The sequence below is a fragment of the Prosopis cineraria genome, unplaced genomic scaffold (assembly GCF_029017545.1).
Source record: "Prosopis cineraria cultivar Desert tree isolate PC_DT_omini unplaced genomic scaffold, ASM2901754v1 PC7, whole genome shotgun sequence".
In the NCBI taxonomy this organism is placed as follows: domain Eukaryota; kingdom Viridiplantae; phylum Streptophyta; class Magnoliopsida; order Fabales; family Fabaceae; genus Prosopis; species Prosopis cineraria.
Genome location: NW_026555338.1, coordinates 28,579,841 through 28,651,929, shown reverse-complemented (window position 1 = coordinate 28,651,929; position 72,089 = coordinate 28,579,841). Strand labels below are relative to the sequence as shown.

At 32.0% G+C, this 72,089-nt stretch overlaps 5 protein-coding genes and 1 pseudogene across 6 annotated transcripts; 3 read left to right on the top strand and 3 right to left on the bottom strand.

Moving 5' to 3' along the window:
- Positions 1-13,546: 13,546 nt before the first annotated feature.
- Positions 13,547-14,500, top strand: LOC129316695 (protein BPS1, chloroplastic-like). The gene has a single exon (XM_054961092.1). The coding sequence runs from the start codon at positions 13,547-13,549 to the stop codon at positions 14,498-14,500; it is 954 nt and encodes a 317-aa protein (XP_054817067.1).
- A 2,430-nt stretch (positions 14,501-16,930) lies between these two features.
- On the bottom strand, positions 16,931-20,843 carry LOC129314862 (agamous-like MADS-box protein AGL15). Its single transcript, XM_054958346.1, has 8 exons — positions 20,382-20,843; positions 19,502-19,577; positions 18,909-18,973; positions 18,722-18,821; positions 18,583-18,624; positions 18,046-18,087; positions 17,772-17,944; positions 16,931-17,330 (listed from the first exon to the last, which is right to left on the bottom strand). The coding sequence occupies exons 1-8, from the start codon at positions 20,561-20,563 to the stop codon at positions 17,243-17,245; spliced, it is 768 nt and encodes a 255-aa protein (XP_054814321.1). The 5' UTR covers positions 20,564-20,843; the 3' UTR covers positions 16,931-17,242.
- Positions 20,844-24,486: 3,643 nt separating this feature from the next.
- On the bottom strand, positions 24,487-29,245 carry LOC129316248 (uncharacterized). 2 transcript variants are annotated; one of them, XM_054960570.1, is made up of 8 exons: positions 28,790-29,234; positions 26,519-26,632; positions 26,351-26,419; positions 26,195-26,214; positions 26,054-26,106; positions 25,918-25,948; positions 25,738-25,819; positions 24,487-24,947 (listed from the first exon to the last, which is right to left on the bottom strand). In XM_054960570.1, exons 1-8 carry the CDS (start codon positions 28,971-28,973, stop codon positions 24,742-24,744), a joined length of 759 nt encoding a protein of 252 aa, XP_054816545.1. In that variant the 5' UTR covers positions 28,974-29,234; the 3' UTR covers positions 24,487-24,741. The 2 variants fall into 2 exon arrangements, with proteins under 2 accessions (XP_054816545.1, XP_054816546.1); XM_054960571.1 differs by lacking the exon at positions 26,054-26,106 and having other exon boundaries at positions 25,922-25,948; positions 28,790-29,245.
- A 12,789-nt stretch (positions 29,246-42,034) lies between these two features.
- Positions 42,035-42,894, top strand: LOC129315085 (glyoxylase I 4-like). The gene has a single exon (XM_054958610.1). The coding sequence runs from the start codon at positions 42,066-42,068 to the stop codon at positions 42,681-42,683; it is 618 nt and encodes a 205-aa protein (XP_054814585.1). The 5' UTR covers positions 42,035-42,065; the 3' UTR covers positions 42,684-42,894.
- A 1,175-nt stretch (positions 42,895-44,069) lies between these two features.
- LOC129316884 (bidirectional sugar transporter N3-like) lies at positions 44,070-45,840 on the bottom strand. The gene is made up of 6 exons (XM_054961266.1): positions 45,719-45,840; positions 45,385-45,421; positions 45,059-45,269; positions 44,807-44,971; positions 44,581-44,700; positions 44,070-44,474 (listed from the first exon to the last, which is right to left on the bottom strand). Exons 1-6 carry the CDS (start codon positions 45,765-45,767, stop codon positions 44,214-44,216), a joined length of 843 nt encoding a protein of 280 aa, XP_054817241.1. The 5' UTR covers positions 45,768-45,840; the 3' UTR covers positions 44,070-44,213.
- Positions 45,841-56,107: 10,267 nt separating this feature from the next.
- On the top strand, positions 56,108-68,296 carry LOC129315491 (protein transport protein SEC31 homolog B-like; annotated as a pseudogene).
- Positions 68,297-72,089: the final 3,793 nt, after the last annotated feature.

The window sequence follows — 72,089 nt, the reverse complement described above, 5'->3', positions numbered from 1 at the left end:
ACTACCAATATTTAATTCCTATAAGAAAAGATAATTTATTGTTTCTAAGAAAATGGAGGTTTGTAAGCAGTCGCATCTTCTTGACTAACCCAACAAGGATGAAAATAGAGTATTCAAAATGCCCAGACTAGCAACTCTACAATTTAGGCCTTTGAGTGACTATCTAAAAACTTAGATACCCATCCTTTTTTTTCTTTTTTTTTTAATGCATGGCTATGAATAAACATGTAAGAAAATGAAATCAAAACATGTGTTGTCTCATAAGGATTCGACACCTTAGAAGTGGATTATCAAAAATCAAAATATCAAAGTTGTTGTTTGGGCAAGCCAATTTGTACATTTATTGGCTTCTTTGAACATATGATCGAAAGGAATCATTCAATCTCTCACAACGATGTCTCTAATTTTCTTCATAGTTTTGGTGAAGGGATGGTTGGGGGTGATGTCGCTCTGAATAAGAGTCAAAGCTTTAAGAGAATCAACATAGACCTTTTCATTAGTGAACTTGTTCCTCCTATAAAGTTTGAGACTTTGAGAATGCCCAAAAGTCCAGTGGCATTGTTGGGATCATAACCAAAGTATTTGAAAAAGTATTTTAACAAGTTACCTTGGTCATCATGAATTAGGCCTCCACAAGTGGCAATACCATTGGTGGAGACTGAGCCATATATGTCTAGTTTAGCCCAACAGGTTTGGATGGGATCCATCTTGTTAGAGTTCCATCATAGATTAAATCTACATTCTCGAGCCTTGATTGAAGATTAAGATAATTAATAATGTCTTGAGTGCAAGTGAAAATGATATCTCTGACAGAGATATGTTCTTTAGAATTAATTGATTTGCATTGTTTTTTTTCAAATATTCCTGCATAAGTGAGCCAAAAGTTTCTTCCACAAGATTCTTCTAGTATTTGAACCTCCAACATTAATTTTTTTTTTTGCTTTTCAAAGTATCCAATTCCACAAGGAAATGGAAAAGGAAGTTTTAAGTTTGGAATACTTAATCAATTTCATCCATACTTCCTTTGCCATTGCACAAAATGTGGATAGAGGAGTTAGGGTATCACAATTGAAGGGGCAAGTTCTTATGCAAGTGCTTAAATCACTAGCATTAACAAATTTGATGGGGAGGCAATCCCAAGCTGCTTTCTAAAAAAAATATTTAATTTTTTTTCATATGTAGGCCATTTTCATATTGTAGACCAAATTTTAGAATCAATATTTCCTCCATGATTTTCAATTGCTTTGTAGGTAAACTTAATAGAGAATTTACCATAAAAAAAAGGTCTCCAAATAAGAACATCATTATCTCCATAAGGTTTAAGAGGTTGAACAAATAAAATAGAACTAACTACATTAGAATGAAGATAACCCTTTATTTTTTTCAACACTCCATCACCTATAGCTAAGCAAAAATATGAGACTCTAACACGTAGAATTGCATCGACTTTAGGGGAGACATACAAGGGGCTTGTGGAGAGGAGACCACTTACCATATACTAGAAGGATATTTGATCTTCCTTACTTTCCAACTAAATTTGAGTTTTAAAAGTATCACAAACTTTATCGACAACGTGTTTTCCCTCTTAGTTGTAACTCTCCTGATTCTTCAATTAATATCTTACAGGATTGTAAGGAAGCTAAAGAGGTATGGTACAAATTAGTCAATCCTAGCAAACATAACACTTTCCTTTCTCTTTCTGTTCAGGATTGAATAATTTGAAATGCTAAAAATGAGGCTAGGGGACTATCTAAAAAGAATGCCTTAGCAGAAACGTTTTGCTCAGGTGTGCTGGAACATAGAAAAAGCTAGGTGTAAGAAAATCTACTCAGAAGATACAACATTGAATAATGACATCACCTTCTCTTACACTCAACAGATTATCAATGACTTAAAGCTTCAATCTAAAGTGGATCTTTTGAGTAAAATTGACAACAGAAATGAAGCTAGATAGAACCCATTAAAAATAGGATGGGTTAGACTTGACATAGATGGTTTTGTTAACTTTAATGGTATAGCTACTTGTGGAGGCTTTCTAAGAGATGATAAGAGTAATTGGATTAAAGATTTTTCCAAAAATATTGGCTATCAACCCAACACTACTGCTAAACTTTTAGGAATTATGAAAGGATTGAACCTTTGTTGGAATGCTAATCTTGCCAAAGTAAATATTTGCTCGAATTCTTTAAAGCTTTTATCTCTCATTTGATTGCAACACCATTGATAGCTACCGTCTCTCAACTATTATAAAAAACATAAAGAATCTCACTATATGAGACTGGGAGATCATGTTTGATCATATTTATAGAGAAGTAAATAAATTTTTTTAGCAACACAGTTCCAAGAAAAAAGATGCGGTCTTTTAGAAACATTAAAAGAGTCTTGACGGAAGTTATAAATTTTTTTTAATTCAAAAAGAACATCATCTAGGAGGAGTATAATTTGCATGGTATAACAAGGAAGCACTGTTTTGAAAACCGGACCGAATCAGCCGGTCGGATCGGTTGGACTGTCGACCGGTCTGGTTTTCAGTCTGGTTCAAAGAAAAAAATCGTTTTAAGAGTTGAGTCGGTTTGAGCCATTTCGAACTGGCGGTCGGACCGGGAACCGAAATGAAGCCAGGAATTGGCTTCGGTTTTTAAAAACCGGACTGTTCAAAAAAAACTTTTTTTATTTTTTATCAATTTTTTAAAAAAAATGACTAATTTTTTTAATCATTTGATATTATATTGTATCATACGGCTTGTTAAGTCATGATAAACTTAAAATATTTAATTTTTTTAAGTTAAATAGCAATTTCATATATATTTCTTATATTTAAATTATTATATACATATATAATTTTTTTAATTTAATTATTACATCATTGTGGTCCAATCAGTTGAACCATGCGAACCGTGAACTGCTGACTTTTTTTGTTCAATGTCCGGTCCAGTTCTAAAAATATTGCTAGGAAGTGTCAAAAAATAGACTTTATGAGGAGAGATTTCCTAGCAATGTTAAGACAATGACTTTTTTTTTTTTTGGGCAAATGCTCTTTCATTCAAGCCGGAATCATTCAAAAGTGTTTCCTTGAATTTTGCAAGGCTTCAAGGCAAAAAAAATAAAAAAATAAAATCAACAACGCTGAATCGAAGCTCATCGTCAAAGAAGATACCCGTCCTTTGATCACGTGGGTAGATGGAGTCTTTCTTCGAAACTCTGTAAAAACCATCAAAATCAACAACTTCAACAGATTTGTGTTTGCATGTGTAGGTTTGAGTAGTGGCTTGAACGAAACCCAAACTCAAACCAAGAGCATTAGCAAAAGGAAGAGCGACAGAAGAGCTTGCGACGGCACTACGAATGGCTCAATATGGTGGGCTTTCTTCTAATCACTTCAATTAATTCACCAATCAATATCTGTCATTCATGAGCTTTCCTTTATTATAGTTTCTTTAATTTTTTTAATAAACTAAATTGGTGTTTAAGAATAATCTAGACGGGACAAGATCTTGTTTACAAATATGTTATCTCTATGTTTCACTTTATAGTTATTATAATTATAATAACAAATTAAAACACATTTTTAAAAGTATTCTTTTAAAATCAGATACATTTTCCTGTATAATATATACAACTAAAAAATATTAAGAGTCAATAAGAAACTAAGGATTATTGAATCGTTTAAGTTACCTCTTTAACTCAAATTGAGATTGAGTGTGTAGTTCTATTAAGAATAAAAGAGTAAATTGATCTCTTAAACAATAAGTCTATGAATATTTGAGACCTTAAACTTATTTTTAGTATCCATTATTTATAATTTTTGGATCATTTACTATATTTTTTTAGTCATTTATTATAATTTTTTAGGTCCTTTTTTATTATTTTTTAATAACTATTAAAATTAACTTTTATTAATGGTGAAATCAGATTATACTATTTTTTAAAGTTGAAGGAAGAATGTTGAATAAAAAATAAGTTTAAAATTTTAAATACTTTAAATGTATAATTTAAAAGTCAATTTATCGTTTAATCTCTCTATTAAAAGCTGTATAATTTGAGAAAGGTAGAGAGATTTAGTTTGACTAGCTCAATATAGCCTCATGACAAGGACGAAATTAGGTAATTTCTTGTATGCTAGTTTGGTTTTTTATCACATACAATAAATTCCTCGCGAGCATGTTATTGGAATTGTTTAATAAAGAAAATCAGAATAAATAAAAACGTGCCATATAAGAGTTGCCGCGCTTACTTGGTTAAGTGTAAGAGCAGGCATTCCGTGTGGCCTCCACTGCGTTTTGAATAATGTCTTCTTATCTTTCTTACTCGGTTTTGTTGGGACGTCGTTTGTATAAGTGTGAGAGAGTGTGACTATTTTTTTTTTTTTTAGGCCACAATTGTTTAGGGTTAATCTATGAGAGTTATTTAGGCAGATCCGGAACCTTTCAAGTGCATTATTGAAGCGTTATCTATGAATTCAGTTAATTGCATGCCTTTTTGGTCGTTGTAAAATTTGATCTGTTCCAAATTATAAAATAATTTTTAAAATATTTCATTCTCTCAAAATATAAAACAATCTAACAAAAATAAAATTTTATTAACAATACTTTTTTAAAACTACCTATTAAATAGAGAGAAAATTGAAATGATTATAAAATAACAATTAGTAAATATGTAGATTTAAAATTAGAGTGATGAATCACTAAATGAAAGGTATGTTTAGAAGTTCATCTTTTTATATTGAAAAATTAATTTTGTAAAATGCTAGCATTAGATTTTATGGATATGCATAATTTTATTTTAAATTCTCTTATAATTTAAAACAGGAAAGTATTATCTAATACACATGATTCAGTTAAATGAAAGGGTACAACAAACCAAAAAAAAAGGATAATTATATATATATATATATATATATATTAACAAAGGCAAGCTAAAGCTTGGAATACAACTTAACAGAAAATAAACTAAGCACCAACTGCTATGTTATCCAAAACACACTGACTACATTCTATGGGAGCCCCTAGGAGAACAGTGATATTAAAACCAAAATTATGACTGGATTTAGCCATTATGTCAGCACAAGTAATGCTGTCTCTGCTAGCACATTGCACCTCCATGTCCCAATCGCTATAAATAAGATATCTAGTCATGTTGATGATGTCACGGGAAGGATGAGCTTGGCCACTATCTCTAAATAGGACATTTAAAGCCTCAGGTGAGCCTGAAAATAGTTGAATCTTCCTAAAATCATGTTGTTTACAGACTTCTAATGCGGTCATAATTGCAAGAATTTCAGCCAGAGACAGGAACAAGGTCAAGTCGTCTTTGGAATCCTAACACCAAATTACCTACATGGTCACGAAAAGCTCCACCACAAGCCACACTTCTGGATAGTTTCATAGAGGCATCAATATCCACTCTAATGTATCCTTATGGTGGTCTGGTCCAGCAAGTAAACTAGCCTCCAACATTTTTCAGAACTCGGTGCTTGTATTGACAGGCGGTCACATCTTCCATAAGGTGAAACAGTCCTGAATGGATGATGTGTTTGGCTGAACTGATCTGACCTTCAACAAGTCTGGAGCATCTTGATTTCCACAAAACCCAGCAAATGTTACCAAACACCTTAGTCCAAGGCCATCTTTTGAAAATGGTATTTCCTGGATTGATAGTCATATTCCTCCTCAGCCACACCTGCTAATTATCAGCAAAGAAAACATATGAATAATTAGGGGAAATAATAGTTTTCAGACCTCTCTTGCTATAACACAATCTCTCAATATATGTAGGATACTCTCCTCACAGGGACACTCGAAAGGGCACTGAGCACTGTTGATGAATCCTCTCTTGGCTCTTAGGAAGTTTGTTACAAGTCTCACATGAGTCATATGTCAGAAGAAGAATTTTATCTTTTCTGAGACCGACCGCCTCCATAATTTCTTCCAGAAGGAATTAGGTGATATGCTATTATCTCAGCACATGTTCATGTAGGTTGATTTCGCACTAAACCGTCCATCCATGATATATCTCCATCTAAACACGTCTTGACCCTCACTACTAGGAGGCCTCAGTACCATGATCTTCTTCACCACCCAAGTTGGCAAAAAATGTAGTAATAAATCTCCATCCCATTGACTGTGAGCTGTTACAAACTTTCTCACTACTTCTTGTGAATTAATCTCATTCATATTTTGAGACACATAGGAGATCAAGGGTTGATCAAGGGAAGTCCACGGTTCCCACCAGCATAATGTGTTATGCCCTCCTTTAATGTCTTTACCCACTCCCTTGATAAACTCCTTCCATACAGCACAAATAGCTTGCCAAATATTAGAAGCTTTGGTCTTTTCAACCACTTTTGGCATGTCATCAGTTTCACCACAATTGATGCTTAGCTTTCAAGCATCGTACCCAAAAATCATCCAGTTTAGTGATTAGCTCCCAACAAATTTTCAAAATGAAAGCTCGATTTTGCTTCAAGAGATCTTTGATTCCCTGACCTCCAGTGCCCTTCTCCCCAAAGATCTTGTCCCCATGCTATAAGATGCATCTTTTTTTTTTTTTCCTCCCTGGTTCTTAGCTCCAAAGAAAGCTCCTGATAATTTTTTTAATATCATGCAATGAGCCTTTTGGTAACAACGTGGTTTGCATTAGATATGAAGGCATTGCTGCATTGAAAAGGATAATTATATTTAAACTACATAGATGATCAAAGTCATGAGGTGACGGCTACAAATAAAATAGGAGAGGAACATAAAATAAGTAAATAACTCGACACAGGGGACAGACAGTACACAAATAATTCCTATTATGGATTTGGGTGCACCGCGAAAAAGAAATATTTTTTTTTTCATTACGTGGTTATTATAAATTATTTTCTAAAAGAAATAAATGCTTTCTATTATGAATTATTTAAGGGAGTATTAATTATTTTTTTAAATATTATTTTTATTTAAAGTCATTAACTATGAATAGAATATAATGTAAATTTTAAAATTTTTTATTTAATTATAGATTCATGAAATCAAAAAATTATTTCATTTTAATGTCTTAATCACTTTTTTTCATAGTTCCAATGACAGTGATTAAAGGTGCCTCATACTAATAAAATCCATAAGTACAGCACTCTTCTGATCATTTTTATAAAGTATTTTCAACATATTTTATGATAATTAAGGATGACCTTAAAATTCATTCGCTTTGTCTAAACATTTAATAATTTTTTAACTTTATCCTTATTAAATATATATATTTTAACAATGTATTTTCTCTCTTTAATATTCAGTAGAGATCAGACGGAGAAATTTACAATGAAAATTTAAGAGGTGAGTTATAAATATAACAAAAAAAATTATCTCTCTCTGCCTTATAGATAGGACCAAGGGAAGTATTTCTTAATTTCTTTCTCTTTCCTTTTAAAAAATATTTATAGTTGCAAATAATTACTCCTTCCATTCAAAAATGTAAGGTATTTTTTGAAGGGTTGAATGTGTAAAAATATAAGAAATTTTTAATCTTTTAATATATAATCATTGCTTTTTTAAAAAAGTATTCCTATTAAATAAATTATTTTATATTTATTTTAAAGTAAAACACCTTATTAAATAGGGTTAATATAAAAATATAGGATTAATTTTATAAAAAAGTAACTACTTTATTAAGATAAAATTTGATAAAAAAATATTTTATATTTTTAAATGAAAGGAATATTATTTTTTATTTTTGTTTTTAAAGAAGGTTGATTATTAGTTATTTGATTAACCAATGTGATGATACAGTTTACACCCACAATATGAGCCCATTGACTTCGACCCTGTTAAGCAAATAATGAAATTACTCTTTTACCCTTATTTTTATTTTGCTTCTTATGCCTAATATAAAAATATTTAGATAAATTAAGTGCACCACATTATTTATAATTTATCTAATTAAAGTATTTTAAATAATCTACATAAAATTTTGTGTGATATTTTTAATTAATTTTATTTTTATAACAAAATGCACATTTAATTTTTTATATTTTCTCTTTCTATTATCATTAATATTAAAATTAATTTATATTTATTATCATTTAAATGTTATATTTTTATTAAATAAATCATAAATAATATATTATACTTGATATATCAAAAGATTTCTCATGCCTAATAACTAATTGCCTCCCACTCATAAATGGACAAAGGGCAACTCGTGCTGCTCTCGCACCCATTGAGGCATTGAATCCCTTTCTATTTTTTTTCCTCTCGTTCCCCACTCGCTTTTTAAATTTAAATTAAGAAAAAATGTATAATTTTATGAGAAAATATCATTGAATGAAAATTCAATTTCAAATAAAAATTAAAAGAAAAAAAATAACTTTAGTCCTTATACTTTATTCATATTTTGTTGTTAATCCTTATACCTTTTTTTAGTGTTTTATATCCTTATATTTTTGTTTTTTAGTGTTTTAATTCTCTTTAATGATTCTAAAATATTATTGTAGGATCAAATGACTAATTTAAAAATAATTTTAAATGGAAAAAAAATATAACACTCGATGTTTTTCTTTTTCTTTTTTAAAACTTATCAATTAATAAATGATTTATTATTAAATGTAAATGAATACTTATTAATTAATATATCACTACTCGTTAAAACATGATCTACACATGTTTATTTTCACAACCAAGTTCTTTTATATTCTTGAACTTATCAATTAATGAATGACTTCTTATTAACTGTGAGGGAATACTTGTTAATTAATAAATAGTTATTTATTGAAACATAATATATATTTATCTCTTTTCACGACTAAGTTGTTTCAGACTCTTAAATTTTTCAATTAGTAAATGAATAATTATTAATTAAAAAATAATTACTTACTAAAACATGAATTATATATGTTTCTTCTTATAATCAAACTCTTTTATATTTTTAAACTTGTTAATTAATAAATTATTTATTTTAAAATATAAATAAATCTTTATTAATTAATAAATAACTATTTATTAATTAAAAAAGAAATGCAAGATTATTGTTGTTTTTTCCTATTTAACGAGAATATTTTAATCTTTGATTGATATCAAACATCCTTAGCGGTCTTTGAATGGTATTTTGCCTAATTTTATAACTCAATCATGCTTCAATATCACTCAAGCTATTTATAAAAGCGCGCGCGCTTTTATTACAAAAAAGTAATTTATATTGCATAATATGATATAAAAATTAAAAACTAATTAAAACATCTCATCTATATATGGTTATGGTTATAACTATACTTGAAATGAATTCTGTAAAAACTTGTAAAACAATGTGAAAGTGTTTTAAAATTTTAATTTAAACAAAAAAGCAATGTTCAACTAGTTTAATATTAAACTCGTTTGTTTATTGTTAGCTTTTTTTTTTTTAGCTATGACAGATTAATAATTAATTTGACAAAACATTTCAAGATTTGAAAGAAGGCTAAACATGATAATATGTGAGTTATTAAAGAAGGCATAAAATAATGCCAAGTCTTGTTAAATACTAAGAAAATTGAACTTCTTATAAATCATTAAATAGTAGCAAGTCTTGTTAAATAAGATTGTAAGCATAGTTGTCAAACTCTTAAGTTGACTCTCTGAATTTATTATTTTTATATTTTTAACTTATAAAATTGTGTTAATTCGATTATAAACTTGGAATAGATGAAACTTAATTAAACTTGCAAGTTAATTCTACAAGTTCACAATTTTTATATTTTTAGTTTATAAAATTGTGTCAGTTTACTTATAAACTTAGATTAGATGCAATCGATTAAATTTGCTAAACTTGTCAATTTTTAGTTGAGTTGAGAAAATTAGATATATGCTCTATAAAACTTGCTTCATAAAAATGATAGAACACAATTAAAAGAAAAATAAAAATCAAAAAATAAATATTAATATTAATAAAAAAATAACAAATTAAGTTGCCTTATTTTGAAATTTTTATGTTTATTGTGATAATCTATCAATATAGGTAAATTTAATTTCAATAATTTATATTTAAAATATACTTAAATCAAAGTATGATCATATTTTATAGTTTCATTATTTAATTATGTACTTTTAATGGTTATTTATTAATAAAAATAAACTCTTACAAGTCAAACATCCGAGTTTATAATTCGAGTTTGCATCTTTGTTACAAGTTTACTTAAATTCATGAGTTTGACAACTTTGATTATAAGTTATATCATTCACTACACAACTGATCATTAGAAATGGATTTATATCAAAAGTAGAAAGTGGCTATCATATGTTTTTTTTTTTAATGAAAACTTTTTTATGCAAATTAGATTACTAATTATGCTCATAATATTGGCATTATATAGTACTATTTTCTTCATCTACCACCTAAATGTGAGAGGAAATTGATGAATGATTCGTATGGAGTTACAATTTCTAAGATTATGCAAAAACTTTGAGGACTTGTCTCATGGATTCAAAAGGGAGGGAAAAAAAGAATTAGTAAGTTATAGCCAATTTCACTTGTCCAATTACTATATACAAAAGGATTAAAGGGAAAAAAATGTCCTAGAACTTTTTTTCCAATAGCACTTGATACTTTGAACTCTTTTTGAGAACATTTTTGCCTTGAATTTTTCAAAAAGAGAGCATTTGTCCCACCATTAGAAATTATGAACGTCGACCGTTAACTAAAGTTTAACCAAGGGTTAAATAGCTTATTTGCCCTGAAACTTTTTCTTCAGGAGCGCTTGGTACCCTAAACTTTTGTTTGGAGCTTGTTTACCTTGGATGTTTTAAAAAAAGAGTAATTTTGCGCTACCTTCATTATCATCATCATCATTATCATCCTCTTCTTCCTCTTGCTCCTTTTTCACTAACAAGCTCCTACATTATCATGGATTGGAGTCTAAATGTGAAGTTGGGAAAAATAAGTGTCTAAAATTTGTCAGCCTCACAAGAAGTCTCACAGCTGGCGCAATACTTTAACCCCTAGAAATGGTCACTCAAGTCCACAACTTTATCGCTTTGCCTTCAAAGCAAATTCATCATTCCTAACTTCCCTTAAATTGCCTTTGTTCTCCCTCAACAACTGCCACATGCTTCTCGCATAACATCCAAGTTGCTGCTTTCACTACCATTACCATGGTCAATTTTGATATTATGAAGCCCTCAAAAGAGTCCTAGTTAAGGTCAGAGTCCATAGAGTCATCATACTTAAGTGAGATAATGGAATTGTCAAATATAGAAGAAAAGAGTTTTCACATGACTAAATTCTTATGGATTGACTCAATGGATAGTTAATTATTTTCAGGTATAGATATAATTTTGGATGATTTGAAATTGTTTGTTGTTGATGGAGTTGTTCTTACAATTATTATTGATGTTAATAGAAGTATTCTTGTTATTTAGGTTTTTTTTAATACCGCATGGCTATATATGGCAATTAAAGTCAAAGTAACAACTAATATTAACGGCAGGGCAAAATTATTTCCTTTTTTAAACTTCCAAGGTAAATAAGCTCCGAACATAAGTTTAGGGTATCTAGAGCCCTTAAAGAAAAAAGTTTCAGGACAAATATATTATTTGACCCTTTATCAAACTTTAGTTAACGGTCAATATTTGTAATTTCTAACGGTAGGGTAAAAATACTCTCTTTTTGAAAAGTTCAGGGCAAAAATGCTCCAAAAAAAAATTTAGAGTGTTAAGTGCCCCTGAAAGAAAAAGTTCTAGGACAATTTTGCCCTTTAACCCATATACAAAATGTACATACATATACTAGTGGCATTGTATCTTAGTGACATATAAATTATATTCTATATAGAAGGTCATGTATTTGATCTTATTTGTAATCTCAAGTCATTAGTGCTTATTCTTAATTATAGAATTTAATTAATCACCCCTAATTACCAGCATTTTTAATAAAACTTGTATTAATTACACTTTAAAATATTTAAAATATCTCATATTGAACACAATGCTTTAAAAAAGTATCTTATATATAATACCAAATAATAAACGGAGGGACTAAAACTAGAAGAGAAATACTTAGATAAATTGATTGTATCACATCATTCGTGGTTTGTTCAAATAAAATGCTTCAAGTAATCTAAATAAAATCATGTGTAATATTTTTTAAATTAATTTTATTTTTATAATAGAATATATATTTGATTTCTTGCTTTTTCCTTCTCTACTATCATTGAAATCAAAATTAATTTATATTTAATGCTATCTACATATCATATTTTTATTAAACAAATCACAAATGACATGGTGTACTCGATTTACTTGAGTATTTCTCAAACTAGAAGGAGGGGTTTTATTATTTTGTTATTTATTACCATAAATCCATAATTATTTATTTTAAAATTTTTGTGCATCTCCAATTCTCCATGGAAGTTTAAACTATTTTTCTAACAATATTTGCATTATCTTCCATTGAATGTACATAATATATTTACCACGCGTTTTACCTTTTCATTTAAAATCTGACTCCCATGTTTTACCCAAAAAAACTAAAATATCACCAATCTTTCATTTTGCCCCAAAAAAAAATTATATTATGGAATTGAATCATCTAAAAATAAGTTCACCGGAAAACCATGTAACATCCACACCACAATCCGTCCAATGAAAATACAACTGAAATGTCAAACATGCAAAAGCAATTAGACAAAAGAAAGTTCAGCCACAGCCTGCAATCTTCATGTTATAAATATAAAAGTAAGGTAAAATTCAAAGTTTCATTTATAAAAAAATTATTATTTTCAATTTGAACTTAACAATAAAATAAATTTTATATAAAAAAATTATAATTTTTTTATTTAATTTTTGTGATTAATAGAATTAAAATTGTAATTGTTTAAATAAAAGTTGTGATTGAAATATATTATTTTTAAAATTTATTTACCAATGATAAAAAATTCATGTGAGAAATTATAATTTTTTATTTAATTTTTGAAATTCATAAAACAAAAATTAAGATTATTTAAATAAAAATTGTGATTAAAAAATTAAACCAAACCCATTATTTTTATTTTAAATAAAAAATAATTTAATTATTTAATTTAAAATTATTAATGTCAAAAAGTATTCAAAAATTTTAAAAAAATTATAATGTTTTAAAGAATTTAATTATTATTTATATATTTTTTGAAATTTTATTTTTTAAAAAAATCCAAATGATTAATGGTTAATGTTGCGACCGAACTTGAGAGATATTTTTATATCTTACCGTTGTATATGGAAAGATCTAGAGAGAGAAACACATCATCTTCTCTCTAGATCGTTCCATTTCACGTTCATTTTCTGGGAAACTCCCTCCAGGTCCCGCAAGTGGGCCCACCTGTGCGATCCCATCAAGAACAACGTGTCTCAACGGACCGTTTACGCAAAACCGAGTCCAGTGATTTGACTACCTCCCAACCCAAAACCACACCCCATGTTTCTGACTTTTCCTTCTCCTTCTCTCTCCCACTCTCTTATATAAAACCTTATCCTCCTCCTCCGTTTTGAACCTTACAAACCTAATCTTCAGGCTCTCTCGCTTTCTTTCAATTTCTAATCTTTGCTTTGTGTTTTTCTCATCTCTGATGGCACTGTTACTTCAGAAATTCGCCAAGTATCAGAAGCAAACCCCACCCCTTCGTCATGATTCCGAGGAGGAACATGCTCTCTCTGCTTCTCTGCAGGATTTTCGGTCCCAGATCTCAAAGTTGGTTGCTCAGTTAGGGTTTAGTTTGGAGCACGCCGGCTCTCAGAACCTGTCCTTGTCCTGGATCAACAAGTTCTTTGGGCTGTTACAGGTGACTCACAAGGCCTTCGCGAATCTGGTTGTGGATATCGATTATCCGATTAGCAAGTGGAGCTCCGATTCTATTGAAGGGTATCTCAACTATTGCTTGGCTTTGCTTCAGCTTTTTAATGCAATTTCTTCTTCTCTCTCTCTCATCGGCCAATCTCGGCTTTCGCTGTCTTTTGGGTTGATTAAGTTCAAGAAATCGGCTTCTTCTGCGAAAGATTACCTGAAAGGAATCGAAATTGGGCCTGGTAAGAATAAGACTAGCCCCAATTTGGAGGGTGGATTTTGCAGTGGAAGAGACAAATCAAAGGGCTTCTCTTGCAAAGAGAGGGTTCTTGGAGAATCTATTCAGGAATTAAGAACTGTCGGATTCTGGGTGTGTGGAATTGTTCTTTCAGGTGTAGCCGGCGATGCCGGCTCGTACATGGAGATCAGAAAAAAATTAGGGTCCAGCTCGGTGGTTGCCCCTCTTGATTCCAAAATCGGTGAGAAACTCCCGGCTTTGAAGGAGGTGAAAGAGATCAACGACGCTGTGGGTGATCTTCTCGCTGCTTCCGAATCCGACGATGCCGTGAAAGATGATGCGGCCATGGAGTTGCAGAAGAAGGTGGATTTGTTCCAGAAGGGACTGGACGATCTAAGCAAGGAGGTTGATGATATGTTCAACAAGGTCATGACACAGAGAAACGAGTTGATTGACTGCTTCAGATTCAGAGACCGATCACCTAGAAAATCCGTTGTTTGATTTTAAGTTCACCGTCAAGATTGATAGGTTTAAGGTTTTTTTTTCCCCAAAGAGTCATGTCTATGGAGGGTATTGGATGTTAGAAATATATGTAAATATTGGCAAAAATTAAAAAATAAAAAAGTGATTTTGATTTTGTAGTGTGCCTATATTTAAAATATATTAAATATAATGTAATATTTTTTTATGTCTTATTTATAAATTATTTTTATTAATTTTATTAATGTTAAAAACAAAATTTAATGAAATTACAAATTTTTTAAAGAGTAAATAAATTATATAAACATGTTTTTTATTTTTAAGATAGTTTGTACATTTTGTTTACAATAAAACATTAACATTAATTTAATTACTTATCAAGTGAATTATTTCAACTTTTTAAAAAGTGATCAACAAAGTCAATCGGATGAAGCATTGATCTTTCAAAAGAAAGTTGTTTTGGCCATTGGCATACGTATCTTTTAGAAAAGTATGAATATGAATATTAATTTCAACACGTTAAGGTGTTGACAAGGAACAGTATAGTTGAGCAATACCTACAACCAGAAGGCCGAAAGTCTGCCGGCTGCCGTATCAATATTATTTGAGTACTGTTATTAGTCTGGATACGACGTGTTCCACGTTCTAAGGAAAGTGACCCTACTTACACCATCAAAACGCGGCGTTTTAATTTTGTGAGTCTGAGAGAGCAATTAATATTTTTGCTGAGTTGCAGCTCGCAACATATCTCGGCCGTTCTTGCTGTTCCAGCCCAAATCTGAGCTGTTTTGCAACGGATCGTGACGTAACTCCATTGATGAAAGATAATTAATAATCATAATTCATGAGCAATTTTTAAAATTAATTTAAACATAAAATTTAATGATAATAAAAATTTTAATCTCCCTTATCGATTTTCTCAACACCAATTTGGTCCTTAAAATTTGTGTACTAATTTGATTATTATTTAAAAAAAAGGTAATACTATTAAAATCTGCTAATATAGATAATAAACTATTATCACCACCGCCAAGTGAATTAAGGAAATGAAGTTTACATAATTTAAGTAGAAACAAACATGCTTGATAATTTTTTAAAAAAATAGTCCTTACATTAAAAAATATAAAATATTTTTAATCAAATCTTACCCCAATGAAATAGTTACCTATTTTCTAACTAACTCTATCTTTTCATATTTATTCTTATTGAACATCCTATAATAAATATAAAATCACTATCAATAGAGACACTTTTGAAAAATAAAAAGACAATGATTACACCTTAAAAGATTAAAAATGCTTTATATTTTTTAACATTTAATTCCTCAAAAAATGTCTTAAATTTTTAAACGAAAGGAGTAACAGAATAACATGTAGCATAAGAAATTAGATTGAAAAAATTAAATTAATTTGGAAGCTAATTTATTAAAGGACTAATATGATAATTTAAAAAATATAAGAGATCAAATTAATAAAAATTAAAATTCAAGAATCAAATCAATAACTAATAATTAAGATAAGTTTGAGGGTAAGTTTTATTGTTCCTAAAATTCACGAGGGCACAAACGTGTTTGGGCTTTCTCTCTCCGCGTGACTTTGGGCATTTGAATGTGCCCTGAATCTTTGCAACTCGTACCCAAATGTGAGTTTCTCATCAATTATCTAATTTGAAAAGAAAATTAAGTAATTTTTTTTGAATAAATAATTTTTTCTAAATAAAACTATGTAATTACATGTTTACTATTAATCTAATCTACTAATTTCAGTTTAATAAAAAAATTATTTGTTAAGAAATTCAGCCTGAAACATTAGTTAATAGAAAGTTTTTCTTTTTATTATGATGAATATTAAGGTTGGGATTTACATCAAAATTTAGTTACTTATCAAAAAATTAAGACCGGTGGAGATAAATTTTCTTACAACTCAGCAATATCGTGCAGAATCTAATTCTTGATTTTTTGTTTTGGAGAATTACAACCAACTCGGGCAAATCCCCTCAATACAATTATTAAATATCATAAGATTCATTGAAAATTATTCGTTATTTTACTATGCTCAGTTGTTAATGGATTTTGTGATATTTAATTATATTATGAGAGACCTAAACAACTGTGTGTGTGTGTGTGTGTGTGTGTATATGTTTAAATTTTGGAATGGAAAACTAGGAACCCTTCTTCAAAAATGACCTATTTATCTATTTTCCTCTTTCAATGTGTATGTATTGTTGATTGTTTTTGGAATGAAATGACATTTTAAAAAAGAGTTTTTCTTTTCAATCTCCCAATGACATGAGAAGAGGGGCATTACAGAGCATACGTTGCATAGAAGTTCCAAGGATGATTGAAAACTCCATTTGTGAATTACTCTCTTATCTCCACATTGCCAAGTACAGGTTTTCTAGCTATAACTGATCAAGGAGAAAGGAAGAAGACATTTGAAAATGAACAATGGATTGATATAAATAAACCTGAAAAGCACCATCCTCTTCCGGAGATATTTCAAAACAAGGTTCATAATTTTCATTTTTCCCAGCTCATTTCACTGAAATTTGGTAAGAAAACTGGGGAAAAAATTTTCTGCATCCTGCAAATCTCCTACATGAGGAGAGCCAAAATCTACTTCTTATGAGTTGGGAGGGGTCACCTACACTAGGGATCCTACCTTTCACCTGTAGTCTAAACTCTTACTGTGCACAACTATAACTGCACTAAACTAGTCCCATGTTTTATTTTTAATTTTGATTTAAGTTGGTCAAATATTGGGATCAGAGTAGAGCCATTTGAGATTCAGAGTCATTGGAGAATGTTTCTTTCTCAGGTGCCTTCCTCTTGTGATGAACATCAGTGGGCAACCTACAGGACAGGAACCATATATGAGCCCATAATAATGAACCTAAGACAATACTAACGTTCTTAGGTTGACTGGTTTAAGCGCAAATGCAACATGGAAGCATGTCAGATATATTTTATTCATGTTGAGTTGATACAGAAATAGAAGGTAAAATTTCTCGAGTGTTTGTTCTGAAAATTCTCCAATAAAAATATCTAATGAAAACCTGTTAGCTAAACATCTAATGAAAATTCATCTGAGTTCTATCCTTGATACAAAGCAGAACTCCAGAAGTTATAATGTTGATCACAAAGCAGCTAAGACCACCATAAACTCAAATGATATATGAGTATTTCTAGCATAACAATCAACAAAAGATAGTGATGATTTCTCATGGAGATATTGCAATGCAGAAGGATTTAAAGCAACTGAATAATAAGTTTGGTAATAGAAAAGTAGAATACCCTAAATGCAAGGTAGTGTCTGAATCTCCATTCTCATTTTCACAGTTGCTGGCCAAGTTGGAACATATGATACCATTATTTACAGGGACGTCCCTTCTTTCCATATGATGGTATTGAAGAAAAGAAGGGACCACATGCTCAGTTATTGGAAACAAACAGCGAAGCTCCTCAACCTGTAATCCATTTCAGGAAAAATGAAGTCATCAGCCATGCATCATTCCTGTATGTACAGTTTTAGTATAATTATCTTTGCATTTGGGAGAAGAGTACTTGCCTGTCTGCGCAAAGTTTCATTCTCCAACATAGCCCTTTGTTCCTGAAAAGAATATATTAAACATATTACTACATGAAAGAGATAAATTCCAGCCCCTTTTAACTTTTGAGAAGATATAAATGCAGGTTGAAGCTACACATAATCCTCAAATTGATACCGATTTAAATTTATCCATAAACTTGTGTCAATTTGAGAGACCAGAGGAGATTGGGATTCAAGCCCAATCACTATTTACTATTGAACTTTATAGGTAATTCTCACATATAGGGAATACTTAAGAAAACCAACTACCATACTCCCTTTCAAGGGTAGAAAACTATCCATTAAAAGGAATTTGATTTCATTCAGGCTTGCTTGGTATGGGTCATGATTGAATACCTTCATGCTTTCAGGGTGATCTAAAACCTTGCAATAATCCATGTTAACACAAAAATCCTTGACTTTTACAAACAGAAGGCTCACTATGTCTCCTTAATTTGAAGGCTAATTTATCTAGTTCCGAAAAAGCTGGCATGGTAAGGTCAGATTCCAGTATACCTGTACTCTCGACTGCTCCAGTTGCTCCATAAGCAATTCCTCCTGTAAGAATAAACATTAGGTCTCACAGCTGGTGAAATAGAAAAGCCGCTGAAACTAAGGAACAAAAAAATAGAGAATAAAGTTAAATGAGAAAGACCTTCTTCTCCTTGACAGAAAATAATGCTTCATTCAGTTGCTGCTCTAGCTGGTGCAATTCCTTCAAATTCAACCCTGTCAGGTCCTTACCTAACAAGCGTCTGTAGAATCAGAAGCTAATATTCATAAGAAATACACAAATTAGCAAAATATAGTAAACAAGACATGAACACATTGAAAACACATACAACTGCTTTTTTTCTAGCTTTAAAATTTCATCTTTCAGAGTCTGCACTGTCTTAGGATCTTCCTTCTGAAAAAGAAAATTGTTAGATGATAATCCCATAAATGAATCATAGGGAAATGCCAATCAGGAAGTACCTAATGCAAGAAGCAATAGAAGAATGATTAAGAAGGCAAAAAAAATTCAATTGCTAGACGCTGCCATTTGAAGTCGAGCAATTTTAACTCAATAAAGTCCGTATGATAGTAGTAAGAAAATAACTCAAGAAAATAATTACTTATACCTAAGTAGTAAGGAGAGTCCACAGGTAAATAAAACATGCAAACTAGATTAACATTGCAGTTCCACGAACAAATAAGTTTTGTAGCTTGAAGAATGAAAAAACTGAGTTTTATGTAAATCAAGAAGGAGATATTGAGAAGTCCAATGTATTTCATTATCAGGTCAAAATAATGTACTTCTGCTGTAGTCAGACAACACAGTGAGGGGCTAAAGCACTCTATGTAGCTATATGAACATGAAACCATGTGCAACCTCAAACCAGGAAAAAATTTGAGGTTTAATAAGCTAATTGCTAATGGGTATATGACAGAGTACCTCTGTCTTACATTCCATCACAGCAGCTTCTGAAGGGTTAAAGCATTTGTTGTATCTTGAAAGTGTTCTCATCATACTGCAAGAATAAATTGCAAGTATAAATGACCACATGTTTGGTTAGTAGGAAATATGGTATATGATTTGCTCGGCCATATGTTGAGTTTACTCGAATGTAAAGAAGTATATATGAGATCAAGTTAGTTTTTTCTAGCCAAAAACAATCATGATGCTACTTTTACAGAGAAACTTAGCAACAACATGAAATTTACACCAAAGATATCAGGAGGGGACAGAATTAACATGGCACATAGAAATTTTGAAGACGTTTAGTTGCAGTGAAACAGTGCATGCCATCTTATTGCTGAACACAAGTTCAATCAGCAATTGAAGTTCATAATACGATAGACAAGTCATATGAACGAGGTCAAAACCCAGAAAAAGGAGGGGACAAAAAGTTCGAGATTTTATGTACTCTAAATTCACTTCAAGAAGCTTACAATAGTCAGGTAGAAGAGTTCAACATAAGATAATTTAAACAGTGCAAAGAAGTAATCTAAGAATGTATTTTTTTTTTTTTTTACCGAAAAGAAATGCGTTGAGTTACATCAGAAACAAAGGAATTTTACACAAAACACTGAGGACCAAAGAAGAAAAAGACGATTCGAATATATAAAAATTAATTTTTTAAGGAATGGGAGAAAATAGCGCATGCAAATAATGTAAACATATAAAAGAGGAACAACATCGACATCATTCATGTCAACAGAACTTACACAAACACGCTGAAATTTTCCAGCCTAGTTTACAGAAACAACAGAGGGTATGATAGAAAAAACAACATGCAATCAAATCTAAAGTTCAAGAAAATTTAAACGCATACCCAGAACTCGAAAACTCGAAAAGCTTCCCTGTATTTGAGAAAATGATCACAGCAACCTCGGCGTCACAGAGAATAGCAAGTTCATGAGCCTTCTTAAGCAATCCATTACGCCTCTTGGAGAATGTGACTTGCCGGCTGTTGGCATTCTCGATCCTTTTGATTTCAATCTTCCCTCGACCCATTTCTCTAACTACAGAAAGAAATTACAGAGACCCAACTGATCAACACCCAGAACCAGGAGCAGAATCAGAATCAATACGTTGTTCAATCCAGAGACCTCTGTTTCGAGAAACTGATTGAGCTCTCTTCCTTCCTCCCTAGCAACCCCTAAAGGAGCTTCCTTTCTGGAATTTCTAAAGCCCCATTTGGTGTTTTGAAGGGTTTTTGAGGGAAAGGGTCTAAATTTGAAGAAGCGATAGAGAGATTGAGGGAGAGAGAGAAAGAAGAGAGAGCGTTTTAACCCCAAATGGCGAGAGACTGGAAACGGCAACTTTCTTTGCATGGCTCTGTATCTATCTATTTAGAGTAGTGCATGACTCCTTTTTGCCACATTTAGAGCGTTTTCGTGCTATTGGTTCTCTCGTGGGTCCCACTTCCTTCCTTCTTTTATTTTTCCATTGCTTCTTTAGGCTGTTTCTAATTTTATATCTATATTTTTTTATGGCAAGTTATATTTTTTCCTTTGTGTTTGTGCACATTTTACTCAACGAATTCAAATTCATATATAAACCTTTAAATATTGACCTTAACATAGTATTATAAGTTTATTACAATAAACCTTTTTTTGTAATATTACAATAAAACTTTAAACTAAGACTAAATCGATAACTTTGCATTTTTAGGCACCGATAACCATAAAAATTTGTGAGTACAGTTTTATCTTTATATTAATTTAAATTTTATCATCAAAGTAAAAAATTGCGTGATTTTTCTTTAATTTGTAAGAAAATGTCTTGTTAAAGATTAAAATTCATTAATCTCATATATTGTATGGAGATTAAAAGATAAATGATGATAGCTAATAAAGATTGATCTGATTGGTAAAATTTTTTGTCCATAACCTATAAAGTCATGAATTCTAATTTATTGTTAATGTGAAGATTTTGTTGGCAGATAATTTGTAAGTAATTTTATTAACATTTTTTAAGTTTAAATATATATATTGATTCTGGTGAACTCTCAAAATCCAACTCATATAAACTTTTTTTAATTAAAAGATAAATAATCACATTTATAATTTTTCAATAAGAGTTGCTTGGTTGGATTGTTTAACTTTAAAAAATAATTAATTTTTATATTATTTAGATGTTTTTTTTAAGTTATTATTTATATCATTTCCTTTTTGTCTCATTTGCTTCCTTATTTGCCACTTATGGCAAATGCATTGAATAGCGTAGGCACCACCAGATTTAGTTTAAGAGTAGTGTTATTTTGGTACTTTTATCTTTTGGAAAGTACAAGGAAGCAAAAGATAACATCCCATGGATGCTTTCAACAGGAAAAATTTTCATTTCAATTACCTTTATTTATTTTTATTTTTTTTTTCTCCAGAGCAATGGCTTGACCCTTAACTTGACAAAGAGCAGGTAGAATTTTCCAAATTTTTTTTTTAAAAAAAGACAGATAAATAGAGAAAGAGAAAATAATATCTTGGATGCTTGACAAAAGCGTTGGATGCTCTAGATTATTTATTTTAATTTTCGTATTACTTTTATATTAAATAGAACAGAATACATAATAAAAATAGTTTTAACTGTAAACTTAAAAACAATATTTTATTTAAAATGTATCAAAAATTTAATTTTAAATCATCCAAAGCAAATTTAATGTATTTTGGTAGTGTTCCTTATGTGTATGAATCGAGGAGATCTACGTATACATATATTTTATTGTCTTTAAAATTGACATGGTGATTTCTATGAAAAAAATAAAAGGATCTTTACTTTAGTAAAATTGCTTAATTTCAAATAAACTACAATTTTTCCATGCCTTGGGATAAATAATGTTTAAACAAATTGATATTTATATGAGATAAAAAATTTAAAAAAACTTGAGAGAAAAACATGAATAGAAATAAAAGTGTACTAATTAATTTACTACAATATGAAAAGCAAGAGAGAGTATTTTTATATTTTTATATAAAAGATAAAGTCAGGATAGTCAAGGGAAACTAAATTGGCACTACTATTTATAAACTATATTTAGCTCCCTGCAAGCACATTGTGTACTTGTAAATGGATAACCAAAAAGAAGGTGCTTACCTAGTAAGAGATTAGGCTAAAGAGGAAGAAGGCATTGAATATGGAAAAGTTTACTAAAAAATAAAATTAAAATAATTTTTTTAAAAATATGGGAAGTGGCAAATTGGTAAATAGAGGGATGTTGAAAATTCAAAAGGATAGTTTCCAAAACAAGAGAAGTAAGGGAAAAGTGAAGAAAATGTGAAGAAGCACAGTTACTTTAAAGAGATTTGTCTTTTTGCCTTTTATCGTGTGTGAAGATGATCCACCTCTTGCTTGCTTCCATCCCTATCTCTGTCATTTGCCTCCACTCTCTCTCTTTATCTTTTTGGCTTTACAAGGGTAATTGGCATGAATTCATTGTGTGTTTTGTTTTGGTTAATTCCAAATCATATTTATTGCAATTTACCCCTTTTTGGTTGGAAGAGTTTAAAAAGGAAAGAAGTTGTACATAGCTTTGCATTCGTTTTTTCCTTAGTAAGGATGCAGCAACATAAAAGGGAAAAACAACTAAATATATATTTATGAAGCTTGTTATCAACGCGAGGATTTTATTATTTGACAAATTTATGAATATCTCTAGTCTAGGAGAGATATAAGACATAAATCACCAAGCTTGTTTCTTTTCATTTAAAAAAATGCTTGAACATAAGAAAAAATTAGAGTAGAATTGAAGTTTACATCTTGATTTTATTCCCAATTTTTATTCATCAAAACCAAACAAAAATAATCAAATATGATAATGATTGAATATCATTTTATTTTATTTTTTAAAATTTTGATGTAAGGGTAACACTATACCTTTTCATTTCATTATTAGCTTGTATTATCATCAATTAACTAACTTTCTTGCTAAATTAATAGTGAGAGATTTATTTATTGATAAGTCCGGTCTAGCGCAACTTAAATCTAAAACACTTTTCAGGTAAATAAAAAAAAAAATTAAAAGACTTCATGCCAGTACGCTTAGGTCCAAATTCAGCCCACCTTACTTTATGGCCCATTATCACAATCACTATTGGCCCAAGCCAATGGCGAACCCAAGGCCTTGCCTCACACACGTTTAACATAGGAGGTTAAGATCATGTCTACAATAAACAACAAACCAAGCATGATTGAACGAAATATCCACATTTAATATCTAAATATATCTCAAATAGAATTACATCTAATAAGAATATACATATAAGCAATTTATTCAAAAAAAAAAATCATGTCTTCAATCGTGACCTACAATGCTCAAACTTGACACAATCAAATAGCTGTATCAAAAGAGGCAAGATCACCTTAAAAAGAAACAAAAAACATAGGATATAACATTAAATGAAGATACATTTCTGAATAAATAAATGTTCCATGTACTCGTAAGTAATTTTCCTTCAGTAAAATCCCTATTTCCATAAAAAAAAAATTGACACATTAGTTAGCCAAATTATGCTTTCCCAAAGATCAAACATGTTTTCCCAATATCAAAATTCACAGGACAAGATACCTTATAGTCTAGTGGCATGTTAGGTTCCTTATATGTGAAAAGTCACTGGTTAAATCCGCTTGTAACTTCAGGCCGTTATTGCCCTTCTAATTTAAAAAAGAAAATTACAACACAAATGAAACTCAGAAAAAAACAAAAGAAAGAAAAGAAAACAAAAGAAAAGAGAGGGGGGGAAGCCCAAGTACAAAATTTGAAAAACAAACAAAGAAAGCTTACAACGTCTTTAGACAAGCTCTCTTTCATCCCCCTACCATTCACGTCATAGAAGCAAGTTTGGAGGAAAGTTAAAGCTGGAAGACTAGAATTATCCTTTTCATGACACAACAAAAATACACACAAACTGAAATAAAAGCAATACAACAAAAAATGGGTGTTAAGTGTAACAATCTGTAATATGTAATAACCCTTTGGTGATCATAATAATTTTAGTCATCTACAAGCTAACGCCATTGGTTTACTTCAACAGAACAAAATGTTCATACAAAACATCCCGTTAATGGTAATACCTAGTTTCTTCAGTCTCTGAGTAACATAGTAAAACACCATTTTTATGTCTGGGGTATACATCAAATCGAACAAATAAGACGAGCTACCTTCATCGTCCCTTGCTTCACTGCAACAACAGGCCCTATAAAACATCGCCTGTTATCCGGTAGGTCGGTTCATCGTCAATCTCGGCATTGTCCATCTTTCTACAAACATATATATAGTGAGAATCTGGATCTTCCAAAACCCAATCTTTTGGAATCAATCCCTTTTCATCTAGAGGAATCGGTTCCACATATGATTTCCTTGATGAACTACAACTTTCTGGCTTTTGAAATCCAGGTCTAGCTGCAGCAATTTTCAAGTATTTACTATAAGATTCTATTAATAACATGATAAACCGACATTTTATACAACTCAACACAACATGATTATTCTCTCCAGTAATTTCCTCATTAGCTATGTTCTTATAATTAAGTCTTGAAACTTTTAGTTTCAAAAATTTGGCTCAATTATTGATTTGATTCTTATTATTTAAAGAGAAGGTAACATTAAAATCTGCTGACATAGATAACAAAATATTAATGGCAACTAAGTACATTGATGAAAAGAAGCCTAATTATCTAGGTAGAAAAGAAAACTCAGAAATTTTTAAAAAACCAAAGAACAAAATGCAGGGCTACAGACTAGATTGACAAAAATACAACTAATCTGAGGCCTAATTTGTTCTCATTTAGCTACATATACTTGTCAATTCATTAACATATTTCACACATTAGATTAATTTGAGAATCTATTTGTGTTTTAAAATTTAAAGAACAAACAAGATAATTAAAAAAAAAAAAACTTGAGGAATTGAAAGTTTCATTATCTCTCAAGTGGAATAGTAAACGTCTGGCAAACTTAACCTAGGTTTCATCCTAAAATAAATACTTTTCTTATGTAACAAGATAGTTACCATATACTCATGACTAATCAGAATCTAAAGCTTTTTATTTATATTCTTCACTTTGGTCCCCACCAAAAGCTCAAAGTCTAGACTCTGGATTCAACCAACAAAATTTTATGCAACCCACAGTGAATAATTTCACATTACCAGAGATATTTTCCCAGTTAAATGAAAATGGCAAAAACTTACGGATATTATGCAATGTAATTTTCCAATTATACATCGGACGTCTTAGATGAGGCATCCTTACTGTTGGATCACCGTATGTAATCTGCATATGACAATGAACTAATAAATTGTGCCCTCTAAACATTTTGAATAGACAATAAAGTTAAAAAATAAAAGCTTCATGCATGGAAGTAAGATTACCAACATGTAAGTCCCTCCCGGTTTTAGAAGTCTACAAAGAAGAAAGCGGCCATAGTGAGAATTTGAAAATGAAGTATATTTATTTAAATATTTTTTGCATAAATCTCAAGAAATTAATGTCACTATAGTCTACAACCTACACACTTCTGCAAGCATCTGAGCAGCACTAATTGGAGCATCAGTACCACACTAGAGACGACGAAGCAAATCCGAGGATTAGAGCATGCAAACATTATTGCATTAAAAGTTTACAAGCGTCAACAATAAAAGTACATACCATCAATGAATCAAGAGTTCCTAGACCAAGCATCAAAGGAGAACAAGTGTAAATGAACAGCAAGAATAAAGTATCATCAGTATATGAAGTATGCCATTAAATTTAAATGTTATAATTATGACAAGGTTTACACTTAAAGGAATGAAGAAGTAATACCTTTGTCAATTATGCCATCAAATGAATCATCAGGAAAGAAGCTCATATCCCTGACATCCATGTGCATGTCTATAGAGATTAAAGAAACTTACATAAGGATTTAGCTTGTGCTTTGTCAAAAGATGAAGACTGCCAAAATGGAAATATAATATATCATTGATATGATACATTTCAGTTGGGGGATGTACTCATATTTTCTTCTCATCATGTCAATAGCGACTGCTGAAATATCAATATTCATGATGTCCTCATAACCATCTTGGACCATATCCTCTGACATAACTACAAAGCAAAATAGAATTCTTCCTGTAAGCCTCTTCAGAAAAGACAAGTTCAACATAAAATAAATCTTTCATTCTGTCATTCAACAAACAGAAGGTGAACAGGTATGGCTGATTATAATGCGCATTCCTGACAACAAAACTTGTTTCTAGAATATTAAGTAGTCAAGTTCGAAGAAAGACGAATTTTACAAAACAGTCAACAATATATACATGTATATATTATATCAGAATGCAGCAATTGATTTTGACCATAGATGTCAATACCAGTACATGTCACCAACTCAAAGATTAGGTATTGGAAAAAAGGTAACAAGTATGACTGAAGAAGCGGATAAGTAAAACAATGAATATAAAAATAGGCTTGACTGGCAAGCCAAAAAATCCTTAAAGGAACAAGACTAGGTTTGGAAATTGGAGTCACAAAATTCAGACAAGTTTGACCTATAACTGTCTCCAATTACCTCAATCATTTCAAATCCCTCAGTCATGTAAAAGTAAAACCTTACCCTTTCATGGAGCAGAAACTTTCTCCATTATATTTAAGCCGACAATCAAGTAATGAAAGCTGTACACTACCACAATCCATTTGCAATATGCAATGCAGAAAAAAATCCATTGAAACTATTTCTCTGTTGTTGTGCATTGAATTACCAGATCTTTCTATGACTTCCAGATAAGTTTAGTGGCAATGATGCTAGGGCCGCCCAGTTTCTCAGGTGTGAAATATTAGAATATCTAATGAGGAAAGGAGGCAGTAGGGAAAAAGACAGCAGTAGTGGCAGCCAAGCAACTGATTCAAAAGAAAAGGATGGGATGCGTGGAGAACATGCAGAGGATATCAATACAAATGGGAGGCATGCTTGGCAGTTAGGAGGGGAAGAGGAAGAAAGAGAACCAAAAAAAAAAAACAAAGAAAGAAAAGAAAAGGGAAAAGAAGGGATGGTTAAATGGCACATTAACCTTGTTTGGGAGAACCTTCTCCTCCAAAATTCCACAAATTAGGGGAGCCCAAAATTATAGAAAAGGGGAGGAGTTTGGAGAAATTTGGAGGGTTTGTTAAAAAACATCCATTCTTGCCCCTCCCTGTAACAGGCTTCCAAACAAAAGTTTTGGAGCAATTAACTGGAGTTATGGGATTGATTTCAGTTATATGAACAAGTTTTGGCAGAAGGTTTTCTTCCATCATGTATTCAAATTGTGTTGCCTATTATCTCCAATATATGCCACTGCATATTTACTAACAAGATCCATCCTTAAACAACGGGATAAACATACTCACAGGTCAGAGGCTAGTCTCACTATTTTCAACATTTCTTCTTATAGAAGTGAACTGCAGTCTCCCAGCCTCGTCTCGCCAATAAATAATGCCACAGAGACTACAAGCTTGCAAAATCAAGTTTAATCCATAACAGTGGAGAACTCTGAGGTAACAAACCAAGTTTTCAGCCCCAGTCAAGGAGCCAAAAACCATGGAACTTCTATCGAAAGGAGAAAGGGAAAAGCAGATGTTCACAGATAGGACATCACTCCCCACTCCCCACCTTCTTAAGGTGATCAAGATTATTAGGAGGTGTCATTGTGTTGTGTTGAAACATGAACTCTGTTCTTTTGAGACCCCAAAACAATAAAACAGTACCCTCCTCCATAAATTACGAGATATACGATCGCATATAGGCCCCAAGTCACAGCAACAGTTATTGAATGCTCCAGTAATGGAAGGAGATGGCAAGAACAGCCGTGAATCTGGGGAAGCTTCAAATTTGGATACTCATAAGACTAGCCTCGAAAATAAATGAGGATTTATTCATGAAAAAAAGTAGAACTTTCTCGGAAAGAAAGAGAACCCTAAACGTTAAATCAAAAGCTAAAGCAGAAAAGACATCCCGGATTCTTTACTTTTCATTCTCAACAACCTACCAATGACTTACCAGACAAAACCCCATCTCAGGACAATCGAGAAAACCAGAAACCAAAAGGATTTATCTTAGCGGCTAAACCAACAAAAGACCACCCAAAATTCTTTTCTTTCACTCCCAATTCACCATAACCAAACAGACTGACGGTGCAGCTAAAACCCCATATCATGACAATACATCAAAAACTAATCGATGGAAAGAAAAACCCAGAAGGGTCCAGAGGGAGCCAGGAAATTTACCAGCATTGCCACAACCAACCATGAGAACTCGAGAAGAGGAAGGGATGTATTTACGAACGAAAGGCCTCAGAGCAGCATAACGCTGGTACCAGTCAAATGAGCCACCCTCTTGCGTGTAGCGAGCGTCCCAATAGACGGCGTCGCCATAGTTATAGGTGTTGCAGCTAGACACGTCCCTGTACATATTCCCAGTGAAGAAGAAGATATGACTAATTTTTTGATACAAATCTCAGTGGGTTTGTTTGTAAGGCGGTGGTGGTGGGGGATCCAATATTGCTGGCTATGGTGGCGACGGATGGTGAAGGAGGGGTGGTTGGTTGTTGCTGTTGTTGAGTTGAGTGGGTTGGGTTGTGCGGTGAATAGGAGTGGGTGTATTGAGTAGAATAGGATTGAGGAAAAGGCATAACAATGAAGTAAAGCTTTCAATTTAGTTTGTCGCTTTGCGTAAGGTTTGGACTTGACTTGGGACATGGTCGACAGCATAGGATCGTGGGGGTAGGTGGGTCTAGCAAGCCAAGACCTAAGTGACTCCTCTGTAGCGGAACCAGAAGGAATGAAGTTATGGCCCTTTTGGTACGCCGTCTTGGTTGTTACTTGTTGGTATGCCCTGATAGGATAGACTGTTTTTCCCAAAATGGGACAGTTTTTTTTTTTTTTTTTGATGAAAATGGGATAGTTTTTCTGTTCATGAATGTTACCTTTTTTTTTTTTTTGTAAGGGTTTGAAGAAAATGCTCCCAGTGCTTCTAATTATACAGCAAAGTCAGGAGTCATAAACATAGAAAAGATGTAACTTTCTAATTTTTGTTATTTATTGAAATTAATAACCATAATAAAATGCTTTATAGAAATTAAAAACGTCATCATACTTGTTGTAATTCACGAGAAATGAAGTTGAAAAGAATTTAACACCAATTCTTTACCCTCCATTTAAGCTTAATTAGTAGGGTTTTAACACTTTATCTTTTTTTAATTAAGGTTTGTTTAGTTCAAGAGGAGAGGAAGAGATATGAGGGTAGAAGAGAGGAGGAGAGGGGAACTTCCCCCCAATTTAGAAAGGAGGCTTTGGAGGGGAAAAATTTCCCCTCCCCTCCTCCTAACCAAAGGAGGGGAGGGGAGGGGCTTCCCTCCTCCTAACCAAATGAGGGAAGGCCCCTCCAACCAAACACATCCTAATAGAAAATTGATTATATGCAGTGATAACGGCGCAATGGTTCAAAAGTGGCGACGATGCATTTTTATCTAATGGTTGGGAAGAGAAATGTGCAAAGGTTTCTCATATGCAAAATACTCTACCATTATTTTTAAAAATATTTGTTTGATAAATTTGTTTTATTACTAATTTGAATAGTCTAAATTTAATTTGGATAGTCCATATTTAATATTAAAATTTTTATAATTTTTTAAATTTATTGTCTATATCTAAAAAGTTCAGATTTAAAACTTTTAATTTGTAATATTTAAAAAATATTTTTATGAAAAGTGTGAGTTAGGATATTATTTTTAATATTATATTTATCAAAACAACAATTATAAAAAATTTAAGGGTAAACATAACTTTTAGTCCATGTATTTTCTCAAGTTTTGCTTTTAATCCTTATATTTTTTTTTATGTTTTAAGTTCCTACACTTTTATTTTTTATTATTTTTAATCCCTCTATGAGCAAAGTATAGGGACCTTTGAAGGATTCAAAACAATAAAAAATAAAAGTGTAGGGACCTAAAATACTAAAAAAAATGTATAGGGACCAAAAGCTATGTTTACCCAGAATTTAATATTAAATCTGGACTATTCAAAATACATATGGATAATTAATTTATCAAAATTAAAAAAATTAATATTTAATTGGACCATTCAGATTAAATTTGTATTGTCCAGATTAATAATTGACTGATTTATTAAAAATTTTATATAAGTTTTATAAATTATATAAAGTTCATTTTTGCCTTTGAACTATACTCTCAAGATCACCCAATATTCTATACTTTGGTTCATCCATATCCTTAAACTATCAAAACTGGTTCATTTTCCCCTTATGATTACTTGAAGTTAAGTTTGACCGTTAAATGCAAATGACTTAGGTTTTAAAAAAATCACTGTGTCTCTCCCCTCTTAGCCTCGGCAACATGCAAGCCATGAAAACACAAATTGGCAAAAATTCAAACTAGAAAGCCAGAGAGAGCATCCTGTCATAGATGAAGAGAAATAAAAAAAAGTCCCAAAACAAATCTCAACTCAAAACCAATCTATCCAAACACAAAAACATCCTATGCTAAAGCATGAATTGGCAACCACGAACTAGAAATCATAATCAAATAAATGACCAATCTATCCAAAGACAAGTAGAGTGTAAATTAAAGAGAAAACTCAGCCATTTAGGACCGATCTCAAAATATGTTGATAAATAAAAGTCTTACAAAAAATTTTTAACCCAGAACCAATCTATCTAAATAGTAAAATCGAAATAAAAGAGAAATAAAAATCCAACAAATCGAGAAAAAATCAAAGAACAAATCTATAAACAGATTCAAAACCCAAGTATTGATGAAGAGCGCAATGGTTGGCTTGTATCATTGGTCTTTAATGGTTGATGAATGATGATGATGATGAAGAAGAAAGGGGGTTGCTAAGGTGGATCGACTGGATGAAATTGAAGATAGTGCGAGGTAGAGAGGCAACTAGATTGGAGGTTGATATCTAAAAACCCATATTTGCTTCACCATCTTGAAGAAGGTGTAAGGAGGAGAGAAACCTGAATAACAAAAATTCCTTCCCTTAAAAGATCTACCACAATCCCTTAATTCTTCTTCCCTTTTGAGTATAAAGAAAGCTCCAAGGTCGGTGGATTGCAAGTCAAATAGAGGAGGGAGCATTAAACTGGCCAGTAATCAAGGAGCTAAAAGGCCTTGGTGAAGTAAACAATGATGAGAAGGACGAACTAGCTAGACTCACTAGTAAAGCCATGGACGAGGGCAACAATCATCGTTGAATTCTTTATGATCTCTACTTTTCCATTGAACCTAATCGCGCACTTAGCTAACCCAGGGATTGAAGGACTAGACAAGATAGAGGAGGGGTAAGATGATGAGTTTGAGGTTAGGTTTTGAGGGCTTGGATTTTTTCTCAACATTAAAGGTCTGGAAAACATCGATCAAAACAAGGAAGAAAGAGGAGTATGTAGATTTTAATAATTGCACTCTTTGTAACATCCAAGAAATTTAATTATAGTTAATTAAATTAATGAGTGTGATTAGTGAGTTAATGAGATATGTGGCCAAAGGGGCTTAATTGGGGTAATTGATAGTGATTTCAGCCTTAGAAGTGGGTCCGGATTAATAGTGGGCTACTCAAGCATGGAAAGAGGAAGAAAAGGTGAAGGAATGTCCTCTGTGCCATATACTGCGATGTGTGGTTAATTCACCATGATGTACAAAGGCAGATTCAAAGGCAACAGCCTCTCTATGCCATACACCGTGGAGAAGGGCAGCATGCACCACTACGCATGGCCAAAAAAATCTAATAAATTAGTTCACATTTTATGCAAGAAAACAAAGAAGAGAAAGGATAAAACAGTAAGAGCATGACCAATGCTCTATCAGGACACATTGTTAGATCACATAAGTAATAGTTTGAAGCTCCCAAACACTCAAAGTAAATAACTTATGCTCTTATCTTCCTTTTTATACCATATTTAAGAGGTTTTGAGTTAGGATTTGAGTTGAAAAATTGATTTTCAGTTCATAGGAGTTATAGGTCTAAACCCCTTGGGTAAAATAGATATATTGGAAGTTGTTTGTGGTAGATAAGCTTTATATTAATGATTTTATCAAGAGTTAGCTAGGGTGAGTTATTGTTATACAAATTTTACAATAAATATGATTGTTAGAAGTGTTAGTGGACCATTAATGGTGGTTTGAAGATCTATTAATGATAATGTGCATTAATGGAACCTAATGAACCTATTGGGTATGAATGGGTAAAGATTTATGGGATTGATAAAATAGAGAAATATGGAATTATAGTTAATATAATCCCTAAGAGTGAGATTATAATGATATTCTTGCTTATGATTGTAGTGTGAATCATTGTAGCACCATTCAAGCTTATGAAAAGTTGTGGAAGTTGGTATTGTAAACTTTTAACCTTTTAAAGTTTTGAGGTAATTGGGAGAAACCTAACTTTATATAGTTGAATATTAATTGGTTATTGATTAAAATGGGTTGATTTGGATTATGATTTGTATTTTGAATTATAGACACAATTTTGGCAAATGATAAACTTGTGAATGGTTTACTAAATGAAAACCTTATTATGTCACCCATTTGTGATTTATGAATTTAATTATAGCATGTTATTGTGGGTGGAGAATTGTAATGTGTAATGTGTTGAGCATATAGAGTATTTAAGTATGAGTATGTGAATTTATATGCCATGAATTAGTTATTTTGAATGCATATTATGTATAAAATGTATATAACATGATCATTGCGCGAGAGTTCTCCTAGGGAGAAGAGTAGATTGATTTAAATCCACATAGTATTGGCAACGACCATTGGAATCGGGAGGTAGCTCTTATCCCATGATTGATTCGAGATTGTTCTACTTATTCTATGAGAAACTCTAACCTAAATAGTCTCTACTAGTTTATAAGGAGGCTAGATTAGGGGTACAACACCCCATGGTTGTTAGTATTGGGGGAAACCAAACTACATAAGTGAGTTAACTCTGGCCAAGTAGCTCTTCACAAGTGAAAGACTAGGTTAGTATGTGAAGGACATAGACATGTGATAGTCACCAATTTTATGTTGGAGGTAACAGAAGGGTATAAGATTAGCATTTGATCATGCATTTAAATATGACCACATAGTTGTTAGTATTATAGTTTGGTAAATGTTAGGGCTATATGGTTGGTATTATTGGGACCCTAGGATTGTGCATTGGCATTTTGTGGAAAAGAATATGTGACTTGGGCCCTGTCACATAATTGTTAGTATTGTGAATCATAACCAAGTTTATTATAGTTGTTGAGATGGTGTGTTTTTGCCTCTTTGAATCCGTTTACAATTGATATGTAACTGTATATATTAGGTGAAACTTGGTTACTGAGTAGTTGTACTTACCCATCAATTGTCAATATTTTCATGGCCTAATTCATCAAATCTAATTTGAGATTGTGGTGAAATCTTACTTTCATGCCTCTTTACTCTATTTATAGTGTTAATGTTGTATCATTATCAACTAGGATCACATGTCATTATTTTATATTACTTGCATTAGCTTAGTGTACAATTTGCATATTCTGTGCCTCGGGTTAGTAAGTTTTGGTTGTAAACTCGTGGATAAGGCTAAAATACTTGTACAATAGAAACATATGTATTTTGAATGATTTGAAAAGAAAATGATAGTTTTGTGCATGATTTTCCTCGCCCTTGTATTTTATAAAATGTGGGGTTAAGCGGTGATTTTGTGATTTACGTATTTTTGGTGGGGTATGATGCGTTGCACAGGTCCGCTAGAGTCCATTAAGTGTGGTCATATGGTCGGTGTAAGCTTTTAGCACTTGTGATTGAGTTGGGACACAATTGATGTGAAGTTTATTGAAAAAGTGATAAAATGGGTTTTAGTGTCCAACTTTTTGTAGAAAATGAATTTGAGTGTGATTATGCTATTAGCTAGATCTAGGATAAAGCTTCTTGTAAACACCGGAACCACCTCAATTAGATGTCGAACAATGATTTAGGAGGCGTTTGAAGTTCACTCACTATGCTGTCATTTTGACAGCTGATATCTCTTATTTTCGTACAATGTGCCACGGCACATGGTGCCTTACACTGCAATGCATGACACAGAGGTGAGTGAGACGCGACACATGTGTCTTAAGCCGCAACACAGGGGTTATTTTTTGCACAAAACACAGTTTTGAGATTTAAAACTTATTGTTTTGGATCCCATGTAATTTTTAAGCTTTCATATTGTTTTACAACTCTGATTTGAGCATCATATAGAGATTGAAAATGTTGAAATTGGGATCCTAATGCATTGATTTGAGAATTCTTCACATTTATGAAACTTTACACTCTTGCCCTTCTCTGATCATTAGAATATAGCCCTCTCCGACATGGCATGACATGTGGCAAAACAAAGTCAAATTTCTGTAATTAGACTACCACCTATGCAAATTTGAGGAACCCATTTGCCTTACTTAACGTTCGTCAACCTCAATTTAATGGTAGGACACTGGGTGACCTGATTTTGAGAGTTTAAGGACAACAATGGACCAAAAAAAAGTATAGGACACTAAGATGCTCCTAGGGGTATGGTTTAGAGGCAAAAATGAACTTTAACCTTATAAAATTAATAAGCTTGATTATGTGCTTTGCATGTAAAAAACCTTTTTATACACATCTCTCTTCCTAATCATTTGATAGAATGTACAGTAAGGATTCTTCACTTCCCAATCACTGCACCATTCTCATTGCATATAATCCATTCTCCTGTAATTAGCATAAAAGGAAGTAAGTTGGATTATTGTCGTATATGGGGCCTCAAACTAGCTTGGGGTCTTGGTTATAGGAAGATTATTTTGGAATTTGACTCAGGGGAAGCCATAGATGTGATGCATAATGACACATCCCTTGATCACCCAAATAATAAAATTATTATTGAAGTTAAAGCACTTCGAGCTCAATAATGGGCAGTGAACAATTAGATAATTTCAAGAAATGCTAATGAAGCAATTGACATGCGAGCTAAAATAACTCTTTCCTATGTTGCTGGGTTTCATCCTTTGTTTTCCCCTCCCTTGGCTCAGATCTAATTTTGATTTAGGAAATTAGTACATATTTCTAATGTCTTTTGATCCCTTCGATATAAAAAGAAAAAGGAAGTAAGTTGGATTACTAGTATTAATATTTTGTAAAATAAACAATATTGTGAGTCCTACTTTTAATTTGGTTTTCAAATTTAATTTTTTTTTTCAATTTTGTATGCTAATCTCTTTTTTCATTTTATAAATTAAAACATATTTTTTATATTATACTTTTTGTCTCGTGGAGCAGACCAATAGTTTTATTTTAACGTTCAAATTTTTTTCAATATTTATATTGATCATTTTTTACATATCACAAATTAAAGCTTTACATTATTTCTACAATATCATGTTTACGTTTTTTATATTTATTTAATTTTCAAATAATTTTTAATTTTTGAACGTAAAGCATACCGGTGACTATTGGCAATAAATTAATAACATAATTTTTTTATTTATATAGTTTTCTTATAAAATTTTAATTTTTTTCATGAGTAATAATTTTATAAATAGAATAAAATAAATCCATTAATTAGGTCAAACTTACAGGGATTGAGTTGTATTAATTTAAAATTTAGAATTGAGTTTATCAACCCGACAAAAAATATAAGGACTAGACAATTAATTTTTTCATTAAAATAATATGTTCATATTTTTCACATGTAAAAAAAGTAATAAATTGTAAGAAATAACAAATTGTTTTTAAAAATATTTTATCATACATTTTCCACATGGGTATTAAATCCTACCAGTGGCCCTTTTAAACAAAAGATGCAACATTTTTTTTTCAATAAAATGGCCCTTTCTAATGACTTGTGCACGACTAAATTCACGTAAATGCTTGCAAGGCTATGTGACAAGAGTCTTTGTGGTTTAAAATTCATAAGCCATGAAGGTGCTTCAAAATTTTTTAAAACTAAAAATATGTCCATATTTTTGCTTTATCATCCAAAAAGTTTTACGCAGGAAACTATGTTCCGATAAAGTTAAACATATTACAAGCTTTTTGAATCAATACAATACAATCTAGATTTATATTTTATTTGTTTCAAGTTTGTGTTGAAAAAACTTGAAGACACATTTAATGCGTGTTTGATGATGTCCTTCTAACTTTATATTTTATGAGTTTCGTTATTTTAAATTAGTTTTACATAAATTACTACTCTTTATGCAATTATTATTTGTGCATTAAGTAATTGGTCAATTTTCATATAAATCTCATCTCCACTTTCATCATTTGTGTAGCATTAGAATACTTGAATGTGATCTAAGTAGATTTTGTGACTAATTCTTACTTTATAAATTCGTGGAGGTCTACTCAAACAATTTTTTTAATTATCATTTGAAATCTTACACCATATACATTTGATGAGCATTTGATCTCGTTTTTAACTTTATATTTTATATTATGAGCTTCATTAGTTTAATATGAATAGCTACACTTTATACAATTTGTGCATTAGGTAATTGGTTTGCTCTCATATAAATCTAATATCTGGTTTTATCATATGTATAGTGTTAAAGTAGTTGAATCTCACCTAAGTAAATCCTCAGATTCATTCTTATTTTATAGATTCAGCACTGCTTAAACAATTTTTTAGCTGCCATGTGAAATATTAACACAATATACATATAAACCCTATTTTCAAGAGTTGGTGAACTGTGAAAGACGATGATGGAGTAACAGTGCATAAGCATGTTTGTTTAATAATAATAATAATCGACATCTTAGTTGGTTATATTTCTTTGGGATTGACAAAATGATTTCAATATCATGACTTACTCCCTGAGTTGTCATCTCTTAGGAGGATTTTTTGATGATTCATATAAGATATTTGATGAGGTGTTAATTACATTTTTTGAATATCACCTCTATTTAAGTTCATTAATTATGAGAAATAATATGATGCAAGTTAATCTAAATTTTTTTCATTTAAATAGGGATAAAATTAAATGTTTATTTTATTTTTAGATAAAGTTAATGATTTAATCACCTCTTATTGATTCCGGTGAGGTAATTTGAAGTGTTTTATAATGAGAACCAAGGAGAGTAACAATCAAGACTTTTTCCCCCTAAGGATAATCAGAACTTGTTAAATTATGTTTTGTTTGAATTAAAGAAAGAGATACATGGATTTCAAAATAGAAAAATAAAAAATATAATTCTAACAATTTATTTGATTTTTAAATATAAAAACATGAAAAAAAAATATTTTTACCAAATTATTTGATTGTAAAATATTTTGATGATGTAAATCTTAATATTACTTTAGCTTAATTTATTTTCTCTTCATTCCATTTTTCCCTCCCAACTTCTCTCCCTATCTAAATGAGTAATTATCATTAAAAACACCAAAAATAGGTTTTAAGTTGTGTAGAGTTGCACTAAGTTTTAATTATAAGCTCGAATGATAACTATTAAAAAATTTAAATATCTATCACAAATAGATGCAAAGTTGGGGACCCAAAAAAAAAAAAAAAAAAAGAAATACATGCAAAGTTAATTCAGGACAAAAAGTACTGCAATAAAAAATATTTTAAAGTTTTAATTAATGGCATTGTGAAACTCAATTTAATTTTCATTTCAATTAAGAACAATATAATTTCTTAATGAAATTTTAATAATTCATTATACTTAAATATAGTAATATCTTTTAAAGGTTCCCAAAAATTGTTTTTCCCTTTAAAATAATCTTATCATAAAAAATAAATATTTAATTTTTATACTTACATGTTACATCATCGTGCTGATTCTTTTAATCTATGCAGACTCCTCATAAAATTTTAGAACTCATTCATCTTTAGGTTAAAATTTTCGAGAGCATATAACTTTTAAGTTTTAATTTTTAATTTCTTAAATAAAATATTTTGAATTTTTACTTTTAATTTAGTGGTTATAATTATTTATCTTAAGTATTAAATGTAAATTATGCATAAGGTAAAAAAGTAATGAAATTTTGAACCAGGATATCTTAAAGTAAAGAAAAAAAATCTATAATGGAACTTTAAAAAATTAAATTAGAAAGTCACGACACACTATTTATTATTCCATTAAACACTGTACGATTTTATATTATGATATATATATATATATATATATTTGTATTTTTATTTGGCATATGTTATATAATATTAGATTTGAATAAGTAGACACTCCATTTATTTAAAAATATAAAATATTTTTAATTTTTTAAAATATAATCATTACTTTTTTTAAAAAATGTTCTATTAATGAATGCCTTTTTATTTATTGTAGGGTATTTAATAAAGATAAATATAATAATATTAGTTTAAAAGTCGATAATTATTTTATTAAGAAGTGAGATTTGATTAAAAACACATTATATTTTTAAATGAAGGGAGTATCTATGATTCTGAAAAAGTTCATGGCTCATTAAAGACATGATTTTCAAGTACATGCATTGAGCTTGTACTTTTTCAAAAATAGAGTTAGTAAATGGGCGGATTCAATCCTTATAGGCCTAAGATATTAAGCTTAGTTTTCTATTTTTTATCTATTTTTTAAGGTTTAGCTTTTATTTAAAAGACTTAAAGTTGGGCTCGCAAACCATATTCTGAAAAAAATTTAAAAACAAAATAAAATTAAGCACAATAAATTAATTAAAATATTCTAAAATTAAAAAAATTAAAATTTTTATAATCTTTTTAAAATTAAACAACACACATTTAAAAGTCTAATAATAAAATTTAAATCTTAGTTAAAAAATAGTTCATTTTTTATAAATATATAAATATAATAATTATATAAAAATAAAAATAAAAATTTTATACTGTACAATGATATTTATTAAATTAATTTTAAAATAAATTAAAATTAATAATAATTTAATTTGTGTAAGATTAGGGTTTCAGGCAAGTAGATCTTTGGTTTCAAACTCATATTTCACTAAAAAAATTAATAATAATATAACAAAATTTGAAGGGTTATCCGAGCCTAAACTCTTTTTTACAGGGCTTATTAAAATCAAACTCTTAAATTTAATTATTTTTTTAAAAAAATTATTTTTAAAACTCAAAACAAAATTTAAATTTAAACTCCAAATTCGGCTCTAATTTCAGGCTATTAAAAAAAATCATTAAATGATTTCCATCCCATCAGTGCAAAGTCCCCCGTCCCATCAGAATTATTTCCAACAACACGCACCATGCCATCAGAAAATTTATGGGAAAGTCACACTTCAGTTCCACCAAAATAAGTTAATATCAATTAAAGTCTCCTGAATTTGCTTAATGATTGAGAGGTCCAAGGAACCTGGGTGTTCTTTTTCATTTATGACGCATACGAAAAGACAAAGTTGCCCTCAAATGACAAAAGAAGAAGAAGAAGAAGAAGATGATGATGATGATGATGATGATGATGAAACCCTCGTCACCTGTCGCCAGCAATCTATTCTCATTGTGACATTGGTTCACGAGGCATAGAAGCCAAAATTCCACCATCCATGGCGAACCAAAATCTTGTTGTCGAATCCCTTTCACCAATCTCGATTTTGAAGTCACTGACTGAAGATTCACAGAAGAATGGGGTTGAAAGCTCGATGCATCATGTGGGGTTGGAAGAGCCCAATAGAAATGTCACAATGGAAGAGCCAGCCCAAGCTTCGCCTGATTCAGTATCAAATTCGACAAGTGGGGTTGATGCTGAACAAATATAGAGATGCTCAGATGCACAAGTCTAGCTAGGAGACAGAACAAGGAAGTGTGATGCATTCTAATTTTTTTTCGTCTTGCTCTTTTTGTTTTGGCGAGCGGTAACATTCTTTTGTTGGTTTTTCATGCTTGATTTCATTGGTATCAAGTGAAAAGTGAAATCTTTAATTATTATTTTTATTATTTTTGCTTTGATTTAGAAGAAACAGCTAGAAGTTGATTAAAGGAAAGGAACTACATCAGGCAGTAATTTAATTATATGAAACTAAAATATGAACACAGAAACTGTATCTTGCAGTAGTTCCATTATTAGAAATTGCATCAGGCAAAAACTATATTCAAACTATTCAATCTCCTCATATCGACCCCGTCTTAGACATTAATCATGCTTCGCAAAACCATACCAAATTGCCATCAATATAATAATCCTAATTTGCCACAACATCCATAAAATATATTAAAAAATATTCAAATGTCATCTTGATATAGAGAGGATTAAATTTGACCAAGAGAGCGGGAAAGAGGATCAAAAAATTACCAGAAACCAAAGGCCTGAGCATGCCATCATCCAACCTCCTCAGATTAAAATAATGGGCGAATGAGCCACCCTCTTGCATGCAGCGAGCGTCGCCATAGTTATAGGTGTTGCAGCTAGACACGTCCCTATACATATTCCCAGTGAAGAAGAAGACGAAGGAGAAGATGTGACACAGTTTTTGGTATAAATCTCAATGGGTTTATCTGTGAGGCGGCGGCGGCGGGGGCCGCAATATTTCCGACCATGGCGGGGTCGTGTTGAGTAGAATAGGATAGGATTGAGTTTGGACTTGCGTTTGGACATTGTCTCCTACAACATTGGAGCGTGGCGTGGGTCTCGCCAGAGAAGAGCCCAAGACCCAAGACTGCTTGCTCACTCCCCTGTGGTGAGAAAACTGCATCTTTATTAGGTTCAGTCTCTTTTAGCAGGCCAAGACCCAAGCCCCTTCTCATGGATTTTCATTTTTCCTTCACACAGTCTTTTTATGAAATTTTTCCACTGCAAACTTATTCGAAAGAAAATTCCGTGAAAAAAAAAGAGTTCGTGAGAAAATTCTCTCACTGAATCACGCCTTTAGAAACTTGAGAGGGAAGGGGCAAGGGGAAAATTCTAGAAGTTGGATCCAAATCCATGAGGAGCATTGGTCGTGAGAAATTTTTCACGGACCGAGGCTGTAAGACATACCATGGGCAGAGGCCGTGTTTGGCAACCTTCTCACTTCATTGCCATTGTAACACTGTTTTTTAATCAATAAACCTTAATTAGTTTTTTTTTTTTGGATTGGGGGGAGTATTATTTTTTTTGATTGTATTGTACACATAACTCAATTTTTTTTTTTAAAAAGTATATAATAGTTCAATTAAGGAATATGATAATGATGTGCTATCATAAAACACAATGTTTTTCAGGGCTAATTTGATTAATTTCATCAAACGTCTGGAAATTCAGTTGCGTGTAGCTAACTTAAATTGTTTTGGAAATAAAAAAACAAAATGGCACACAAGTGTGGATTCCTCCTGAGGCGGACAAGAGGTGTCGTCTCACGCCTCTTCGTGTAAACTCATCGAGCCATAATTCGTCACCACTCTCCAAAACGACGTGTCGTCTGCAGAACGACACACGTACCACTTCCACTCGCCCTTACGCGTCCATCAATCTTGAATCAATGTGAAGGTTTTTCTTCATTGCACGGTACTCTTCATCACTTCCATCCAAAATCCTAGAAATCTCAGACCAAGTAACCACTAAGCCTCAGAAAAATGGAAACGCAAGAGGTTCGAGAAATGAGATCAGAGAAAGCAGAAGACAGGGAAAGAAACGGTGAGAAAAAACCAGAAAAAGGGAAGGAGAAGGAGAAGGAGGGCGTACCTCCATTGAAGGCTCTGAATCACGTGTCGAGGGTCTGCAGGGACGTAAAGGAATCGATAGAGTTCTACACGAAGGTGCTAGGGTTTGTGGAGATCGAGAGGCCTCAAGTTCTGGATTTTGAAGGAGCTTGGTTGTTTAATTATGGAGTTGGCATCCACTTAGTTCAGTGCCATGATGATCACAAGTTGCCTTCCGATACTCAACACTTGGATCCCCAGGACAATCATATCTCTTTTCAGTGTGAGGACATGGAAGGAATGGAAGAGAGGTTGAAGAAGATGAATGTGAAGTACATGAAGAAGACGATGGAAGCAGAAGACGGGACAGTGATGGATCAGATATTCTTCAACGACCCTGATGGATTCATGGTCGAGCTCTGCAACTGTGAGGATCTCAAGCTTGTTCCTTCTTCTCCTACTTCTCTCCCCAGGATCAAGCTTCCCTCCCATCACCACTATCCTCCCGTCGAAACCAGCCACGCCGCCACCCGCCGCCATGAAAAACTGTGATTGATCACTCTCATGCTTTTCTCTTATTCATTCATTTTCATTTCATATTTTAATCTGTTTATTTGTTCTATTAATTGTGTCTGTATGGTTCTTTTTCGTATATTGCTATCTACTTCAAAAAGATAGAGAAATGGGAAGAAACGAGCTGATTTTCAGGAATATATGTTTCGTCTGTCTCTGAGGACGCGCACGTACTAGATAAATTTTTACTGTCTTCTGTTCAATTTATAAACAAAAGGGGGAAAAAAAAGCAAAATTCATTTCTGTCATTTTTGAGGTTGTTGCTATAATTTTTGAGACAATTTCAGGTGGAGACCCTTGTCCTAAGATAATGAAAAAGATGACCACAAAATTTTTGAAATTTCACTGAAGCACCCGTACGGAATTTCTTTCAAATTTGTTACAGAAATAATTGAACAACATAAACGACTTGTTCATTCCTATATTGTATGTCATTCGTTTTCTTTACTTCACTTGTTTACAACCCTAGTTTCACTTGATTTTATTTCAAGTCTTGATTTCATGATAAGATAACTTGTTTGTTCCCATATTATATGTTATTTATTTATTTATGAAATATTGTTCATTTTTTTATTCCACTTGCTTATGGCTTTAGAATGAAATCAATTGACAGCAGTATTATAAATAAGTAAAGTAAGAAAATGAATAATATAAATGAATAACATACAATATGAGAATAAATAAGTCGTTTATTTATTTGTTTAAATAAGGTTAATTTTATCATTTTTATCACAAATTCAAATGAAAATCTATATGAGTCATTTAGTAAAATTTCAAAAATTTAGAGGTTTTTTTTATTATCTCTAATCAAGGGTCCTTCACTGAAATTTTTCCATAACTTTTTCTCCACAAAAATTAGGCTAAGGTTTAGTAATAAAATTAATTAAGGGGTTCCGACTTCTTTCATGAAAAAAAACGTAAACAAACAAACAAACAGAATTTCTGTTGGACCTCATCACCTCAACCTGACCGGATGGCCTAGAAGCAAGTGGATTCACTGTTTCGATAGGAAGATCTTTTGATGAAAGTTTATTTAAAGTTGTGGCCCAAAAAACAAACAAACGCACGATAACGTTTAATTATCTAAATTTGCAAATTTTAACATAAATAGCATAAGTTGCAATATGTTTTGTGTACTTAAAATTTAAAAACTTTAAACACAGAATAAGAAGGAGAAAAGAAGGTCTTAACTAGGACGATTTGCCGCATACAGACGGAGATCACTGCTACAGAGTAAAAGTTACATCAAAATTTCCGATTTTAGACATAAAAGTTACAAGTACGCAACGATGATAAGGGAAATAAACCTATAGGCAAATAACATCTAAAAGAAAAGGCAAATAAACTGTATTCCGATTGGCTTGGTCTTACACGAGTCTTCCTATATTAATGTAGTAAATTAAGTTTCGAAGGAAGAATAATGCAACCAATTGGTGGCCATGCAAGTATACCCACTTCCTCTCTCCTCCTCTTCTGATCTTCTTCTTCTCTTCTCCTCGTAATTAGGTCTCAGACAGGACAATGACCCTTAGCCTCAGCAACATTAACGTTAGTGACATCATCAGCAACAACCAGTCCCACTGGGTCTGGAAACACCTCACTGCTCCCTCTCTGGCTCACTCCGACCACCACGACTCCGCCGGCCTCTTTCGCCGACGTCTCCATCCCCACCTCTTTCTCTCCTTCTCTCGTCTTCTTCTTCCCATCTCTGTATATCCCATACAGCACCATCTGAATCAACCCTAGTGCAAATCCCATCACATTAGGCACCTACGCATATCCATCCACCATGTTCATTGCATTAATTATTAATTTTCTCTATCAACATACATACAGACATCAATGGGAAGCTTGTTTCAGCAGACAGTACACTTACAGCAACGCATATGTCCCTGAGGAACAGTCCATAAGCAAACCACATGACAGCACTCAACGTCAGGAAAAATGATAGCATGAACGGCATATACTCTACACTCTTTGTTCTGATAACTTGTGCCTGCAGCGCACACACATATACACACACATGAATTAAATTTAACTGACGTGAATGTGTGTGTGTGTCTGTGTGGTAGTCATGCTCTGAGATATACACACGCACTGACCATAATGCTTAGAGGAGCAGCGAACACGCTGACTGAAATCGAAACGCATATCCATCCCAGCACATGAACACGAAGGGAAGCATCATGCACAGCAAATTGCGTCACCAACATAATCAGACCGAATGACCCTAAGTTCATTGCTCCTATGAGTTTTATCGTCAACTTCTGCAACAAATCAAGTTAATGATGATTAGTATATTTAATTAATCAATATCTTGTTTGTGTGTGCGTGGGTGATTAATGACGACGTACCCTGACGTCTGTGGAGGCATAGGTGATGAAGATGAGGATGTAGATGATCTCTATGACGCAGCCGAAGGAGTTGATGGTGATGAGCAAAACGGCGCCGGTTTTGAGGAAAGCGTAGTAGAGCCATAGCATGCAGCTGAACAGTGCCACCAGGTATGGGATTGACTGGAATCCTTCCGTCGACTTCTTCTTGTATATCCGGTAAAATGTTGGCCTGCTCATTTTAATGTTCCAAATTTCATATTATCAATATTTATAATAACTTCAAACCAACCCAGAGATCCTCTTACTATTATTTCATCACTTCAGGGGGAAAAAATTATACTTACAAAGGTGCCAAAAAAACGAGGAAGGATATGAAGTTACCTACGAAATCCAAAAAAAGAACAAACCAAGTAAGTATTTAATCCCTTTCCTATAACAGTCGAAACTACCAAATAATACCAATTATATGGGTGTGGGACAGTCATATACACGAGAGTTAAGAATATGTAGTTCAAAAAGATTAAGTACGAAACAGCAACATGACCATAGATTGCAGAACATAAACCCTTCCAATACATGAATCTCTTTTGAAGTACATAGACGGAGTGCCAATCTGGTATATGAAATTCAAGAACCAGAAAAGAGAAAAGGCAAGGGACCACACACACACACACATACCGAGTATGCCAAAGGTAAGGGCCAAAGTATGAGTGCTCATGATAGCCATTCTTGAGTAATTATCTCAGGCAATACGGAGCACTGAAATGAAGCTGGTGGGATGCGGCTATTCGAAGCCCCAGTGTGTATATATAGACAGAGAAAAGAGAAACGTATGGAGAGAGAGAGAGGGAAATGAGGAAAGGGAAGGGGATATTTATAAAGAGGTGAGGAAGGAGAACGTGAGGGAGGGGGCAACCTGACATCAAAGTATAACAAAATGGTGAATGGTTTGGACAAGTTAAAGCATCGCAGCCATAATGTTATGATACGTACGTTAGCAAAGAACGATAATGCGGTGTGGGTTATAAGGTTTTGTCGTTCACGTGACCTAATAACCAAATCAATCTCACTGCGCAAATCCTGCGCACGGAACAAGCCTCCGTGACTGATCACCCTCCTCAGTCCTCACAAAAATCCTTTCCATTCAGTTTTAATTAGCTTACTTGCCCTTCTTTCTGGATTTCCCTTGCATTCGTTTCACACATACCTGCGCACTTACCTCGTGCTAGCCAATGCTCTTTTTTTGTTTTATTCCCTTTTTTTTCAAAAATAATATATAACTATTTGATATCGGGTGTTACGTTCAGACTCAATCATTGCCAGGCTTAATTAGAAGTAACAGCTCTGTTAAATAGAAGCGTTTTCTGTATTTATACAAACTCGAACTTGAGGTCTTGGGTCTAGGTAGATAGAATTAATGGTTTGTTGGTCCTCAGGGCATTAAAATTAACTTAATCAACCCTGAATTGCTACTTATATTTATGGTTTAATCAATATGTTTTAAAAGGTTTAAGATGTTAAGGTATATTTTTATCCTTAATTATAAAGTATTCTTTCAAACCTATGGTACCATGAAAAAATTGTGGAGTAATATAGCACGTATTTTTCAAGGTTTTTTACATAATTTGCCGTAGCAGTGTTATTCTTGAAGCTGGAGTATGTATTGACACCTGAAAGAAAATTTAAAATAATGTAATATTTGCCACAATTTCTCAAAATCTATGATGTTAATATTTTTCAGCAGTCAGTCCAATGTTGACTTAACGTTAACTGTAACTTTCGCATCAATTTCAACAGATTTTGTGTTGCATTACTTTGTAGTTTTTCAAGAGGTTGCTATAGCTTCCCAAAAAAAAAATAATGAATTTCAACCCTATTTTAAATTTTAAATACACGCACTATAAGATCATCCGCACATACATATACATAATACATGGACAGGAAATATTAACGTACTCCTCCAATCTTATTTGTATGGTACTTTTTAGAAGTTATTTTGGTCTTATTAAACTATTTTTTTAATTTTATTTTTTATTGATTAGCATAAAAATATTTAATATGATTGCATCATTATTTAAAGTGGAAAGTGAAAATGAAAGTATATACTCATTCGGTTAAAAAATGTAAGGTATTTTTTGAAAAGTTAAATGTTTAAAAATATAAGGTATTTTTAGTATTTCAAAGTGTAATCATTGCCTTTTTTTCAAAAGTGATCCTATTAATAATGACTTTATATTTATTGTAGGATGTTTAATATGGGTAAATATAAAAAGATAGAGTTAGTTGAAAAGTAGGTAACTATTTTATTAGGAGGTAAGATTCAGTTAAAAATACCTTATATTTTTAAACGGAGAGAATATATTTTTTATAATATTAAAAACTTTTCTTACGTGAAACAGTTAAAACTTAAAAGTATGACGGAGTAGCAATCACACGGTTTAAACATCTCACTATTTTGTCGTTTTCAAGTTTCAACCTTAACAAGGCAAAAAAAAGAACTTTTGGCCAGGCCAGGGTTCAAAAGCATCACCAAATGATTCTATATATTTATATATCTACAAAATCTAAGGGAGAATTTACAAAAACTTAAAAGTTTAAAGGAGTTTGGTATAATTTGGTGACAATAATTGTAGGAAGTATTTTTTGTAACAATGATATAAAGTGTAAAAATTTTAGTCTCTTTTAAACTTTAAGTGTTTTTGTATTTTGCTTTAATTAGATAGCGTATGCGTCACAAAAGAGGGTCCAAATTTGGGGGGAAATGGAAACAAGTGAATCATGGAAATCCTAATTGCTCCGTTTTCTTGAGGACGATGAGGTTTGAGTGGCGTATCCCAGGTGCGTAAAACATTCAGTTCGTTAATTTTGTCGATTTCAAATATCGATTTTATTTCACATGTAAAACGTGAGTTGGATTTCCTATATAGTATGGCAATTGGCAAATTACCAAGGTTCAAATTTATACCCGAAGAATGTCAGTGTTTGACTGTATTTTAAATAAAATTATCTTCAATAAAAAGATATATAAAAATAAAAAAACTATTTTATTTAAACATGCTCTTATTATTCAAAATTAGTCGCATGAGTTGATTCTTGTGTTAATATGACAAAATTTCAGATACAATTATACTTATTCTGTTAAAGATGTAAAGTATTTTTAATCGAATTACACCTACAATAAATAAATTAATTATTTTTAAATTAATATTACTTTTTTATATTTATTCTTATTTAATAGGGTATTTTATTTAAAAGCAAAAGGTTGACTGATTTATTTATTAAAATTTGTTTTAAAAAAACTCACTAATTACATATTAAAAAATTAAAAATACTTAACAAGAGTATATTTTTTAACCACATGACTATTGCTTTCGTGAACAAACTAACTTTTTATATAGTATTTTATATAAATTACACATTTTTTATTTATTTAGACTGTTAAAAATGAAGCAATATTCTTTAACCAATCTTTAATTTAAATATCCCTTTATATTTTTATCTTCACTTTTAAAAAATTTAATCACAATAAATGTATTATTTTTGGTTAAAACATGTAGTAAATGTACAATTTAATTAATAAATGTAGTATTTTATATAAATTACACAATTTTTTTATTTAGAGTGTTTAAAATGAAGCAATTTTTTTAACCAATCTTTAATTTAAATATCCCTTTTATATTTTTATCTTCACTTTTAAAAAATTTAATCACAATAAATGTATTATTTTTAGTTAAAACATGAAGTAAATGTACAATTTAATTAATTATAATTAAGTGACAGGGGATTGACGAAACATGTGATGTGAATATATCATAGATATTCACATTAAGCTCAATTGTTTTGTTTTTGACCCGACACGCTAAACTTTGATTGAATAAAAGAAACCCGACCGGTCCCCGACCGGCTAGTTTCAGAATGCGCCAACCAAAATCATCAAACACTCCATTCTTTATGACTCACTTCTATCATCTGCCTTTGGTTTGGTCAGCTCAGACTGGTTTAAAAAACTAGAAATAGAAACGAAGAGATTAGGAATTAGTATACTTTCTCGGGTCCTTTAAAAAAATTTAGAGAGTCCATTTTTACTCCTATTTTTTGGGGAATTTTTTTTCTGAAGTATTAATTAAAATTTCTCACTTATGTCCTCCTTTAAAAGAAGACAGACAATTTAATACACCGTTTTATTGGTAGAAAAGTACTCTTGAGAAAAAAAATAGAAAATGCATCTATCCATTTTCTTTTTAGATATATTTTTTAACAAATTTCCATATACCAAATTAAATACGCTCTGACAAGTCATTGGTCAATTTCTTAGAATTATCATTAAATAGTGAGTGAGCGTATTTTTGAGAAGAAAAAAAAATCGATTCAGTTCCTGAATTTTAAGTTGAAACAATTCAATCCCTACATTTTCTTAATTTTGAACAACTCAATATCCTTATAATTATATTTTTTTTAGTTTGGTACAACTCAATTATTTTAATTTCTTAATTAATAAATTATAAGAATTAAGTTATACTGAGTCAAGATTTAAAAACTAATGATGTTGCTTGGCTCGTAAGGAAATATAAGAATGAGAGAAAATAAAGAGAGGTGAAAAATGAAGGGATACAATTTTCTCCCATTATATTTGGCTGAGCAAGAGAAAAAAATATGAGAAGAGAAAAGTTGTTAATTTTATATTGGTAACAATAATCTTATTATTTATAAAAATATTTATATATAATAAAATTTAATTAATATTTTAACATATTATATAGACAATAATTTCTATCATATATTATTGATTATATAAAAACATTATTACAAATTATTTTATCCAAACCTAACCAAAATTATTTCATCCAATTTATAATTTCATTTATTAAATTATTAAATGTATAATAATATTAAAATTTTGAAACCACAACCCAATATACAACCAAAGATAAAGAACTTAATTGAAAATTTAGAATTAGCATTTGTCATATTAATCTAAAACTTAAATATACAACTTGTTTAACAAAAATTCATGATCAAAATATAACTATACTATAAATATAAAATTTGAAAATCATTAGGTAAATTTAAAAATGAAATTTTCTTTTCAAAATCTTTTCATATTTAGAGAGAAAAGTTAGAGATAAAAACATGTAGGTTCTACATATTATTTTCTTCCCACTTTGCTTTTCCCTCCACTTTTCTCTCTACAACCAAGTAAAGGAAAATGTTATTTCCCCACATGTTTCTTTTTCACTTTTCCCTTTTACCAAGCATAACATAAATCAATAATTGAGAAAAAGTTTAAGGATTAAAAGTTGTATATTATCCCTTTTAAAATAAGGTTATGTTCATGCCCTGTTTATACGATCTTGTAACTGATGTTATCTACATTTCTTGGTCTTGGCGAAGGAGGTCTGGGTCTGCCATCATTAATTTTTATTTTAATTCACTATGTATATATATATATATTGACTTGATTATTAGTATCTGGTTGATCAGATACAGTGCGAGTAGTAAGTCATAGAAATCTGAAGGAGGAGATGGATTATGTACGTGATTATTTTGACAAGAACGTGGAAGACGTACAATTCCACCGAAACAAATATGGATAATACAAACACATGTGAACAAAAGACTTTCTGTTTTTCTATTTGCATGGAAGCATCAACTTGACAAGAAAACACACCTCATTTACGTGTCGCCAGGCATTCTGGCATGCTCGCATCATCCTAAATATATGACTACTTGCAGGCAAGCATCTGATTAAATTCATTATATATATATATATATATATATTAGTGGATTTAATAACATCATCACATATATATGAAGACCATTGCATCTAATTAAATCTAATCTTTTAGTTGCTAGTCGAAATCAATACTATCATCTGACCTGCTCCCATTACATATAGCCAACAAACTCTATCCATTGGCTGCGCATGTGGTTATTGTGTGCTATGTGAAGTTCTTGAGAGAAATCATATAATGCATGAAGAAATTAACTATTTATTATTTTTAATTTATCAACAGTGAAATTTGTTATAGATTTTATGCTTCCTCTATTCAAAAATTATTGTCATGCTAAATCTTTTTTTCCTTCAAACTTTTATTGTTTTACAATTTCAGTGTCTTATATACATATACATATATATATATATATGTATATATATATATATATGTATATATATATATACATATACATATATATATATATATCGGTCCTCGTTTAACAAGTCATTATTAATCCACGACAAAAAAAAAAGACTTTTAGCATCTACTTTCTAGAGTCACTGTTAAAAATAAACAATTTGTGATGACAATATATAATTATCACTGATTGTTAAATTTTCAACAGCGACAAATACTTGTCACCACTGAAAGTTTGAGTTTTCGCTAAAAGTTCACAATCAACGACGAATTTTTAAAGTCACCATAAAAAGTGAGACTTTCAACGACAACATTTATATTATCATCATAATTTTTTATTTTTTGTTTAATTTAACATTTAATATTTTAAGACATTAATTTTGTTATATTATTGTAATTTTATAAATGAATATATAAAATAACATAATGAGTTTTCATTTAATATATTTTATGGTTAAAATTGTAACTTTAAAATAATAAAATTATTTTAAGATAAGGTTAAGGTATTTTTTAATGCCAATGAGTTGGACTTAAGAATTGAATCAAACCGTATTATTTTATATTAATTTTTGTTATCAAGTAATGTTTGGTTTGATTCAGTCTAACTTTTTAGGCTAGTTTAGTTAATTGGTTTTGGTCAATTAATATTGAACCTAATTGAATTGATCAATGCATACCCCTATGTGAAGTGATAAATTCATTCAAAAGCCGAATGTTTGATATTTTAATTTTAAATGCATATAATGTAGTAATGAGTCTCTATTTTTAAATGTTTTATGATTAAATTAATATTTTAAATAATAACACTACTTGTTTATAATAATTTGACATGTAATCATTAAATTTCTTCATTCATAGAATACTATTTCATGTAATCTAATTTTTTAATTTAAATTCTACATTTAATATCAGTGCATTTGAAGCTTGATGCAGGTTTAAATGTCCCCAATATAATATTTAATGATAGGGAAGAGGAAGGTGAAAAGAAGATAAATGAGATATTCTAAAATTCTACTTTTAACTTTTATAATATATGAGATAGATCTATGTATGTGATGCTATGTAATTTTTTTTTGTTTGATGATATCTTGCAACATAAATATAAAAAAAAAAGATAATATAGTATATAATTTCCTTATAAAATTACAATTTAAAAATGAAAACTAATTAAAAATGTAAAACATAATGTAAAAACAAGCCAATTACATTACTTAAGAGTTAATGTTAATTTAAAATAAAAATAAAATTTTAAATAAAACAAGCTAGAAAAATAAATAATTATGATCTAATGTATTATCATCTAGATTTTTATTATTTATTCTTAGATGTTTTTACATTATAATTATAAATATGAATATTAAAATAAATAATACAATAACCTCAAGAAGTGAAAAAATTAAAATAAATGATATTGTATCAATTATATTTATAGTTTACTTTAGACAAAATAAATGATATAATTTCCAATTTTAATAAATTAAAAGAATTGAATTAAAGTATTAAATAATATTAATGAAATTTTATAATATTCAATATTTAAGATATAGTGTGTTTGTTTAGTTTAACATATATATATATATATATATATATAATTATGCAATAATAGACAATAGGTGTATTCCAGTTCAATGGCAAAATGGTGGGAAACAAAAGAAGAAAGTCATAATTTCAAACCTTTGAGAATGCAATTTGTGAAATGAGAATATAAATTAGTGACGCGATAACATGTGGTGTGAGGTAGGGGGCGACACATGGAGGGGTGACATGGGCGCCATGTGGAGGGTGACATGGTGACATGTGACATAGCGCCATGTGACTAAGTAAACTAGTATTACTATTCAGCGGTGACTTTTTTGTTACTATTGATTAGTAGTTTCTGTGACGACAAAGGTTGCTACTGATGTACACTACGGTGACATTCATCACCGCCAATTCTCAACTTTCAACAATAATTATGCTTTTATGGGAACAAATTTTCTTTTTTGTAGAGACATTTATTGCTGTTGATTGAATATTTTTGGCGGTAACTTTTATTGTTGTCACAAATATAATCAGCAACAAGAGCTCTCGCAGTGATATTACAATGACTTTTCATTTTCAGCAGTAATGTCGTTGTTTAAAGTCAATTTTTTTTGTAGTGATCCATTTAACTTTCATCCCATTTAGTCCATGGAAAGGAATAAGTAATCAAACGTAAACCCTAAATCTTAAATCTTAAACCTTAAATCATTAAATATAATTAATGGAGAATGAAATGATTGGTAATGCATGATACATAGGCCTAGCAATCCCTATATACGTAAGTTTTAAAATGGAAGAATCTCACTTAGGGTCTCTAGAATATAAAAATTTGCATTTATGGCTCAATAGAATTTGAAAACACATTGTAGGCTCGAGAGTTCTTATTGGAAATTTTGTTGTGGACAAAAAAAGCATTTGCCTCTATTTTAACAGAATGTTCATGTATGCACAACATGATGTCTATAAATTATTAATATAATATTCATGAAAGCACAGCACATTTGATAGACATGACTTAACTTGAAATAAAATGTACAGGTAAACAAATAATGAACAACATAATATCTATAAATGCATAATACAATATTTATCAATTCTCAACATAGCAAACATATACAGGCCTACAACAGTTGTACAACATAAAGTATATGATGAATAACACAATTTCATTAAAAGAACATACTTCAAATTAATGTTCATTAGATATGTTGTATATTCATGAACATCGTGTTGAGGATTTATAAATATCGTGTTGTGCATACATGAACATTTTGTCGAGGTAAGGGCAAATGCATTTTTTGTCAATGACAAAACTTGCAAGAAAGACCTTTAGGCTTGCAATGCGTCTTTTAGATTACATTGGGCTTTAAATGCAAATTTTCATGTTTTGAGGGCCTTAAGTGAGACTCTCCCCTCTAAAATTGACACAATAGTACATATATCTTCCACTTTTCTATGTCCTACATGCAAAATTTGTATCCATAAACTCTTAAACATATCGTCCCTTCTACAAATTGCAACATATGCTCTGACATTAGAATTGAATTCCAAAAATTCAAGACCCCATCATGATTTATGCCTTGCCAATTGCAACTAGTTTACTTCAAGACCCCATCATGCTTCATGCATATGTTACAAAAGCAAGGGGGACATGTGGTCTTTGTCTCAATCCTCTACCACATTTACTAGGAATGTGGGTTAGCTGACGAGTTACGTTGCTATAGGTTTTAGGCTAGGTTGAGCAAGCTAAATCAACCTGCCACCGAGTAGACTAATAACCCATCATAGATGACTAGGATTACTTGTCAATCCACTTTCCTTTTTTTATTTTTTGCAATTTCAAATACTTTTTGAATGAAATAACTACATCATTTTCTAAATTAAATTTGAGTTCTATTACATTATCAAAAAGTTATTTGATTAAAAGTTAAGAGTTATTTTTCTCTTCAACTTTACTCGAAAGGTCACTGAAGACTCCAAACTCAACTATGAGTCAATTAGGTTCCTTAACTTTAAAGATTCTTTTCCCTTATCACCTTGCTATTTTCTCATAGTTAATTGATTATTAGTGGACCTCACATTACATTTTTAATACTTTTTTATTATACAATATCTGAGTTGAGTGTGTCCATTGACCCTTTGAAAAAAGTTGAGAAGCAAAAATAATCCTTAACTAGATAAAAAATATTAAAAAAAATGAGACCTACTGATGACTAACGAATCTCAAATGTCTTTAACGTCATGGTGATGAAGGAGAAAATTTTTAACATTGAGGGATATAATTGACTTATATTTAAGTTCAAGGTCTTTGGTGACTCTTTGAGTAAAGTTGAGAGGTGAAAATAACTTTTAACCTTTGATTAAATTTCAAACTTGCAAACTTTTAATGATAAGAGACTAAAAAATGAAAATTCAATCAAGACCCAAGCATCCATCATGAAACAGGGTTATACTTAAAAAATATAAAACACAAGTTGCTTTTCTCATTATAATTAAAACAAAAGAAAAAAAAAAGGAAAACTAAGTAGGTTAGCCCCCCCCTTTTGGCAAGATGAGGTGAGCTGCCTTTAAATAAGTTAGAAAAATTCTAATCCTTGTGAATTGCCAAGCTAGCCGGGCTTAGCATTACCCCCCTCCCTCCAAAAAAAAAAATAAATAAATAAATAAAAAACTCCAAATATCAACCGTTAACTATAAATAATGGAGAAGGAAAGGATTGGTAATGCATGATAAATAGCCCCAGCAATCCCACAAGATAAGTGTGCTTTAGACTTTTAGTTAGCATGTGGCAATATTTTATATTAATTAATTATTTCTTAATGCATGTACCATAACTTTGATCAAGAGTTTTGGAATAAAGGTAGTATTTTATTAAACACGTTAATTTTGTACATTGAATAAAGTTTGACACAAGTTTATGTTATCCTTAACTTATAAATAATAACAACTGCTATTCATTTGATATGATTTACTGGTATACTAAAAAGGCATAAAAGTACAAATATAATTTATTGTTTTAAATTATTATTAATATTTTCAATTTTATTTTTATCGCAAAGTGATCAATTCTTGTAATCAGAAAATTGGGGAAGTGGAAATGAATGATGTAATTAACAAAACTCGGGGAAGTTGACAATTCAATCTCTTTCTGCAAATCCATCCATGAGCTTCCTTAATCACATTTGGACCAAAGAAATAACTTAAAAAAAAAAAATCCTTAATCGCATATTATGTCTTACACGGCAAGCTCTAATTGGACCATCTGCTCAAGGGGATAGGGTCTGGTGCGGCTTCTCTAATGTACACCTATTATACACCCGCCATGACAGTTGTCCATCGAGGACAAAATTACCCTTCCCTTTGTGTTCGTGATCCAAAAGCCTGAAGTTGTCTCTCCCACAAAGTGAAGAAATTAACTCAGAAAATGAGCTCGAACACGCTTCCATAACCCTCGTGAATGCAAACTTTGATATTGAATCACAGAAACGGAAGCGAAGAATAAGAAGGCGGAGGCAAGGAGGAGGAGGAGGAGGAAGAAGGGCGAAGCGTGACAGAGAGTGTTTTTTCGCACTCTCGCATAAACATTTCACAGATCAGATCGAAATCTTCCCAATTATTGTTTGGCAATTGTCCATCTCTGAGATCCAATTTTTCTTTTGCCGAGTGAACACTTGAATTTGTGTTTAGTTGGGGGAGATTAGGTCTTGCCAAATCCAATGGCGTGCATAAAAGGGGTGAATCGGTCGGCATGTGTGGCTCTGGCACCGGACGCGCCTTACATGGCGGCCGGAACCATGGCGGGGGCGGTTGATCTGTCATTCAGCTCCTCTGCCAATCTCGAAATATTTAAGCTTGATTTCCAGTCGGATGATCAGGAACTGCCTTTGGTCGTCGACTTTCCCAGCTCCGAGCGGTTCAATCGTCTGTCTTGGGGGAAGAACAGTCCTGCGTCTGAAGGTTTTGGTCTCGGCCTTATTGCTGGTGGACTGGTCGATGGGAACATTGACATCTGGAATCCTCTTACTCTGATCCGGTAATTGAGTTGGAGCCTTGTTTGGAATTGAATGTCTCGGCCTTAGCTTTAGAGCCTTGTTTCTGTGTCGGCCTTTTTGGAATTGAATGTCTTCAGTGTGTTTCTTTCTTTATTTTATTTTGGTTTAGTTTTTTAATGAGGGGACCTGCCGGAAGAGGTTCAACTAAGAGAATTTGAAACTTTGTTGGTTAGTTTGTTACTGGATGCACGCTGAATGGTTTCCAAGGATTATGAACTGATCAGTACTCGGCCTCTAGATGCATGGAGTAGATATTTATTAAAAGTTGAGAAATTCAGGAAATGGAACGGGATAAAGATATATTGGATAATATGCTCTTTATGCTAATTAAGTTCAACTCGAAAATTGGCAATTTTCATGTGTTGTGATGTTCTTCCGTGTTGTGAATTGATTTCTGAAGAATTACTTGATGTCACGTTATTTTCGGTTAGAATAGGAATTGTGTTTGATATTGCATTGCCGCTATTGGTATACAGCATATTATGCATTTTCTTTTGGCAATTCTTTCTAGTTTCTTGTGCTTTTGTGTTTGTTCATTGATTTTTCTTTTCAACGGTGCATGTTGAAAAAAATCTGTCATCTTCTCCAAGGGTAGGTTTGGTGGTCTTTTTGGTGAGAACATATGGAAGAAAAAGAGATGCAGATTAAAATTATAAACAATGATTTATTGTTGAAGTTTTGCGCCGTTGTTTGCAAATTATTCTAAATATGATTTGTTGTGAATTGAATGTTATTTGTTTTCCATTTTCCACTGAGCAAATATATGGATGGTTGTCTCTTTTTGGTTGATGCAAGTGAAAGTTGATTTTTATATTTTACGTCTATTAATTGATTAATTGATGCTAACTAAAAAATGATGTACTTTCAAATTATAATGTATTTTATGGTTGTCCTGAAATTAAAGGATAGCCATTAGCCTTTGGAAACTAAAGGGTGCAAAATCGCTATTTGGAGATTTTCTTTGATTTGATTTAAATTATTGATCCAATGATTAGTAAGCCTGAATGTTTGGGTTTTGTGATTTTTGGATTTGAAGGTTGTGCAAATTTTCTTCTGTCTTTCCAATCAACTTACTTTTTTGATGGATTTCTCAGTTCGGATGTGAATGAAAATGCTTCTGTTGCACACCTTGTAAGGCATAAAGGACCTGTAAGTTTTCTTTTCCTATTTTGAGTGAGCCTGCAGTTGCTAACTGCTCTTTCTCACCTAGAATACGAATTATTTTCCTGAAAAGTGAAAAAAATCTATCTCTGAATTTGATGTCTTAGGTTCGAGGTCTTGAATTTAATTCTATTGCACCAAATCTTCTTGCGTCTGGGGCTGATGATGGTGAAATTTGCATATGGGATTTGACCAATCCTTTGGAGCCCACCCATTTTCCGCCACTCAAGGTCAGAGTTCCTTCCTCTTAGTGCGTGCCTGTGAAATGCCAGCTTTTTATGTGATAAATCTGTGATCTATCTTTCAATGTCTGTCTTTTTTTGGGGAAAATATCAATCAAGGACTATGGAGCAAATTTATATCAGTAAAGGTTTACTTGTTAAAATTTGAATACATACTTGTTGTCGGATTAGTCTTTTATCAACAAATATTCATTCAAGTTTTAATAATAGTTCATTCAGGATTTTTTCCATTCATATTTTAACAACAACTGGTCCTTGACTGATATTAATTTTCTCCTGCGGTCCTTCATCGCTATTTTCCCCTTTTTTGGGGTAAAGCTTTTAGGATGTGTGACTTAGTTTTTATAATTATGGTGCAGGGTAGTGGATCTGCTAGCCAGGGGGAAATTTCATTCTTGTCGTGGAATAGTAAAGTCCAGCACATTTTAGCATCTACATCTTATAATGGGACTACTGGTGAGCAAGGATTATTGGAATTTTTAGACATTGTTCTCAACCATAAGTTGGTTAGAATCCTATTTGTTTTTTCTAATGTTCTAAATTTTTTTCAGTGGTTTGGGATCTAAAGAAGCAAAAGCCAGTGATAAGGTAAATTGATGGCTAATTATTGATTAACCATCTTTTGGTTTTTTTTTTTAATGGGAAAACAAAATTCTTGATAACCTGGTGTATCATATTTGATCTGACAGCTTTTCAGATTCAGTTACAAGACGGTGCTCAGTTTTACAGTGGCATCCTGATATTGCCACACAGCTCGTCGTTGCATCAGATGAAGATGCTTCTCCTATTTTGAGGGTATAGAATTCAGAGATGAAGTAACTATTTATTTGTTGACTGATAAGGTTTGACCATGTGAAAATATTCATGCAGCTTTGGGATATGAGGAACATAATGACACCGCTAAAGGAGTTTGTGGGACATAGTAGAGGTATCAGCAGCTGTCCTTGGTCAAGTTATTTATAATTCTTTGCAAATATTCCGTAGTCATCATTTCTTTGCTTCTTTCTCTATGCACACCAAACCATCAATGCTACACTCTCTTGGTTGCTTTTTTCCCTCTATCCTGCACTTGCACACACATGGAAAAAGCCAATAGGGAAATGAATGGGTGAGAGTTCTGAGCTGAAAAAACGGGTCTAGATAGATAGTTGAATTTTTAACTATAACTTCTCTTTCCATGATTTAATCTCTTGACAGGAAATGAATAAAACGGAGATGCATGCTGTTAGATATGCCTGGATAGTTGGTGAATTTTATTAGGCACTGTTTCTCTTGATGTGATTTTTAATTCTTGGCTTCTCTAACAGCAAAACAACTGAGAGAGTTATTAGCTGCTTCTGCTAAGTTAGGATTGGTAATTAGATTTTCATGATTGCATTCAAGATAGGATTGGGTTGCCTTTACTTTAGTAAGCTGATTAACTTGGCTGATTCGGGACTTGCTAATCTACTTAGATGAGTGATGTTTCTGTGTCAATTTTCACCTTTACTAGTTCCAGTAATATGTTTACCTTGAGTGCATCATCAAATCAACAGAGTAGCTTTTATTTGGTTTCTACAGGACAGACACGTTATTTATGGGTATCCGATTTTTTTTTTTTAATTTCTAGATCCTTGTGCTCTCTTAATTTCGTACAAAATGATGGCCATGTGATCCAAAGATGGAGATGAAGAGAGAGGGTGAAATCGTCATAGTTCACTAATCCAAGGTGCATCCTGGAGTGGAACCTAACCTTTTTAAAATTTTTATTATTATTGAGGTGAAAGGAGATCGCTTGACAGGCCTTAGGATAGTTATGCCTCTCATGGGTAAATCTGGCCAAAAATTAAGGCATATTTGTTATTTGCTCAACCAACATCCTGAATTTATGGATAATCTGTTTAGGCACTGAGTCCTGTAGGAACCTTTGGGAAAATGACCCACCCCTAAATGGTCACTCATGAGATTGGAGAGCCAAAATGCACATAAATTTAATATTAGAGGACCATACTTCTTTTTCAGCGTAGGTTCATTGGGTTCTAAGATTTCATCATGCCCTGCGCCCCAGACAAGCTGGCTTTTTTCCCCCTAATGTTTAAGTTCTAACCCTATGCTACAATTTCTTTATTGGCATCGTCGCCTATGTTACACAATTGCAATCTGGATAATGGAAGGCTTTGCTGCCCCTTGACAGAAATGATCACGATAACCTCACCCTAGAGCTATCTTATTGGATTGGAGAGCCCAAGGTCCATATAAGTTCCACATTAGATTCCCATATTTGATATTTCCAATGTAGGGATCAATTTCTTGTAATTGCGTGTTAACAAAATCATTTTTTTTTTTTTTTGTGTTGCTGCAGAGTTGTCTGAGTGGATCCATTGTTTTTTAGTTTTTTCAAGCTGTGTAGTGATCTTGTTATATTTATTTTGATATTTTTCTCTTTACCCTGTTGCTTTGTTTCCTAGTGATATTTTCACAAGTTTAAAATATTGTGATGATGTCTTGTTCTGGTTCAAAGTTATAGTTACAATGTTAGATGGTCAAATGTCTGGTATTTTGTATATTTTATAGGCTGTGAATGATTCTTTGTAGTTAGTTAGTTTTGATTTTGCTGTGTGGCTTCTAGGTTCACCTTTTAGCATAGCTGACAAGACCATATTGGCTGAATTTTCTAATTAGGTGTAATTGCAATGTCATGGTGTCCCAATGATAGCTCTTACTTGCTTACCTGTGGCAAAGATAGTCGCACTATATGCTGGGACACTATTACTGGAGAGGTGGTGTTTGGTCCTTCTTCCCTAGTTCAAGTTTTTTTGACTGATTTTGCAAGTAACCATTGGATTTTATTCATTATTTACAGATTATTTGTTCAATAGTGACTGTCTATTTTTTTATTTTTATTGTTATTATTTTGGCAAAGATTGTTTGTGAATTGCCGGCTGGGACCAACTGGAATTTTGACGTTCACTGGTATCCTAAGATACCTGGCGTGATATCAGCATCTTCCTTTGATGGAAAAATTGGCATCTATAATATTGAGGTACATGCTTGTGTTTCTTTTGGTTTATTCATATTAGTTTTGCTTTGCTAGTGAGAAGTATGATTGAACTATGAAGTTATTTTGGGATGGGATGAGGTAACATGGAAATTGAATAACTATAAGTGGATGCCTGCATCTTACATACTCTATTTTTCATTGATCACTAAGTAAGTCGTGATGTGCTAAAAGCAGTATCTTATGTGTGTATGGGTAAAAATGTTTTTTTCCCTTTTTTATTCCTTTGCTAATTTTTATAAGAAATGTATTAATATTTTTATTGATAAAATTGTGTATCAAAGATTAACTGTGTTCCTTGTTCGGTGTGTCATTCTGTCATTTTTCTCCATCTTAATTCTTCATAACTTCAGGACTTTTAGAAGTGGTATGAGATTTTGAGTATTATTTGAATAGATAATGTGAACATGAATTGATTAGAAAGTCACAAATAACATTTTATAAAATTCTTAGCTTGCCCTCTCAATTTCTTTATCTTTTCGTTCAATCACATTAAAAATTTCTTTATGCAAGCATCATCCAATTATTGACCTGTTGACCGTAAAGTAGCTAGTCATTTTGATTAGCCTATTGCTCATTGAAAGTGTTGCTTTCCACAAATCAGCATAGCCTAATTGGGTTTATTCATAGTATTTTGTATGATCTGATCTTTCTTTTTATTTATATATTTATTTTATCCCAAATAGAGAAGTCAAGTCTTTTCTTTAGTGTTCATGCATGCATATATATATGAATGAAGCAATTGACTGAGCTCATTCCTAATAGCAACATATGATTTAGGTCAGATTAATAGCTAAAATTAAAAATAAAAGCCCTATTTTTTAATTTCTTTTTTGCATTATAGGTATAATCTCATTTTTCTGATTTCCTTCCTGGATATCCCTTTACCGGTTATATTACTAATTATGTAATTGTTTCCAGGGTTGCAGTAGATATGGTGTTGGGGAGAATGATTTTGGTGCAGGTGAGGCTTTCATCTCTCACTTCTATGGACCAAACTATTTGCTTTTATATGTATTTGTTTACAGTTATCTGCATTAGACATGCTCAAGTTTTTTATATGCAGCATTTTATTTTTGTGATTTCTGGGGTTGGGGAGGATTATGCAAGTCAAGTCGTCACTTCCATTTAGTTTATCTCAGATTTTGACTCAAGGATATCTTTGTGAATGCTACGTTTCTGTGCAGCACCTCTGAGAGCTCCAAAATGGTATAAACGTCCTGTTGGAGTCTCATTTGGCTTTGGGGGCAAGCTTGTATCATTTCATTCCAAGCCATCTACTGCAGGTGCATCAGTTGGGGCTTCAGAGGTGAAATATTAGTACTGTGACGTCCTTGTATTTGTTCTGCTTACCTGTTAAACTGTCAGTTGACTTTATCTTATATGTAATGCTCCAGTTACTTGTGCACAACTTGACCGCTGAAGACAGTCTTGTGAGTAGGTCATCTGAATTTGAAGCTGCCATACAAAATGGGGAAAGAACTTTATTAAGGGCTTTATGTGATAAAAAATATCAGGAATCGGAGTATGTTTTTTCCATGAAGAGTCGCATTCTTTCACATTGTTTGGTTTTGATGCATAGCTTAATCTGCCATTGCATCTGTTCATTTTGCCAGATCTGAGGAGGAAAAGGAAACCTGGGGCTTTTTAAAGGTTATGTTCGAAGATGATGGGACTGCACGAACAAAACTGCTCACGCACCTTGGTTTCAGTGTACCTAGTGAAGGAAAAGACACAGTTGCAGATGGTCTTACACAAGAAGTAAATGGCCCAGGACTTGAGGACGCATCTGTTGATAAAGTAGGACTTGAGGTGGCCAATGAACTCACTGTTTTCCCTTCTGATAACGGGGAAGATTTCTTTAACAATCTTCCTAGCCCCAAAACTGATACACCAGTATCTACTTCTGTTGGCAACTTCAATGTGGAAGATGCCAATGGTTTAGATAAAATCCAAGAAGAGTTTGAAATGGAGGAGAGTGCTGACTCTTCATTTGATGACAGTGTTCAACGTGCTCTAGTTCTTGGAGACTACAAGGGGGCAGCCGCACAATGCATATCTGCAAATAAGTGGGCTGATGCTTTAGTCATTGCTCATGTTGGCAGTGCTTCCTTATGGGAAAGTACACGGGATCAATACCTTAAGCTAACCCGATCCCCATACTTAAAGGTCGCTGCTAATTAAATCATATATTCCATAGATTATTTATCTGATTCATATTAGCTCTGTCCTTAAACTTACCACTTATCTGTTGTTTTTGGGTTATTTCCATTTTCAGATTGTATCAGCAATGGTGAGCAATGACCTATTGAGCCTTGTGAACTCTAGGCCACTGAAATTCTGGAAGGAAACTCTTGCTCTTCTTTGCAGTGTAGGTCCCTTTGCTCTTTGTCTGATCTTGTTTTTAATTTTTAGCAAGCATTAATTGCATTTTTAATGTATTAATGTTCATTACATCATTTTTAAATTGATCAAAGAAAACCTGGTTTATATTGTAACTGTGGAACCTGGTTTTCTGTTGCTAGATGAGGACCCTTGCTCTCTACTTTTGGCTTACCATCAGCTTAAATTCTCAACTTGGAATTTCATAATAGTTTACAAATATCATTAAGAAATTAAGTACAAGATATAAGACCTATTGATCCAGGAATTAATTTATCTGTTGCATAAACTGATGTCCTTTGGTGATGAATTTCTAACAGTTTGCACAGAGAGATGAGTGGACAATGCTTTGTGACGCACTTGCTTCAAAACTCATGATGGCTGGCAATACATTAGCTGCAACACTCTGTTTTATATGTGCTGGAAATATTGACAAAACAGTTGAAATTTGGTCAAGGAGACTGCAGAGTGAGCATGAAGGAAAATCTTATGTTCAGCTTCTACAGGTAACGAGTGATTAAGTTCAAGTTTTTTTCCCCCAAAGGAACTACTGATATAGAACTCAGAATTATAAAGGCTGGATAGTGACAAAAAACCTTATATTTTAATAGGAGTTGATGGAAAAGACTATTGTTCTTGCTTTAGCAACTGGGCAAAAGAGGTTTAGTGCATCTCTGTGCAAGCTTGTTGAGAAATATGCTGAAATTTTAGCAAGTCAAGGGCTTTTAACTGCTGCAATGGAGTATCTGAAACTTTTAGGATCTGATGAACTTCCAACTGAACTTGTGATCTTGAAGGATAGAATTGCTCTTTATACAGAACCTGGTAAACTTTTTGGTAGTGCTGTTCTATTTTTCATGTCGATAATTAGAATGTGACATTTTAGCTGGTTTTATTGCTTGATGTGTATCTCAATTAATGGCATTCACATATCATTTATTGATTGAAATATGCTTCTGATTTTTTTTTCCCATGTAATAAAAGATGCAATATAAAATATGATGCCCGTAGGATAGCTTTATGCAAGTTGCCCCTTTACAGACTGCGTGATGGATAGACTCTTCCCTGGGTTATACATATAGACTTTTATTGTATAGGAAAAGGGTCCTTCTGTTATGTATACTACTATTTTTTTTTTTTTTAATGATGAAAGATCACAATATTATTCCAAAGTATAGCTGTCTATCTAGTGATTCTAGCACAAATTTAGCAGTTTCAATATATAGAATATTCGGTTTGATAGTGTTCCTTTTCTTGAAGAAGTTTCAATATTGCAGATGCTTCTAATACTTTGTAATTGATGTACAGCCAAGAAAACCATTAAATAAGCTCTGTTTAAGTCGGGGTTGGTGGAAGGTGTCTATATGTGATGTGATTGCTGGTTTGAGATATTTTACACGATGTTTAGGTTAAAATTGGTAATTTGGGCGAATCAGTCTTACTCTGGCCAACCCGAATAAGGCTGAAGTTTTGAAAAAAAGATCCATATAACCAAGCCAAGCAAGCAACAATAATTTGGATTTATTTGGGTCGGTCTGAATGCCTGAATTATTATAGACTTTTTATTTTATTTTTTTCAACTTCAATTTCTTCCTTTGAAAATTTAGATTTTTCAGGTAACACAACACTGCAACACACAACAAAACAAGCAAACAGACAAGGAAAATAACATCATGAACAACAAAGTTTGGGAGTTGGTCCAACCCCTAGGTCACAATCATTTGGAGTTGGTCCAAATAAAGTAAAAATAATGAGATAATAACAACAAAAGAGTAAAGGGATTGGGAAAGAGCAAGAGAAGCCCAAAGCTGGAGTGGACTTATGGAAGGATTGAATGTCTTTTTTATGAAAAAGAAAGTATGTTTGCTTATTGAGGAATTTTTTCTGGCCTACTCGGATTATCAAAAAAATTATCATTTCCCAAGCTTGGCCCTAAAATTTTTTGGGCTTAGTTGGGATGGCTCTAGTTTTAATGGTTAGTTTTCCACTCCCAATCATACAAGGACAGTCTTTTCCATAAGATAAAGTCTATAAGAATCATATATGCTATTTACCTTGTAGAACTGCAGATAACTTGGAAAAGTTTTTATTGGTGTAGCAAGGCAAGTTATTTTAATCTTTTTAAGTATTCTGGATTCTGAAGCTCTGGTTTTGTGCAATTGAAAATAATTGTAATCTTACTGTAATTGTGTTGGCTTTCCAGCTTGTATTTTGCCTTGTTTGTTTCAACATTTGGGACTAAAAATTAAGGGCCTCTACTTTTTCCTGTATTTTTCTTGAATTTGGCTGCAGAGTTAGACTTAAAGACTACTGCTTTTGAAAATTCTCAATCACAGAGCAGATCTTTTTATGGTGCTGATAGTTCTGCATATGGTGGAAATTATCAGGCATGTGTCTTTATTCCTCAACATTTTCTTATCGGCGAAAACATTATCTTGCTGCGATTTTTTTTTTTACTTTTTTATTTTATGTTTATTAGGAGTCAGCATCCGCACAAGTGCAGAAAGGCGTTCCTGGAACTGCATATAATGAAAACTATCAACAACAGTATGATCCTTCGTATGGAAGAGGGTATACAGTTCCTGCTCCATATCAGCAACCTCAGCAGTCTGATGTTCCCGCTCCATATCAGCAGCTCAACAACCTAATTTATTTGTGCCATCACAGACCCATCAGGTTCCTCAGGTACATGATTTTAGATATGGTTAGAAGGAACCGCAATAGCCCTCTGGATAATGTTTTAGATTTATTTGTCAAACCTCCAGTTTGTGTGATGATAAAGTAATAGTCAATCACTTGTAGTTTTGTGAAAAAGCAAATTACGCACCTCAGTGCCATTTATATGAAAATATATTATCTGCAATTCATAACAGATACTGCTGGATTTTGAACTGAGTGGTATGGTTTCTTCAAATGTATAATTTTTTCTTGAAACACCTAATCTTGGCCAGATTAGTTCTGAAATGTCAAAAGAGAATTATTTTCAGTTTGTGAATGTTGCCTAACAGAATAGGAACACATCACATTCGATTAGAAGTATATTCTGATTTTCCTTGTGAGCTATTTCTTCGCCAAATGGGTACTGAACTAAAACAAATTTGTATATCCAGCAGCATTGTTTTTTTACCAGTAGACTGCCTGTGCATTGTAATGGCCTTGTCTTGGACTCATATAGCTAGAGGTCTCTATTTTTATTTTGATGATATATTTTTCTATTGTTTTTCATTCCAAATTGTCTTCTTTCTTGTAGCCAAGCTTCTCTCCTGCTGCCGTTACACAGCCTCCTTTGAGATCTTTTGATCCTCAGACTCCTCCTACACTAAAAAATGCAGCGCAATATCAGCAACCCACTTTGGGTTCTCAGTTATATTCTGTCAGTTGATTTGTCTCTTTCTAATTTTCATGTCTTTCAATATCATCAAGTTATTGTGTTTGGCTACTAGAAGATTTAAACATGGCATTTCTGTGTTTCAGACACCTAGCAATCCACCTTTCCAACCTACAAGCCCTGTTCATGGCCAGAAATTACCGCATGTTGTGGCACCAACCCCAAATTCAAGGGGATTCATGCCAGTTTCTAATTCTGGTGTTGTCCAAAGACCTGGGATGGGACCAATGCAACCTATCAAGAATCCTCAGGCAGGGTCTGTACAACCAGCTACATCACCAGCAGCTCCTCCTCCCACATTGCAGACAGCAGATACTTCAAATGTTCCTGGTAAGTTGTTTACAGTTGTATTTGTTTTTCTGATGAAGCGGATAGTCGTCCTATGGTAACTTTGCAGCATTCCCATTTAGCTTTTGCGTTATTTGGCTATGTCTGGCAGTGCACCAAAAGCCTGTTGTCACAACATTGACAAGGCTTTTTAATGAGACATCAGAAGCACTGGGAGGTTCACGTGCAAATCCAGCTAAGAAGCGGGAGATTGAAGACAACTCAAAGAAACTTGGTGGGTTGTTTGCCAAATTGAACAGCGGGGACATCTCTAAAAATGCTTCTGATAAGCTGCTTCAGCTCTGTCAGGCATTAGACAATGGTGATTTTGGTACTGCCTTGCAAATTCAGGTAAAGCAATTGAAGATTGAAGTATTGACACAATTTTGTTAATGACACCAATCATATTTACATTCCAGCTGTCTTTGTTTTTCGTTGCAGGTGCTTCTTACTACTACGGAGTGGGATGAATGCCAATCCTGGTTAGGTTCACTCAAGCGAATGATCAAAACAAGGCAGAGTGTGAGACTAAGTTAAGAAGATGAAGATCCTCTCTGATTTTGGAAACTTTTATGGTATCAGCTTCTTACAGTGCTAACCATTTCATCAATGGACACAAGAGTCAAGACCACCTCTAGATTTTGCAGATGCAGGGTTTTCGTTCTTTGCTTTTCCACTATTTCTCACAATGCCTGCTGCTTTCACAACTATTTTATTGTTAAAAGCAGAAAGTAAAGTTAGCTTTTGGTACATGATCGGAAAAAGCTTTAGCATGTTGTTTTTCATCCATTTTGTGTAAACATGGCGGAGAGTCTTTTTTGGTTTGGCCCCTTTCAGAAATTCCTAGATGGTTTTTTCCCCCTCACACCCCTGTTGGGTTGCTGTAAGTTGTGTCAATGAAGGTGTCAATGTCACTTATAGATTGACGGTTTTCTTTTTAAATTTGTACTACCATAGCCATCTGATTATTATTGATTGACCCTCAAAGGATTGAATAATATAACCCCTGTTTCCATGTTTTTGTTTTCCTCTTGAGCTTTCCATGGTTGAGGAATGTTTAAAAGCTGGAGTGAAAATCTGTTTGCCGGTTCACGGTGCCCAAAAAGCCTAGACTGATTGAAAAGCTAGTTGGGTTTACAGTTTTAAGAGACGCTAGAAGGAAAATCTGCTTTTGGTGCTAGTGATCAGAGATTGAATACATAATTCAATTGTTAATTGAACAAACTGTTAAAGCAGGGGCACAGGAAAGTCGTCTTTTATGATGCCCTTCGCTGGATTTGCCGTTGCCGTTGACCTTTTGGTATTGTTTCAATTTGGAAAGCAACATCAAGTGTGTTACGAGGATTTGGATCTCTCTTTTCAAGTTGTGAATTTGTGAATTATTTGTGACACGATAAAAGAAAACTGAGTAAGAAAGAGACCAATTACCCTATATTATATGCTTATAATCTTTATGTCATTTTTTTTGGTGAAGGTATAAATTTAGTCATATATTCTTTTTCAAGGAGTATCTAGTTGCCTAAATTATTATATGGTATAAAATAAATCACAAATTTTAAAAAAATAAAGCATTCAGTAACTTGTTGTTAATTTTAGTTGATAGATGTTATGTGAGACTTACAATGACACGTGGCATGACACGTCAACATAGTAAAGGTATAAATTTAGTCACGAATTATTTTTTGAAAAACACTGGGTAGCTTCTATTATAAAAAAAGGGACCATTCAACAACTTCTCCTCAATTTTGATCAAACACCGTTTATTTTTATACTTACGAGGCTCAAAAGAATCAATCTCTGCATTTTTTTACCTTTGTTTTCAATCTCAACTTTAGAAGAAGAGATTTAAAGAGTTTTTATCTGAAGATATTCACAAAAACAACGCTAACAAAGTAGAAATAATTTGTGACTAAATTGAGCTAAAATCAAGTTTCTCCCATACATAGTAAAATTAATTTTCTATTTCATTGGTATCGTCTTTGTAAATGTCTTTGTATAAGAACTTTTTGAATTTTTTTTTCTTGAGCTGATACTGAAAACGAAGGTAAGAAGATTGGAGAGATTGATGCTTTGTGAGTTCATAAGTATAAAAATAAATGGTGTTTAATCAAAATTAAGGGGAATATGTTGGGTGGTTCTTTTTTTATAGTAGAGACTATCTAATATTTTTTAAAAAATAGTTTGTAGTTAAATTTACACGTTTACCATGCTGATGTGTCATGTTTATGTTGTGCCACGTGTCATTATGGGTCTCACAAAACATTTATCAGTTGAAGTTAACAACAGGTTACTTGATGCTTTATTTTTAAAATTTTGTAATTTATTTTACACCATTTAATAGTTTAGGCTACTAGATACTTTTTAAAAAATAATTTATAATTAAATTTACTAGTTTACCCTATTTTCTTTTACCTGTAGAGGAAGATTGATTTTAGAGGATTTAAATTCTTTCACATTCGTTTTCACAAATGTTGTCCATGTAACATTTGATGTGATAGTTAAACTGTTAATTTTTTTTTTTCCAGACTTGGTGATCAAATCTGAAAATCAGAGGATAAAAGGGTGATGACCAGCTTTGGATCTTTTAAAGTTTGTTTCATTTTCAATTGTGTTCTACCAAGTGGTGCATGTGAAGATGTTTTTTTTTTTTCACAAATGTTAAATTATAATTTTGATGTAGTACAGTAATTTATGACTTTCTTATTATTTTATTATGGATTGTAAATGACCAAGAGTGGATTTGTGTGGTTACATTTAGCAGAAAAATATAATTTGCAATAATCTGTTAATGATTTATATCCTTTGGATTCTTGTTTCCGAGTGTGTGCTCTTGGATGCCCATGTGCAGCATTCTTCTAACTTTGTCGGCAAAAAAAAAAAAAAAAAGGTGAGGAATGTTATAATTCAATTCATTTTTATTTTATTTGGTTATTTTCTGTTTCGGCTTCTACGGAATTTGTCTGACCTAATGAGTAATGACAACACCTACTAGGGTGCAAAACTCGAGACTGATATCCATTCACATTGGAAGATCTTTGAAAGTCGATTCAACTCATAATTTCAAAGTGAAAGATGCCATTTTGATGTACAGACACGAAGGCAGTGGCTCTCTATTGAATTAGTGCCTTTTGACCTTTTTCTCTTGGCTTTGCCGCTAAAAGGAAAAGGAAAAAGAAAAAAGAAATCCTTCAATTCCATTATTGCCCTTCACCCTCAAAAATATAAATTATTTTTTCTATTTTTTCAAGAAAAAAATAATTAATCTCGTGTCATGCTAGTGTGCTGATATGAGTGACCTTCCCAAAATGTAAATTTTATAGTATCCTTAATGTACTAATAATGCTTAGTAGTGATATAATGATATTCATCTCTGTCCAGAGACCTTTAATTTTTTTTCTCTCTATGTTAATAGAAAATAGAAAGGACTAAACTTTAAAATCATTATCATTTTATTTAAATAATACGCCATATTAACCAAAAAAAGTAAATTTGAAGGACCCCGTCATGTAATAGGTAAGCTAAAAAAAGATACTAGTTTATCACGCATGCCCTTGCAATGTATACTATATATAATGAACTCCATATACGAGGGCTCGTATATTTCATCTCGTATATTTCATGGAGTTTAACTTTGTCTAAACTATGATTTGTGTTGTTAATAATTTTTTAGTAGTCTTTCTTTTTATAAACTTTATACTGTATGCATTGATACATAGATAATTGGACGAATCCTCTTGAAACTATGTGCAACAAAAATTATTGTATGTGAGTTAGTTTTCTTTTCTTTTCTTTTCTTTTTGGGATGCAGGAGCAATTAATTTTCAACTATAAAGAATTCAAGATTAAAAAAATGAGAGAGAACAAATTGTACATAGACTTCAATTATTATTATTTTTGGAATTAGAGGAATAAATGGTAACATATAAAGTTACAAGCAGGATCAAACGTGAGATTTTTTACTTATAAAAAAACTTGTATACCAATAGGTTATAAAAGTTAGTGATTTGCTTTCAATTATTTTCTCTACATTTCTAATTGCACAATTGTATAAGCAATAATGAAGTCAGAACCTCATCTATTTTGATCACTTCTCTATCTTTATTTCTCATGAATTAAGAATCTTAATTCACTTATAAATGAGAGCATATGAAGTATGAACTGAACAAATGGGTCTTGAATCATTGTTCACCTACTCATGTCCTAAAAAAAAAAAAACTCATAATAAGCGTTTTTTTTTTTCAATAACCACTATTTTATATTTGGTATCATAGAACAATTCATATTAAAAAATTGTCAGGCTCAAATGGACTAGCTATTTTCCTGTGATTTTCTGTAACACAAGGGTCAAGTTTTTAATCTCGTGTAAGGAATATCAATGCATTCCTACTTGATCCAAGCATGATACTGTAAGTAACTTTCATGTCCCCACACCTAGAATACATGAACATGAAGCTTGAGAAATTCAAACCGAGAGAGAGAGAGAGATACAAGAGGAATGAAGGAAAAGGAAGTTTCTGAGATGGCTGAAAAGCCGTAATCCACGGGAAGGAATATAGAATTTCTCACTTACAGCTACGCAGTAAAAGACACTTTTTCTTCTTTCTGGTTTCTGTTTCACTTTCGACTTCGTCTTCTTGCTTGTCTTTTCCTTTCTCGATGCTTGTTTCCACTGTCTCTACCAAACCAACTTTTGGTTTCCACCAATCACTTGCTCTCTCTCTCTCTCTCTCTCTCTCGCGTCCCTTTCAAGCTTCAATTTCGGACTCACTGTCAAACGCTGCGCCAGGAAAAAGAAAGTCAAGGTTAGC

Excerpts from the sequence above, each read along its gene's own strand:
- LOC129316695 (XM_054961092.1), top strand. The coding sequence starts at position 13,547 with ATGGCACTGTTACTTCAGAAATTCGCCAAGTATCAGAAGCAAACCCCA.
- LOC129316248 (XM_054960570.1), bottom strand. The coding sequence starts at position 28,973 with ATGTACAGGGACGTGTCTAGCTGCAACACCTATAACTATGGCGACGCC. Across the intron at positions 26,633-28,789 it reads GGTTGGTTGTGGCAATGCTG|TTATGTCAGAGGATATGGTC; the intron begins GTAAATTTCCTG and ends TTTGCTTTGTAG. Across the intron at positions 25,820-25,917 it reads CGGGAGGGACTTACATGTTG|ATTACATACGGTGATCCAAC; the intron begins GTAATCTTACTT and ends TGTCATATGCAG.
- LOC129314862 (XM_054958346.1), bottom strand. The coding sequence starts at position 20,563 with ATGGGTCGAGGGAAGATTGAAATCAAAAGGATCGAGAATGCCAACAGC. Across the intron at positions 18,974-19,501 it reads TGATGGAATGTAAGACAGAG|AAGGAAGATCCTAAGACAGT; the intron begins GTACTCTGTCAT and ends TTTCTTTTTCAG. Across the intron at positions 18,088-18,582 it reads TGGAGCAGTCGAGAGTACAG|GAACAAAGGGCTATGTTGGA; the intron begins GTATACTGGAAT and ends TATTCTTTTCAG.
- LOC129316884 (XM_054961266.1), bottom strand. The coding sequence starts at position 45,767 with ATGGCTATCATGAGCACTCATACTTTGGCCCTTACCTTTGGCATACTC. Across the intron at positions 44,972-45,058 it reads ATGCCTCCACAGACGTCAGG|AAGTTGACGATAAAACTCAT; the intron begins GTACGTCGTCAT and ends GATTTGTTGCAG. Across the intron at positions 44,475-44,580 it reads TCAGGGACATATGCGTTGCT|GTGCCTAATGTGATGGGATT; the intron begins GTAAGTGTACTG and ends GGATATGCGTAG.
- LOC129315085 (XM_054958610.1), top strand. The coding sequence starts at position 42,066 with ATGGAAACGCAAGAGGTTCGAGAAATGAGATCAGAGAAAGCAGAAGAC.